The sequence below is a fragment of the Dermacentor albipictus genome, chromosome 1 (genome assembly GCF_038994185.2).
Source record: "Dermacentor albipictus isolate Rhodes 1998 colony chromosome 1, USDA_Dalb.pri_finalv2, whole genome shotgun sequence".
In the NCBI taxonomy this organism is placed as follows: Eukaryota; Metazoa; Arthropoda; class Arachnida; order Ixodida; family Ixodidae; genus Dermacentor; species Dermacentor albipictus.
Window position 1 is genome coordinate 475,469,519 of NC_091821.1, and position 65,456 is coordinate 475,534,974.

Consider the following 65,456-nt stretch of genomic DNA (forward strand, 5'->3'; position numbering starts at 1 on the left):
TCCGAACCCTTCTTGTCATTCCCGGCATAAAAAGAAAACGGAGGTGAAAACGTCCTCAAGTCAACAGTGTTTGCACTTCTGCATAAAAGGAGCAGAAAACGCATCCACGTTTACACGGATGGTTTTGCCTTTTCCTATATTTCGGCTGGAACAGTGGTAATTGTCGCGAAATCTGTGACCATCCAGTTCAAGACGTCTCGCATTACACCATCGACGGCTGCAGCACTCGCAGCTGTCCGTGCTGCTCTGGGGTCTATTCGTCCCAAATCATCACAGTCATGGTGCATCGTTTGTGACTCGAAGTGCCTGCCTAGTGCCCTAGTGTTTGCAGTCCCCGTTAAACTACGGATTTAGCGTGCGATTACTCGCACACGTCCGACTACTTCACAACCACGTAACTGACAAGGTACGCCGCATCATCTACCAGTGGATACCGGGCCACTGCGAGATCTCCCGATATCACAGTGCGGATGACGCTACCCGATCGGCCACGATGGTGCCTATATTACACTGATAGCACCGTCAAGAACAGATGCAGGCCCAAGGCTTGCTCCCTCGCAAGCGAGCGCACGCAGCCGCGTTAGAACGTCAGTGTGTTCACCAACACACGTATCCACAGATTGGATCCACATATGCAACTCCGTCTTCCGCCAGGGTTACTACAAGCAGAAGCTACACTTCGGTGCGGCATGCGGCTCGGCGTTGCATTCACAGCACATATTCCTTCCGCCGATCCCAGCATAGTGCAGGGTGTAGAAGTTTTAGGTAGGGTAAAGTGCAGTGATCATAAGTCTAGGATTTCGCTCGATATGAAGACAGAAAGAGTAAAATTAGACAAGAAGAAAGAGGCAATCCTATAAGCAGTAAGGTTAAAAGTAGACCAATCCTGGCTGGTGTTCGCATACAAATATGAGTCTTTAGAGCAGAGAGACGAAGACGACTTAGAGGGAACGAATGAAACCGTAATTAGGTTGATTTCAGAAGCAACAATTGTACTGGAAAGTAAGTAACCAGTAGGTTAGCTCTCCAAAGTAACGAAGGACCCAATAGCGTAATGACAAATCATGAGGGTGTCCAACTCAAGAGATCAGACAGAATTCGGGGAACTGTCAAAACTGATAAACAAGGAGGAAGTAAAGGACATTCTAAATTACAACGTGAGAAAGGCGGAAGAAGCGGTAAAAAAAGGGACGCAGCATGAAATCAGTGAGATCAAAACTTGGCAAAGGCCAGGCCAAGATCTATTTACTGAAATATATGCAGGGTAATATCAGCAATCTCGAAGATATAGTAAAAGCAGTTGAAGAAATCCTGTACCCAAAGCAGCCACGATACCGCCATACGATGCAGTAATGAACAGGATACAGGGGCTCCTTCTATAACCAGCGATGAAGTTAGAAGGGCGTTGAAAGGCACGAAGTGATAAAAAACGGCAGTAGATGCAATAAGAGTCGATTTTATCAAATATGGCGGAGAAATCATGCTTGAAAAACCTGCGCCCCTTCATACAAAATGTCTCACGACTTCAACGGCTTGGGAGATATGGAAGAATTCCAACGTTATACTAATCCACCAAAAGGGAGAAGTTAAAGAATTAAAAAATATAGGCCTATTAGCTTGATTTCTATATTGTACAATATTTTCACCAATTTCCATTAGAATAAGTGGAACACTTGACTTCAATCAACCAAGAGAACAGGCTGGCTTCAGCAATGGACATTTTCTAATGAATCACATCTAAGTAATCAATAAGGTAATTGAGAAATCTGCAGAGTGCAATCAGCCACTATATATAGCTATCATAGATTATAAAAAGATATTTCATTAAGTAGATATACCAGCATTCACAGAAACATTGCGCGATCAAAGAGTACAGGATGCTTACGTGAATATATTGGGAAATACCTACAAATATTCGACAACTACCTTGGTTATCCACACGAGAAATGGGAAGATACTTATAAATAAAGGGGTCAGGCAAGGAGACAATCTCTACGATGCTATTTACTAGATGCTTGGAAGAAGCATTCAAGCTATTAAACTGGGCTATTAAACTGGGCTACTAAACAATAGAATATGAAACTATTAAATATCTCAGCAACCTTCGGTTTGCAGGTGACACTGTCAGGTTCAGCAACACTGCAACAATTGCAACAAATGATTGAGGACGTTAACAGAGAAAGTTTAGGTGTTGGGTTTAAGGTTGATATGCAGAAGACAAAGATGATATTCAATAGCCTCACAAGGGAACAACAGTTCAGCATTGCCAATCAGTCTCTAGATTCTGTAAAGGACTACATTTATCTAGGTGAATTACTCCCAAGGGATCATGAGAAGGAAAGTTAGAGAACGATAAAAATGGGTTGGAGTGCACACGGCAGGCATTGCCAGATTCTGACTGGAACCTTACCACTATCATCAAAAAGAAAGGTATACAATTGCTGCATTCCACCGGCAATAAAATATGCCGTAGGAACTTGGAAGAAGTTTGATAAGTAGTTAAGGACAGCGCAACGGTCCTTTGAATGAACAATGTTAGGCGTAATATAAAGAGACACGAAGAGAGCGGTGTGGATGAGAGAGCAAACGGGCATAGCCGATACTCTAAATGACATTAGGAGAAAAAGTTGGAGCTGGGCAGGCCATGTAATGCACAGGATGGATAACCGATGGACCACTAGAGCTAAAGAATGGGTGCCAATATAAGGAGAGCGCAGTCGGGGGCCGCAGAAAACTAGTTGGAGTGATTAAATCAGGCAATTTGCAGGCGCAAATCGGTATCACTTGGCGCAGGACATGGGTAATAGGAGATCGCACGGAGAGCCTGTCGTCCTGCACTGGACATAAAAATGGACTGCTGATGATTGTGACCTCTTCTGCATCGGAATGACCAAAAGCCCTGCTTGCGAGAACTGTGGCTGTGATTAGACGATCAGGCATTTCTTCTGTGACTGTTCCCGCTACAATGTGGTACGAAAAGTGCTCGCAACCACGCTCGAAAAACGGGATGATCGTCCCTTCACGCAGGAAAAAGTTCAAGGACACTCGTCCAGATGCGTTTCGGTACTCAAGTCCGTAAGGCATCTGCTCAAGTTTTTAAGGTCTTGTGAATTGTACTACAGACTTCGAAATTTGTAGCGCGTAGCATCGCGTTCTTGTGTGAATTTTTATTTCATTATTTTTGTTTGTTTCTTCTTTCACTTTTTATTCCCCTTGGCCCTTTCCTCAATACAGGGCAAACAGCCCGTACATAAACAAGCTACCCTCACTGTCCTTTCTTGGCTTTTGTCTCTCTCTCTCTCTCCCTCGAAGCTAAACAGTTCATCATGAGCCACAATATAAATGAGTGACAGATCATCTGTATTTTCTGTAACTACTACAAAACTTCAAAGCATTGATTTTTTAGGCTCAGGTTACCTGATGTAATCTCGAGCAGTTGACACATTCTGTAGTGATTACGAGAAAAATAACTAATGTGGGGACATCACACCAGAAATACTTTGCAGAACCAAAAACATCACAAGCTGTAAGTCGAAGCAATTAGTAATAAATAAAGCAATAACAACATACAGATGGCAAATATTGTCTCATTTAGTACAGCGATTGAAATTATATGCAACTGTGACACGGAAAAAATTTCTACCCCCCCCCCCCCCTCCCATGGACGTCAGACTCTGGAGTTTTGCAAGATGCGTAGCGCCATCTGCCGGTGCGAAGAGAGAGTAATTGAGTAGTGCGAAGCCCGACTTCCTTGCTAAGTTGCCTATGCAGCTAGCGACTGCGAAACAACGATTTAACTAGATTTTGGCCCATATGGCAAGTGTTTTCCGCATTTAACACCCAGACAGAGAGCTATGAATTTCGACTCTAGTCGAACGCGCCGCCGAACTGCCATAGAGCGCTTGCTGGTTCACTCATCAGACTGACGACGGAAACAACGGCAACCGCGATAACTCCGCGCGCTACGAAGAAACTTCGCAATCGACACTACTGTTGTGTTGTAAATTGCCATGAACATGAAGGACGGAATAACACCGTTCAGTTTTACCGATTTACATCGCGATCCTATGAAGGGGAAAGGCGAGAGCGCTGGATACGGGCCGTTCAACCTGTTGGGTAATCGGATTACTCGCATCCCCCACAACACAGAGGCTCGCATGAGAAAGTGCGACAATTTTGTTCTTCTGTAATTTTGATTCGTATCCCTGACGGAGGACCGTGGTAACCAAGCGAAAACTCAAGAATCTGCAGTCGCCACTCCGTTCATAACAGAAAAAACAACGTTGCGAACCATCCTGCTTATGTGCCATCGATATCTCCGCCTTTTAACAGACGTCCGCCTCCGCTTGACTCAACAAGTGGAACGGAGCGATTTGGCATGTCAGCTTAACCAAACATTTTGGTTCGTTTATGAATTCAAAATCCTGTTCTGGAGCATCGTTGTATAGCAAGCTCATTTCTTCTTTCAGTATTTTGTATGTCCTGCGCCGATACAACAAGCACGCTTCGCAATGTGCTGAGCCTGCTCGACGGCGTTTTAGAGCGCAGTTCTTTGGCGTCCGTTCCTGGGTTTCGCGTCGTCGTCGGCGTTGTCGTCGGCCTCGTAACCAGCTCCGCCCCCCTTTCATCCCCCCAGCGCTAGCAGCGACCGACTGATACCGCTAAATGCCGCTGACGCCGCTAGAGAGTCAAGATAACGTGACTGCATAGAACACCGTCGCCGCCATGCAGAAAGAGGAGGAAAGGGTCCCCCCCCCCCCTGTTCTTGTGTGGCGGATAGGGTGCTCTTCAGTTGCCGACGCGCCGGTTATTTCACGTAGGCCCCGGCACGTCGCCGAATACGTGACCACCTTCCCACGGCTAGACCTGGTTCTTAGCGCTGCGGACGCGAGGGTATCATATTGTTTGTGTCGGCATCGGCGGCGTTGTCCCTGAAACCAACTCCGCAGCTGGGGTTGACTCACTATCGGCGTCAGCGGCATCAGTCAGTCGCTGCTATCTCTTCCCTCCTCCCTTTATCGTGTTGTCCGCTTGCTGCGCGCGCTTCTGCCCCCATCGTTTGCCGCTGGGTGTACACGCCGCCCCCCTCCCCCCTCTTCCAGCGAGTCTCCGGTTGTCAAAGCGCCGGCTCGAACTTAATTCCTTTCTTCGCTCCTCCTCCAATGCAACCCCTGTGCGGTGGCAATCAGAGTGCCAGATCGGTGGCGGCGGATCTGTATATGTGCACCGCCCGAGCCGAAATTGCCGCTGCCGTTCGCCCTGTGCGGTGGCAATCAAAGAGCCAGATCGGTGGCGGCGGATCTGTATATGTGCGCCGCCCGAGCCGAAATCGCCGCTGCCGTTCGCCACTGCGAAATTATCTGCCAGTTCTTTCTGAGCCATGAGCGAGACGACCGATGGAAGTCCTCCGTCTGCTGCTGCTGCTGCTTCTGCTGCTAAACGAGCTGCCAGAGCAGAGGCCCAGCGCCGTCGCCGTCAGAATCCAGAGGTGCGTGCCGCCGAAGCAGAAGCTTACCGTCGCCGCCGTCGAGATGATCCAGGAGTACGCGTCGCCGAAGCAGAGGCTAAGCGCCGCCGCCGAGAAGACCCTGCCGTTGGCGCCGCCGAAGCGGAGGCTCATCGCCGCCGTCGAGAGCAACCAGCAGTAAGCGAGGCTGAAGCAGAAGCTCATCGCCGCCGTCGAGAGCAACCAGCAGTAAGCGAGGCTGAAGCAGAAGCTCATCGTCTTTGAGAATCAAGCATTGGTGTACCAAGTCGAACATATATCAGTCTATTTCTCCGACCACAAAGCTTCCTTCATGACTGTGAAGAACTGTTAGTGGAGTCTTTGTTAAAGGAATACGTGTGAAAAATAAAAAAAAATTCTGTGATAGCGCATACATGTGTTGCTCGATTTCTTTGCCTCAATCTATCGAAAAGGTGAAACAGCTTATTTGCTGCGCTCAAATTTCGCATATGAAGTATCGTAATCGTCAGTAATTTTTTTGAAATGTGAGCAACAATGTTGCTGTAGGAGCACTGGATGAGTAATTGCGTAACGCACGTGTGCAAAGAAAAAAATGTAGCGTTTCTTTACATTTATGTGTGCGCGTTTGGTGCTCGAAGCGTCTGCAAAAAGTTCAAATTAAGGTACTGAGCGATGCTGTAGCTCCTGCGAGAAAGAAAGATGCAGCGCGTAGGCACTGTAGGAAGCTTACTTTCGTTATGATCGCACGCTATTTTCTGCCTTAGAAAATGTTTTCTGTTTGATGCCCTGGCAAAGGCTATCAAAGGATTTACTCTCTGTAAATAATTGCGAGACAAAACATTACGATAAAATACATAAAAATATAGCAGATACTTAATAATCTTGTATTCAGGACATATTCAATATGAACCAATTTGAAATGCTTAGATTTTTAGGCTGATATGCCTATAGACAAACCTGATGCTATCTGTACTTGCGAGTTTCAGCACGCCGAAATAACACTTGAGATTTTATTTTATATTGTACACGTACTTCGCTCTGCTGAGCTTCTATTCCGAAGCGTGGATGGGCGGAAGAAGCTTTTCAGGTCCTTGATTTTTAGGAAACCGAGCCTCAGCACAAACGAAAGAGAGGGGTCCATTGTGGCCTATGCCCCTCCACTTGCGGACAGCTCCCCTTGCACTACTCAGTTCGCGCCAAGGCTCCGATAGGGGCGCTGGTGACGGGGTTTTTCGCAGCGCCGCCTGGGCAGAGTCTGAGTTCTATTACGCGTACCGTACGGAAATGCACTCGCGAACGCTACCGGTGGCGTGTGTGCAACCCATGTTGCCCCATTGCACTAAACGGTGAGACCCGGGTTACAACTTAGCCCACCAGCCTTAAGAAGTACTGAAATACAACATTTGGAGAAGGCACAGTTAGTTTGCAGTGATAGGCTACACAACATCTACATTTCTCTTAAAGCGTTGGTCAAACTTTCGGGCTGCTCACGCAGCAATTGTCAGCAATACCTGCTGAAAAGGGGGCCCGCTGTACCGCGTCGACGTCGTGCGCTGCTCTCGCAAAAGCAGAGGCAGCGGAGGCCGGCAGAGGCAAATAATGGGCGTGTCGACCGCATGATCAAACATGGCGACGCCCATGGGAGGAAAGTGAAAAGTTGTCATGGGAGTATTGAACGACCGCAGTTTGCACTTTGGGGCGTGCTTAAAAACGGCAGAATGGGAGGCGAAATTATTCACGGATTCTTCTTGGTAGCTGATAAGTAGGAATTCGTTTAGGAGAGTAGGGCTTGGATGTGCCTCATCATATCACTGAAGCGTAAGTAAAATAATGTTATCATCAGTGCAATAAAAAGCCTTAGAAAAGGCAATAATGAGTGAGCCAGTTTTATTACCATTTTCATTAGAAGATTTGACTTTAACAGGGAAACAAGGAATCGCTGAGCCTGTAGAAAGTCCAGCCTAAATGCAGTACGCATAGGTGTTATTACGTTGAAATTTTCGGACATGACAGATTCGCATTAATCACATTTGAAATATTTTGTCTATGGATTGAACTAATTAAAAAGAAATCTACAAGGTTTCATTACATTTAGATCTATTGAATTAATTGCAGAAGTCACCTGAGCAGTTTCATGTTCTTTAAGAAATGTACCTGTCTTGAAACATTTGTATTCGTATTTTAAAGGAATACTGGCAGAAAATTTTTGCGTTCTCCTTCTTTCTGCTTTCTAGGCAGCTACCGACCATATGGTGGCAATATAAGTCTTCAATTGAGCGCCACAAATAGCGGCAGCACCTGTACTACGCCTTCTTGAAGATGCCCGTCAAGTGCAGCGCGACTTCATACGCAGAAAAAAAAAGGCTTGTCACGCCACCGAAGCAGGTCGTGGCCATGTGTTATGGGAAACAATTTACGATCCCGCTAGTAAGCCCCTTGTGGTGGCTATAGGACATGCAGTGAACGTGTCACCGAAAGCTTCTAAATCGGACCGTGCATTTGTAAGCCTCCTTTAAAATCTCAAGGGGGCGCGCTTTCCACTCGTGTGCGGCCGAGTACTGATTGAACTCAGCTTTTGGTAGCAAGGTGATTTAGTTTGCGTATGTCTCCGCGTCCGTGGTGTTTGGTATTACGAGATCACCACCACAAGTTCAGATAACCTGATCAGGTGCCTTTTTTTACGCCGGAAGCCGCGCTCGTCTTCCCGCGTGTTTTGAACCCGTAGCATTGCAGGTAACAAAAGATCTGTTGCACTCTCGGCACAAAGAAAACCACACAACATATTTGCTGTATCGACGGCTATACAATAAATCATCAAAAACAAGCAAAAATTTTAGAATTTCTCAAACCTGGGTGAAAGAAAATAGCTATCCAGTTTATTATGCCTGCTATCAATATTATGTTGCCACGGGCCAGTTTATTCTAAGCTAGAAATACATGACTGAACATCCTCTGGGCAGGTAGAGAAAACAGGAATCAGAACTCCGAAGAAATTCAGGCAGCCGCATTAAGATAATGAGTCTCCGAAATGAAATTACGTCTGAGGGCACTGTAGCTACGTACGTCATCGCCCTCAGCAGTACACCGGCGCAACAGAGACTTCAATGTGCTGAGTTGTTCACCGATATCGAAACAGTGGGAACGTTACCGTCTTTATATCATCATATTTTATACTAGTCCACCTATATTCACTGCGCCTAATTGTTGTGTTTATTAAGCGCGTTGTGTTTAGTTAATATGTTGGTATGAGTTCCTCACTCCCACAAATTCGCCTCGACAAATACCGTTCTGTTTTCGTTTATTTTATCGCTCTCTTTTAGTTAGAACTTTCTTGTAAAAACCAACACTGAACACAATGTGCACTTTCACCTTATTGAGGTAGATTGCAAGAAAACTAGGGCTTTACTTGCGCGAGAAATCGCTGTGCCCAAATGATCGTGAAATACTCGCTATTTTACTTATTTTACTTATTGACTTTAGGACACACGTTCCAAATGCAACATTGAAGCCACGTCTGCTTAACAATAGCCGCGCCAACATGTCCTAAAATATGCGTTTGCGTTACGCTTAAGGCTATTGTAAATCTCCCAACTGGGGCGTCAATGTATTTCGCAGAACATTTTCAAGTTGCAAATCTCTAAAGGCCTGTTCGTTTTCCAATTTATGCTTCGCACAGAGGACCTAACTACAGCTGGGATTAAATTTCATGATTGCAAGATTTGCTCCAAAGTGAGTAATTAAGAAGGTAATTAGTGAATATTTTTATAAATCACCTGCATTATTTCATTTGTGATGCAAACCACATCTTGCAAAAGTGCCGCTGTAAAGGCGAAATAAAACTGTGTCCCAGGCGATGGTTAGACAAGCTGTTCCAGCCAAAAAGAAAAAAAGCAGCCAAGTGGCACACCGGAACTCAGAAGCATGCGTCTTTGTACAAATCGTTCCTCTTTGCCGAGTGACGCTGGAATGTCCCCCCCCCCCCCTCCCTCCGAGGAAAAATAAGTAGTAAAGTCACGCAAGCCAGTGTGACGTGCAGTGTAACTGCACAAAAGTAGCATGCCAGGAAGTGCTGCAGCATAAATGACGACATCAACAATAACAAAAAAAGTGTAGCGAAAAAGCGTCTTATCCCGTGCCGTAGTTGGCTGTCACCACATCATTCTAAAACAAAAATCTGTGACGTCTGCTTCCTTCTGCGTCGGCATTGGGGAAGACAATTTTCGAAATAGCACGAAAAAAAGTGTCCACGCACTATAAAACTGGCTGCCCGCACACAGAGATCTCAAACACCTCCGAGCAGCTCAAGCAGTTTCATAAAAGAAGAATTTTAATTTTTCGGTGCAACAGTGAAACATGACCTCAGTCGTAAGTATTTCTTGTTTTTCGTTAAGCTACAACATTGCATACTACGGAGAAAAGAGAAAGAAGTCCACATTCTAAGACACCCACATCGAAACCACATTTTGAAGTGCAGCTCCAATATAATTGTCGATTTTGAGGTAAGAGATAGAATTAGTTCCTTAATTTCGACATAATACCAACATGGAAAGACTACCAAAATGTCCGCAAGCTGTGTTTGTTACCTTATATGGCATTTATATTATGTAAACGCTATCTTATATCATGCTCGCAACAAGCGCAATTGTGCGTATATTTATGCAGAAATAACATGCGAATGAAACAGCAGGCAGGGATCGTATTAAAAGCTGCCTTGAGATAAATGAGTAGAGCTCTGTCCTAGCGATATCTTTCGAAGCTGCTCATGGGTAGTCTCTACAGGACGTCGAGCAGAGTAAATTCAATACAATTGCTGGATTGTGCAACATGTTTTGTTTTAGGCTCTTCTGGCTTGCCTCTTCTCCTGTGTCTTTGCCGAGCAAAGGTACAGTGATCCCGGCTACTTTTATGACAGCTTCCAGGGACCTCTCCTAGCTGCTGCAGCCACACCGGGTGTAGCGTCAGCTGAACCAGTCTATGTGAGCATGTTTTATCATCGCTTCAATGACAAGTAGTTATCCTCCTTTGCGATGACAAATAGATTTTTATAAAATTTTTTATCTGCTATATGAAAATAGATACGGAAGTCTATGGCACACACTAAGCAAACCGTTTGATTTCTTGTTTCGCACATCTGCGTTTACTAGGAATAGGGAAATGCATAATTATACCTCAAACTATAAAGCAACTCACTTTGGCTTTTATCATTATTAAATAATTTACTTTGTTAATTGACTTTGGTGTGTTACTTCACTGCAGTAATGTGCTAACAATAAACATAAGAGTGACTTCTAGAATGCGAGCATTAGCTTTTATGTCTTGTACTGTACGCGGCCATAAAACCACCTAGGATGCGTAGTCCAGGGCGCAACTTCACTGAAGAATAAATTGACGCTCCGCTGCCTGGTAGATTCTTCAGGTTATTGTATCCTGTTTTGGTCATAATGAAAATTATGCATAATTTTATTGTGGCGGAAAGATTTAGAAAACGATGCTGCCTCTCTGGGGAGATGTTCATGTGCGACTGGCAGGATTACGTCACTTACTGCCGTCATTGTTATTTCGCAGCCGCCGCAGCCCTACAGTTTTGGCTATGACAACCTCGATGAGTACGGATCGAGGAGCTACCGCAACGAGAAGAGCGACGCAAACAATGTGAAGACAGGATCGTACGGCTACCGAGACGCCAATGGCATCTACAGACGGGTCACATACATCGCCGACGCCAATGGCTACCGCGCTACCATTGACACTAACGAGCCGGGCACAGCTCCGGGATCCAGCGCCGACGCGGTGTTCAATGCAAGACCAATTCGCGTTGCCGCTGGGGCGAAATCTGCATCGGCTCCCGTGCCGGTATACGTTGCCCCTGCCCCATACGGCGTCTCTCACAATCGCTACGGTGCTCGCAACCCGTGGTTTTCATAAGGCGATTTGCGAACTCTCTAACATGTACAGCTAAGCGATACAAGTATTGTAAATAAACGGATTTTGTTGTTGACTTGTTGACATGCTGGCTTGTAAATGATTATAAAAAGCAAATATATGGGTTACATCACAAATTGGGTGCGTGTGATGCCAGGTGGCTTAGAAAACAGAATAAATCTGTAAGTACAAAGCTAGAATACCGATATAGGAGTGATAAACAATCCAATACACATATGAAATCGTACCCACTTTTCTTCATGTGAGAAGCGAAAATTTCAAATTTGCTTTTTGGGTAATGTCACGGCGCTATTAGCACCCAAAATCTAGTTTTACGAGTGAGAACAGTTACAGAGGGCTAACAGTTTTGGGAAATATATGTATGTTTCCCAATAAGAATACAGTATTTGCTGAATGTATAACCTAACATTTATTTCTCCTTTCCTAAGGGTTATCTACTGAGACGATGACATTGTAATTCAATATCCCATGTAGCTTCCTGTCGAGCAGTTGGCCATAATAACAGCATACATAAAAATGCGGGAGAAACCTATTCAATAAAACGCATGTCATTAAAAAATATGAGTCAGAACGCGAATGCAGGACATCGCACATAAGTAAGGGACGTTCGCGAAGTTTTATGGACATGCAAAATTTAACAAATACGGAAGAGCGCGACTGCATTCATGCAACCAGCCACTCGCGTCAAATGTGCGTTGTGGAAATGCGCGGGGAGCCTCACCTAAAAATCTATTGTGTAGTAACCATCGACGACAATTGTTAGCCAAACGCTTCAGGAAGGATATTCTCTATACTACAGAACTGTTGAGCTTGAAGGCATGTGAAGGCACTGGCGTGGAAGGCGACTGCCATTCTTTTGACACAGCCACAGTGTCAGTCGGTTGCGGAATTGGAGGGGTAGCATCATAGCACAGCACCTGAATCTTCAATTGCTCAAAAGCGGAAATAGTGGACGACAGACAAGCCCCACAAATCAGATAACGCGATATCGTGCTCACATTGCTTCGGTACCTTTGTATCGGCAGGCAAACTCGGGCTATCGAGCGATGATTTCGAAAATGTACGATGCAACAAAATAAAAAACAGAGCCAATTAGCTTTAAGACCAGAATTGCGGGTCGTGGACCCAGCTTCCACATTGAAGTCAAGGGTGATGGATACGTCTTCGGGTTCTAGCGATTGGAAATGCATCTCTAACCTATATTTAGCAGGGTCAGTCTGCCTTATTGGAGACAGATCAAAACAGGGTATTGAAACCGAACTGAACCGAAAACCACACAAGAAAAAATGTTTATTTTTGTTTTGCTCCAACCGAGACTTACCGAGCTATACGACTTTTTTTCACTCCGCAGCGAGATCGTAAATCAAAAAGTAACCGTTCTTGGTTCAAGTTGGTCCCCAATTTTGGATGTTTTCATCCATGTATTAAGCTGACATTTGGTTCAATTATAGTTTTCTTATTAGCAAATATAGACTATCTTCGCATGCTTTTAAAAGTAAAAGCTCCGTTAGTGTATCGCAGCGAATTCAGCCGGGGACAGACTTGGCGCTGTGTTCACGCTACAATATATGCATCGCATCCGACGCGCGGACTCAGCAGACTGCGATGCGTGCAAAATACCTGACACCATGCAGTGCATATACTTGTAGCTTGGCCCTGGTAGGACTGTGAAGGACAGGCGTTGACCTCATCGTTAGCGCCAATTAAGAACAAGGCATTCTGTAAAAAAGTATTCGTGGACTCTGGCCCGGGCGCATCAGTGAAGCGAACCACAATGGCTTTCTTAAGTTTTTTTGACTTAATACAAGCTGTGAATTGTGAATTTTATATTTGTGAACGGAACCTTCGAGCATGAACACGTATTCTTTTTATAAATGGTTGTAGGCGCAAAAGTAAAGACATGGACAACAGAATAACAGCCACGGAGAGGCGCACACTGGCAACTCATATTTACTGTTCCCGATGCGTCACTTATATTCCCTCAGACATGCGAACAGGAACATACACAGGTGAGTTCACATAAGATAAAAATCAAACCTTATGGTAACCTATCAACCAGGAAGCGACAACGACGGCACGCTGATACACGACCCGCTGAACTGTCTGATATACCTCGCCTATGGTAGGTTCCGTGCCACCGTGTCCTTACTTTTCCGTGGTATGCATGTGTTTTGCAGCAAACGTGATATGGCAAATATATGCGATAGCGATATAGCGATATGGCAAATTCGAGCCTGTGTCATTCTGAATTCTAGAGGCAACTGTATCTTCTGCTTATACTCAGGCGTAGGAAGAAAATGGTTGGCTCTTCAGGCCTCCAGGTTCTGGGGGGACATTCAAGTCCCGTATGAGGTTCCTGTGGTGCTGAAGCACGGGCCTAAATTCAGTGTTCAGTCAACAATTACTGTCCACAAGGTGCTCTCCGTGAATAGACATGTGGTCAGCGGGGCTAAGACAGAAGACCACAAAAGGTGCGTTCAGGATGGTACGGATAGCTTGTCGAGGAAGTTTCCATACGAAAAGCGTAGTGGCCGTGATCCTTTGAACTATGTTGTGTCTTTTCTGAGGCAGGATGACCTACTCCTCCTAATGGCGGATAAAGAGGGGGGGGGGGGAGGGGGGTTGTACTCATGAACAAAAGGGCCCTTCGATCTCAAGACTACGGCAGCTTTACAAAAGAATTTCAGAAGTGTGAGTCTGTCGGGCTCCATGGTAGAAGCTGAGGTTGTTGTGTAATGATCGCGGCCTCTTTAGGTTAGCAAAGAGCATCACGGAGTGCGAAGGCGGTAATCTTTCTGTGTTTTTTAACACTAAATCTCATAAACCTGAGATTCCTTTCAGGTACATATTCAGAGAAAACAATCTTTAGCAGGTACTCATCAGTCGGTATTTGTTGAAGCAGTTTAACAGTCTTGTATTAGCCTACCCGTATTTAGTAAAAAAATTCTGGTGACACAATAGCGTTCCTTTCAGGACAATCTCTCTATCGGGTATTTTCTCGATTGATGTTGAAGAGCGGTTTTACTCTATCCCACACAAGGAGCTTTTTATGGCTGTGGGGTCATACATTGAAAAAAAATGGCGAAGTGTCCTTTGAGAACAAGGCTGAAGTTCCGGTAGAAAGCATTTAGCTGTCGTGGAGTTTTATCTTGGGGCAAGGTTCATGTTTTTTAAGAAGTGCTATTGTGCAGAAGAATGATATATGTATGCGGTCGTTTGGGCACCTGTGTTATGCAATATCTTTTTTCGGAAGCGTTTGCCACCACTTGGAAACCATTTTGTTAAAGGACAAGGTTTTGCAAATCTTTAGGTATGTGGATGACTTGTTGATTGTTTTGAATAAATAACAAGACTGTGCCTACACAGAGTTTAAGGACGTATTAAACACTTATAAACTTCTCGGACAAGGGCTCAGGTTTACTCATGAACTTCCTACTTTCGACAAGCTGCCATTTTTAGACCTTTATCTCATCCTTCATGAAAACATTGTTTGTTGGATGTACCGCGGCCGTGCACAGAATGAACTCTTGTCGTTTCATTCCCCTATTCACTAAAACAAGCTATTCCATTGACTAGCTTACAGGTGGCTCTATGTCTTGCCCCCATGTTTTTCGGGAAAGTTTTACTTTGCAGGTGTCTAGGCTTTTCTCGGCGGGCTTCTCTCCTTCGTTGTTTATTAAGTGTGCGAAGCTTTCTGCAAGAATTTTTGGTGTGAGCCTAACAATGCTTGGCAAAATGCGAAAAGAAACGGAAAACGCTCCCTGTTGTCATTCCATTTATACGCAGAGTCGTTAATTCGTTAAAGAATGTTGCTTTTAGGTACGATGAACCGGTAGTCTTTTGAAAATCCTCGGAAACTTTCTCGCAATTGTGCGCACCCGTCTTCCGTAAAATGGGCCAAGTGTGTAAAGAGCCACGTACAGTGCTCTTTTTTTAAATGTTCAGCTGGCATCATTGATGAGATTCTTTTAGACTGGGGCAAGGTATACATCAGCCAAACTAGGGGGTTGTATAAACGATCGCCTGCGAGAGCATGTTCTGTCAATCAGGAATGAGACAGGCTCGCATTTGCCGTATCACTACAAAGTGCGCACGTGTGAAACTTTGCTCGAAAGCGCATGCATAATATGGTAAAGCGAGGCTGCGGTAGCACGGGAGCTAGCAGAGGTGACGTACATCAGAAAGTTTGCTGACCAATGTGTCAGGGTTCCGTCCTTGTCTCTTCGCGAGAATGAGTTTAGTTTCCTGGCTGATATGATATGATTAGGTTCCCTTTTTATCTCATGTGAACTCACCTGTGTACGTTCCTGTTCGCATGCCTGAGGGTATATAAGGCAAACATCGAGAAAAATAAGAACTGTTGCGAGTTAGCGCCAGTCCGTGTCTTTTATTGTGTTGTTCGTGTCCTATATTTCCGCGTAATACTATTTTTAAGTGCCAAGTACCAACTAGCCCGACAGGAGACGTTAATGAACACGTATATAACCGCGTCCTATAGCCTGTTCTAGTACCAACTCATTAGTCCACTTTGTTCCTACTCTTCCCTTTTCTTCTGAGCACAGAGCAGGCTGAAGGACTCTCAGCTGTTTCCACAATATATTCTATTTTCTCTCTCTCTCTTCTTGAAGAAAGCATATCTTCTCACAGACCGCAGCATTCGTGTTGGATCTGCACAATTATTTTGCAACTACTTGCGGACTGATTAACAAATAGGCGGGATCGTCCAGTGCAGCTTAGCAGCTGCATCGAGCTTTTGACACAAAACAGATGAACGAGGGTCATACACAACGAGGGTCTCGAATCCGGCTACATTGATACCTTCAGGTAGCATATGTGGATTTATTGACCAGTTGCCTTCACCCAAAAAGATCACGTTCTCGTGACGCCTGCGGCAAAAAAGACGTTCCACGTCCGCCGCCAAGGTCTGTGAGTGGTGGCGCTGCCTAACACTCCCAGGGTTCTACTAGGACACATAAATACCCAAGAAAGTGGATGGGAAACAGTGCCGCGGTAGCTCAGTTGGTAGAGCATCACATGCGACATGCGAAGGTTGTGGGTTCGGTTCCCACCTGCGGCTGGTTGTTTTTTCATCCACTTTAATTTCCATTAATGTACAGTTTCTTTATTTCATTTATTAATCACAAGTAATTTCCCCTATGTTGTCCTTGGTGTCAGTGTTTGTTGGCTTCATATGATATGACTAAAACAGATCTGTGTCATTCTCAATTGAACATATGCGGTTATGCAAATAAACTTAAACCATAAGTGAACCATTTTCGCTCAACCAAAACGGAAACCTGAATGTTTTGGCAGTCCGCACCTCGTAATATGTGTGCAGATTAGGAATGAAGTTAAGCTAGACTCAGAGGGACAGAAGTTATTGAAAGAGTGGCATGTGAGGCGGCGCTTGCCAAACATATTGTGGCCTGCAAGCCTGTACTTGAAAGGGTAAGGGGGAGGTAAGGATTGAAAGGTGATGGTCAAAAAGAAAAGGGAGTTTGTACGGCGCGAGCACACTGCCGATACAGAAGGCGTTTTAATCAGTTACTATGTTTACCACGAAAACTGAAGCCTTTTCGTCCATATCGATGAGTTCACTCGAAAATGCCAGCTTGTGCTGTTCTCGAGGGACTGTGGAACAAACACAATCGATGCCGGCAGGTGATCCAGGCACCATGACCCTCCCCCAGTCCGTAGCTCTACTGCTGCTAGCAATGTGTTGTACCACCTGCTGTAGGGCGATCTCGGTGCTTGCAATGATATTTAAAACCGGAGCACTGACTACAGCTTCAAGAACCAGGCGAAAGCCATAAGTGGCCCATTGATCGAAAAACCCGCGGTCCGGCGTTATCGAGAAGTTGTCCATGCGGCGTTGTGGCAACAAACGTTAGTGGTACAACTCATTCCCACAACCATAGGTGAGCCTAAAACACACGACCTATGGTGGCAGTCGAACCTTCGACCTCTCATGTGACCGACATTCAATGGCAGCAAAATTGATGGTGCCAGCGTTGATGGGAGCACCCACGATCTTTGGGTTAAGGCGAATTAAGCCACGGGCTATTATTATACTGGCAATTAAAGATCTCGAACACATGACCTATAGTGCGAGTCGAAACCACTACTTTTGGTGTTAAATGAGGCCGAGATATTTTAGAAACAGCTAATCACGATATAATTATTTAGGGCACTCAAAGCCACGACTTCTGGTGGGAGAAAATAAGTAATAAGAAGTAACAACACATTTGAAAGAGAGTGTCATATAATTTGTTGAACGTGTCGTGAGCGCGCAGGCTTTCGCGTTCGTCCTTTATAGCGCTTGTCAAAGTGATTGTCAGCTTTTGCCTCCTGCAGACATACCGTGTGTAGAGCACATGGTATCTCTAACATGATATTTGTATTTCTTGCTTTACATGCTTTATCTCTTTCTGAACCGCAGTCGACAAAAATGATGCTGCATAATGGTGATGAGAGGAAGCCGTCCATTTACTAACCGCATTACACTTTCATACATTTGTTGCTTATGTTGATATAGCTTAGGTACTCACTTTGAACATATTTTCTGACAGATTGACAGAATGACTTTTTATGGCGTTGTTGTTTTACATAAGCTTTTACATTTAACGCTTTCCGCGCCGTCTCATTTAGCAAGGGAACTGGTGTAGAATATATTTCTAGTCAATTGTAGCAAATAGTGTCAAAGCTACCCTGTAGTCGTGGACTGGTATATGCGAGCAGGATGCTCGTGGACTATGGTTCGCGTGCAGGATGTCCTAGCGGTATAGTACACTTCGTATACCTTTTCATCGAGATGAAGAAACGACCTCCACTTCTACTCAGGAGTTCGTATCAGCTAGAGCCCGCTACAAAAGTAAATCTAAAAACACGTTATGGAATTTGAAGCCCTTGCCTTTGCAAAGAGCACAGCGGTAGTTGCGAGAAAACAAAAGTCACATCTGGCTTTTTTCTTTCTTTATTAATTTTTTCACGTACCTCACGGACTCAAACTTGAGCGTTATGTGACGGGGGCCACAAATTTGTGTGCAAGCCAACGCAGTTTGAATATTGTTCTTTGGATATAGTTACAGAATAGTAAAAACTAAGAAGAAAATCGAAAACAACCGTCTAAAAAAAGATGCTGCATTTTTTTTGTGGTGATAACTGGGTCAGAGATGTGCACGATGCTATCGGGAATACAATATCCAACAGATAATTGCCTGGGGGAAGGCTGGTGAGTTGGTTGCGGTGATTTTTCCCCAAAGCCGTTTGAAACTGAGATTATGACGTAGGTGCTGGAAGTGTTAGCCAGCGCCACCAGTGGTGGCGCTGGCTAACACTCAGGCCTCTACTAGAATACACAAATACCCAAGAAAGTGTATGGGAAAACAGCGCCGCGGTAGCTCAATTGGTCGAGCATCGCACGCGAAATGCGAAAATTGTGGGTTCGGTTCCCATCTGCGGCAAGTAGCTATTCATCTGCTGTAGTTTCCATTATATTTATCATTTCTCTATTTCATTTATTAAGCACAAGTAATTTCCCCTATGTTGTCCTAGGTGTCAGTGTTTGTTGGCGTCTTATGATATGACTAATAAAATATCGGGCCCCTTGGTTAACCCCCTTTCTTCTCGATCGATATATATATATATATATATATATATATATATATAATTCCCTCTATATACATATTATATAGAGAATTCAATCAAACGATTGAATTCTTCGCCGGCGCGAAGCTGCGCCGGCGTGCACCAATGAGAGGCTGCGACCCGTCGCAGGCATCAACCAATCGGAGGCTGCGAATCCTCCCGCTGCTATGCCTATGATGGCCGACCGTGCAAAGGCGCCTGCATCAACGATCGTCCGAGTTTTTTGGACCCACGACGCACGCGACAGTGTTCCTGAAAGACAGTGTTCCAATAGTAGGCCGACAATGACACAACCGACCGACCGACCGACCGTACCGACCACCGTTGGTTGTGGCAGTGCGACGTGGATCCGAAGCGACTTCGAACGACGCCGACTAATCCAACCTGCCCACTTGGTTCCGCCGAGGCTCGGTACGACCGTCTGCTAAAACAGCCAACCGAATCACGATTGCCGCAACGTCTGTGCTTGTTGTATGTGCATTTTGTTGCGCTCAAAACGAATGGAAACACGTTTACGAGGTCCGACGTCTGGATAATCAACACTCACCTATCGCCGCTGTTTGCGTTACGCGTAGGCCTAGCTCGTCCATCGAGTTCGTAACTGCCGAGTGAACGAACTCACCTGAGAAACTCTGTCGAAGGAAATGAATTTTCAGGTCCGTTTGGTGCTGAAGTGATTTAAAATATGGCACTCTTGACTTTGTGTGACCTGTGATGTGGTGAATGAGGCGTGTGGAAGTTGGGTTGGTCAACCGCGGCGTGTTTCGTGTGGTGTCGATTGACTCAAGTTTAACGGGCAAGATCTTCGCTGTTTCCAGTGGTAAAGATAACTTCGGAAAGCAAAATACACTAGTAGCCGAACTATTGGAAATACTTACATAATCAGCCGTGCTGCCTGTTTCAGCTGACACTGCGCTCTTCTATTCAGCATGTGAGTCCAGTTCAGTACACGTTCACTGTACTCATTCACTCACTTCTTTCTAGTGCGTCCGTCATTGGGCTAGTTGTGGATAAATCGCTCGTGTAGCAATCAAGAACACTGACGCACTGAAGCATCCGTGACAACGCAGTCATGTGTGAGTCAGTGTGTCGTTATAGTTGAGCACTGCAAAAAAAAATTATCTGTTTGCAACGTGTGCCCTGTGTGCAGTGCATAGCAGGACCTACATCATGCAAGACCTATGCATGTAGCAGCTTATACCACGATTGCTTCGATGCCCGCTTCAGAAGCAGCAAGTACTGAGTCAATGAAACTGCAAATGATTTTTTATCTCACTTTTTGCTTATGGAAAGTGTAGATGGTGTGAGTGCATTGTGGGGAAGGTGAAAAGGCGTCATCAGTGTTTTGTGCAGTCAGTATGCTTAAACTGCTGGAATCCCTTCAGCTTCTACTAAAATGTTTCTTCCTGCGATACTATAAATTGTAGTCAGGACAAAGATCTACTCAAAACCAAGTTACTAATGCATCTGCGCAGAATGTATTTGATTAACAAGTTAAAGCTTCCACAACAACAATATGCCGATGCACAGCATACGTGCTTACAATAACTACATTCCGTAAAGGTGAACGGCTGGGCCTACAATATCAAACTTTGTAGTAGCACCGTAAAAAGTGCTGCCATGCGTATCAGCCACAACGAAACTGCTGCACGTCCAACCTTCTTCCTTGGAGGCACTTCTATAAAGACTGTTCGGGCCCTTGCCATTCTGGGTGTAGCATTTAGCTGTTGTCTCAACTTTTCCGCATATGTCACCAGCACTGTATGCAAGCACAGGCCCATTCTTGGGTTTGTGTCCCGTGTCTCCCTTCCCTGAGAATCTAAGGTTTTCCGAGCACTCTACGCTTCTATCATTCTGTCACGACTTGAGTACTTCTCATCAGTATAGTTCCCGTACCAAACTCGCGACGCTAACAAACTTAAGCTTGTTCAGCGCCGGACAATACGCACCCTTTACTCCCGTCTTTTCGGTTGTCACAAGCTCATGCCAGCCTTCGAGGATTGCCTCAAACCCCTCAAGTAGCACGCCCTGCAATACCAACGCAACATTGCACTAGTCTACACTGCAGGGTGTTTGACGACTCTCTGGACAGCACTAATCTTTCTTCAGTTCGTCTGAACAAGTGGTCAGCACAGCCTGAGCCCTCATCGCGCCTCTATGGCCCGACACCACAATTCCATGATCATATCTGGCATGCAGAGCTTTCTCTCCACCCCCCTGGCGATTTGGATTCTCCTTCCTTGGAACCAGACTGAATTGGCACTCCTGTGTGTTGTGCACCTTTCGAATGTGTGCGTGTGTGCCGTGCTGTGTTATTGAGCAAGTGTGTGTGCACGTGGAGGGGAAGGAAGTGTCTTCTGCATCCTGCAAATTCCTGCTCTAGATGGCTGGTTATCAGATGCTCTAACATACAGGCATCAGCCTTCTTTTTTGTCTAGTGTGCCAAGTTACCACTAAGATTATTATTGTTATTATTATTGTAATGAAGAAAGGAGGAGAATGGCACACCGATCATCATCAAGAACAGAGGGCACGAGACCGGCGTTCGAAGACCACCATCTTGCTCTCCGCGCTCACTGTTCCGAGCTACCGCCCGTTTGTTGGACTCGCTCAATAAACATCTTTATATTTGGTGGATCGTGCTGGGTACGCACATCGTCGGCACCCTGGAACTCCGATCCCGCACGTTGCACTCGACCATGCAAGCTGACGCAGCCCAACAGCCGCCACTTCTCCCGGCCGCCGTTTGTCCCGGCCCCGTTCGCCAGCGAGACCCCCCGGTATTTTCGGGTACGGAAGACCAGGACGTCGAGGACTGGCTGTCGTCCTACGAAAAAAGTTAGTGGACCCAACAAGTGGGATGACGCTACTAAGTTGAGTACCGCGAACTTTTACTTGGCTGGCGTGGCGAAGCTGTGGTATACGAACCACGAATCGGAATTTGAAAACTGGTCTGCTTTCAAGGAGGCAATATCTGCCGTTTTCGGTCGCCCTGACGTGCGGAAGTTACGCGCCGAGCAACGGCTGCGCACACGGGCACAGGAACCGAATGAAACATTTACCGCCTATATTGAGGACGTACTCGATCTCTGCAGGCGCGCCGATGCCTCAATGAGCGAAAGTGCCAAAATACAGCACATCATGAAGGGCGTCGACGACGATGTCTTTCAGATGCTTCTTGCGAAGTCTCCTGGCACAGTGTCTGAAGTGGTAACTCTGTGCCACAGCTACGACGAGTTGAGAAGGCAGCGGGCTCTCACCCGACGTTCATCTCAGACGTACAATCAACCGCTCGCTGCACTGGACATCATGCCTGCCCAGCCATACCTTATCGCACAAATGAAAGAATTTGTGCGTGAGGAGGTGGCCCGTCAGTTGTCTCTCCTGCCGTTTGCTCAGCGTCAGGAGCTCCCACAACAGGAGCAACTGCAGCGACCAATCCCGTTGGCTCCCGTGCTTCGACACGTCATTCAAGAGCAGATTTCCGAGGCCATGCCGGTGCCCATTCAGCAGCAACCTGTCGCCGCGCCTCTTAGTTACGCTGAGGTAGTAAAGCGGCAGCAGCTTCAACAGCCCTCACCACCCCATGGTGTGTCGTATGCTGCAGCCCCGATTCAGCCGTCCGTGACATGGTCTGCTCCCATCCCTGCAAATCCCTGGCGAACGCGCGACAACCGGCCGATCTGTTTTGCGTGCGGTGGCCCTGGTCATATCGCCCGATTCTGCCGCCGTCGCGCGCCAGGATATTCAGACGCCCGTTCACCGAACTACATAGATCGTCCCCGCTCTCGTTATGAAGATCCGGGTCCCCAACCAAGCACGTCTTCACGTGACTATCCGCAACCCACGTCTCGTCGCTCACCTTCACCCCGTCGCCGCTCCTTGTCGCCCATGCGTCGTCGACCAGCCCCTGAAAATGAGGGAAACTAGCCTCCGCAGTTCGTGAGGCAAGAACTGCGCTGTCGAAATGCTCAAGTCCTCGAACTTTGCCGTCGAATATTGTCGAAGTTTTCGTAGAAGGCATCCGTGCATATGCTCTTGTCGATACCGGTGCTGCCGTTTCTGTTATAGACGCCACACTTTGCCGCAAGCTTCGGAAGGTGACCACGCCTCTTGAGATGATGCCCTTACGTACAGCGAATGGAGACCCTGTTCGGCCTATAGCTGCCTGCACTGCTCGACTTATTATAGCTAAAGAACACTACATTGTCGAGCTTATCGTCTTTCCTCTTGCTCGCACGACATTATACTTGGCTGGGACTTTCTATCGTATAATCACGCCGTTATTGATTGTGCCAGATCTGAACTTGAGCTCTTCCCCTTGTGTGACGAGTTCAACTACCCCGCTCATCAAGCCGCACACAAAATAGTCGTCACAGAAGACACAGAAATTCCGCCGACAGCAGCTGTTTTGCTCCCCGTATTCTGCAACAGCATATGTGATGAAGCTGCATTCTTTGAACCATCATGCCTTCTTCTAAATCGGAAGCCACTTCTTTTGCCTTATTCGACCCCCTCTATTTCGAATGGAACAAGCGCTCTCTGCCTCACAAATCCTCTTCCATATCCCATCAGACTGCTTAAAGGTGAATCCCTTGGATGCGTGCAACCCATTGATGTCGGCCAAATTTTTTCCGTGCAGCAAGATTCAGCTCAACGCGACCTCGACGTCATCAGTGCTCTTACCCCTTCTGATGTTCCAGCTGCTGACCTATTCGATTCGTCCATCGCAGACGGACTGTCCCCATTTGAACGCACTGCTCTTCTCCAGCTGCTCTACCAGTTCCGCGACTCCTTCGATGTTGCCCAACGTGCCCTTGGCCGAACTTCTACCATTGTTCACAACATCGACACCGGCTCCAACTCGCCAGTGCGACAACGCCCTTACCGCGTCTCCACCGCGGAACGTCAAGTTATTACCGACCAGGTTGACGATATGCTTTAACGCGACGTTATTCGCCCTTCACAAAGCCCGTGGGCATCCCCTGTGGTTCTCGTTAAAAAAAAGGATGGATCGATTCGCTTCTGCGTGGATTACCGGCGCCTAAACAAGGTCACTCGAAAAGACGTGTACCCTTTACCCAGAATTGACGATGCCCTTGATTGCCTACAAGGTGCCGAGTTTTTTTCGTCGTTAGATTTGCGTTCCGGGTATTGGCAGGTTCCTTTAGCAGAGGCCGACCGTTCAAAGACAGCCTTCGTCACGCCTGACGGTCTATATGAATTCAATGTCATGCCCTTCGGCCTCTGCAATGCGCCTGCCACCTTCGAACGCATGATGGACTCGGTTCTGCGGGGTCTGAAGTGGCACATGTGTCTCTGCTATCTCGACGACATTGTTGTCTTTGCGCCAGATTTCGCAACCCATCTAGAACGCCTCAACCATGTCCTGACGAGTCTGAAAACCGCTCAGCTGCAACTAAATCTCAAGAAGTGCCGTTTTGCTGCGCGAAAACTTACAATTCTTGGTCACGTTGTATAAAAGGATGGTGTGCTTCCGGACCCAGCTAAATTACGTGCCGTGACTGACTTCCCCAAACCGACGACTCTAAAGCAGTTACGAAGCTTCATAGGGTTATGTTCCTACTTTCGTCGGTTTGTGCGCAACTTCGCCTCTATAATTGCGCCTTTGACCCAACTACTAAGCAGCGCCTCCAATATCTCGTCATGGTCTTCTGAGTGTGACCAAGCCTTCTCCACACTTCGCCGTCTCCTGACGTCACCACCTATACTGCGCCACTACGATCCTACGGCCGCAACTGAGGTGCACACAGACGCCAGCGGTGTCGGCCTCGGTGCTGTTCTCGCGCAACGAAAGCCTGGGTTCGCAGAGTATGTCGTCGCATACGCCAGCAGAACGCTCACCAAGGCTGAATCAAACTATAGCGTCACCGAGAAAGAATGCTTGGCAATAGTCTGGGCGCTTGTCAAGTTCCGCCCTTACTTATATGGCCGCACGTTTGATGTAGTTACGGACCATCATGCATTATGTTGGTTGTCTTCGTTGAAGGATCCGTCAGGTCGCCTTGCCCGCTGGGCTCTTCGACTTCAAGAGTTTGACATCCGCGTTATATATCGTTCCGGACGCAAGCATGCCGATGCTGATGCACTGTCGCGGTCACCACTATCCACCGAAACTGCGTCCATATCCACTATAGACCTTCCATTGTCAGCTCTTGACGTCGCCACCGTCTCCTCTGCACAGCGCCACGATCCCTGGATCGCTTCGCTTCTTGACATTTTATCCGGGGCACCCACTCTTTCGACCACTCGAACTCTGCGACGCCAAGCTTCGCACTTCAGCATCCGTGATGGCCTCTTGTACCGGCGCAACTACTCGCCAGATGGTAGGAAGTGGCTCCTAGTTATCCCTCGAACGCTTCGCTCTACAATCTGCGCTTCCTTTCACTCCGACCCGCAGTGTGCTCACGGTGGTGTCTTCAAGACCTATGAACGCTTACGGAAAAGGTACTACTGGCGCGGAATGTTTCGCTTTGTCCGCAAGTTCATTCGCGGCTGCCACGAGTGTCAGCGACGAAAAAAACCACCGCATCCTGCCGCAGGTTCATTGCAGCCCCTTCCATGCCCAGAACGCCCATTCGACCGCGTTGGAATTGACCTTTATGGACCTTTACCTTTGACCACGGCCGGAAACCGATGGGCTATCATTGCTGTCGACCACCTTACACGATACGCCGAAACCGCTGCTCTTCCCACGGCGACAGCACAGGACGTCGCCTCTTTCATCCTGAGGCGTTTTGTGCTTCGGCATGGTCCTCCTCGCGAACTCCTCAGTGACCGTGGCCGCGTATTTCTCTCCGATGCAATTCAAGCACTTCTCCACCAGTGCAAAATTGTACATCGGACGTGTACTGCCTACCACCCTCAGACGAACGGTCTCACTGAGCGGTTTAATCGGACTCTGGGCGACATGCTTGCGACACATGTTGCATCTGATCAATCAAACTGGGACCTGGTTCTCCCATTTGCGACATACGCGTATAACACCGCTACGCAAGTCACAACCGGGTTTTCCCCTTTCTTCCTTTTGTACGGTCGCCAGCCGACGCACACTATCGACACGTTGCTGCCATACGCACCAGATACTTCAGAGTGCACGCCCGTGTCAGCAGCGGCCCGTTACGCTGAAGATTGCCGACAACTAGCCAAGCGCTTTACTACAGCCGACCAACAACGCCAGAAAAACGCCCGCGATGATGATCACTCTCCGGCCGCAACATTCGCTCCTGGAGCACTTGTGTGGCTGCTTGTACCACCCTGCGCCCCTGGCTTGTCGTCCAAACTGCTCCCAAATTATCATGGTCCCTACCGCATCGTCGAGCGTACTTCCCCCGTTAACTATGTCATTGAGCCTCTTACGCTGCAAGGCGACCGTCGTCGACGTGGACGTGATGTTTTTCACGTAAACCGCCTCAAGCCGTACTTCGACCCTCTTGTACCCACCTCTTAGATCGCCAGGATGGCTCCACCTTTCTCGACGGGGGCAATTGTAATGAAGAAAGGAGGAGAATGGCATACCGATCATCATCAAGAACAGAGGGCACGAGACCGGCGTTCGAAGACCACCATCTTGCTCTCCGCGCTCACTGTTCCGAGCTACCGCCCGTTTGTTGGACTCGCTCAATAAACATCTTTACATTATTATTATTATTATTATTATTATTATTATTATTATTATTATTATTATTATTATTATTATTATTATTATTATCATCATCACTTTGACCACATTTATTGTGTTGAAGTCAGCGTGACACATATTTCAAAATATTTCTGGAGCTTTGTGGGTTCTCTCCTAAAAATAGTGCCAAAGGTGTACGTCTTCTTCATGAAAATAGTGGTGTTGTCTCCAACACTGCTGATGCCTTTGCAGAACATTTCTGTTTGCTATATGGTGTAAAATATGCTTCAAATAACCTTCCTTCTCAGTCTGCCGCAGTGTATGCTAACAGTCAATGAAAACCTAGTTTCCAATTATATGAAGTGCCTTAAACTTTGCCTTAAGCTTTCCCTTTCTTGTGGTGTTGATGGTATTTCCTCTACAGAGCTTAACACTTTGAGACACTGTCTACACAATTGGGTACAGCAGGAGCATGCATCAATAGCAAAAGCACTGATGAAAGTAATGGTATTTAAAATGTGTTTCATACATCTTGAAACACTTATTATTGGAACTGTGCTGCAATTTTGAATAATGTGCAGAATGTTTTAACAAAATGAGTGGGAAGGTAGACGGCTGTGTGTTGCTACTCTGTGTCAGTATGTTGTATGTAGCGGGTTCACTTCTTTCATTGTTTTTTACAATGTCGAGCACCAGGCATAATTTTCAAGTGGCTGGATAAGTGCTTTTCAAGCTTTTCAAAACACGAAATAGTACATGTTGTCATATTTTGTGTTCCTGTGGTGAGTTTTCGCATGGAGTCGAAATTTTGTAAACTTGACAAAACTCGCTAAACAATTGAAAATTTCTAATATTTGCGGCAGCTGTACACTTTCTACGATTCTGATGATGCAAGAGATGTGGTGAAAGCAACTTTTCAATCAACGGGATAAAGTGGTGTCTGAAAGGGTTAAGACGTATGGAAGCATACTTGTTCCTCGTTCTCACAAGCATCTTCAATAGTTCCCTAAAGTCTAGTACCTTTTCAAGCACTCGGAAGGTAGCATGAATATTGCCCATGCACAAATCAGGTGCTAGATGTGCAGTTACTAACTGCCGACCTATATCTATCCTCTTCAGTGCGTCAGGTGTTTGAATCGATATGGCATTCCTCGCTTTCTGTTAGTGCTAAGAGCATTTTAATAAATGAACAGCATGACTTTGTGTGCCGACAACTTAAAACTATTTCAGACTATCCACAGTGTTCGCCACTGCATCGACTTCCAAAAAGACATTTTTTCACTCTCAAATTGGTGCAGAAACAATAAGTACTCTTAAATGCTTCCAACACTATGGCATTAAGTTATATGCACAGAACGCACCATGTGAAATTTGGTACACCCTACGTGATGCTCCACTCCTTAGGGTCGATGAAATGAAAGTTCTTAATGTGTACTTTGACAAAATGCTAAGCTTCTCTTCAGATAGATAATTACACAAGATGCCATTCACGCTCTTGGAATTGCATGCCGTATATTGCATGATTTCCACTCACCGTTTGTGTTTCTGAAATTCTGCTGTGTGCCTCTAACTACTCGACTATGCCTCTGTAGGAGGGGGGTGCAATGAGCAAATCTAATTCTGACCTCATTGAACGTATCCAGAATAAATTGATGTCTATCTTAAAGCGCCACTTTTGCCATTCTGGCGACCACAGTTGAGCCTTCTCAAATATACTTCAACTCGCACCTCTAGATTCAAGTCTTAATTAATCGCACCTTTTGTTCCTGTATAAGGCGGTCCATAACATTATACATTCCTTAAAGCTTCTTGATCATATGCATTTGTTTGTGCCGCAACGGTATACCAGGTAGCATTCCACATTCGTTGCCTGGGCTTGATGCAAGATTGTGCTAATAAGGCTCGACTCCAAAACATACGTCAGAGTTCATTTCCTGTGTTTTGTGTATCTGTAGACAATCACGTAGGATTAACTCCCTTTTACTTTCCCGCGTTTCCTTTTTTCCGTATTTGTTTCTCTATTTTCCATTTTTTTTGTCTACTACATTCATGTTTTCTGTACTTTCTATTCCTCCATGGTGTATACGCCGTACTCAAGTGAACCTTACAGTACCAGGACTTCAGAAAAAGCCGGACTTGCCATCATCAGCGCTCAAGCAACTAACTTTACTTCTCTTGTACGAGAAATACAGCGACTGCACACACGTCTACACTGATGGATCAACTACATCAACCAGTTCCGGCGGCGCTGTAGTTATACCAGCAATGAGAATAACCAAGCGGTTCAAGACTTCCCATATCACTACGTCTACAGCTGCAGAGCTCGCGGCTCTCCGCGACGAGCTTCAAGTGATAAATACTGAAAGTCCTAGAAAATGGGCAGTCTTCTGCGATTCAAGGCCGGCCTTGCAATGTGTGCATTCATTTCTCCGACATGGAACTCACGATCAGCTCACGTGCGAAATCGCGGAACTTGTCCATCACTTAAGAGAAAAAGCCATGATATCTCTTTTCAGTGGATACCAGGTCATTGCGGTATCATTGGTAATGAAGACACCGATAAGGCAGCTCGGGCGTCAAACCAAGAAGACCGCTGCGTCCCCATTCCGCTCTCAAGGACCGACGCCGCGAGACAACTTGGCATTCTGGCACACACGATCTCCTTAGCAGAGTGGAATACCGTACGTACAAGGCGCACAAGACTGCACCGACTAAACCCATCACTTCAACTCAGACCTCCAGCCGGTGTGCACCGGCGTGAAGCGTCTCTTCTGTGTCGGTTATCGCTTAAAGTGGCCTTCACGAATGCCTACTCAGCACTAATTGGAATGGCTGATAGTCCTGCATGTGATGTTTGCGCATGCGAGGAGAACATTGACTACATATTGTGCCATTGTCCTCAATTTCAAGCCCAAAGACAGTATTTGTCCGACACATTGAGGAAACTAGACGATCGTCCTCTGAGTGAACAGACAATATTAGAGCACCGTCCCGACCGATCGTCGGCTCAGAAGGCAGTGAAGGCACTTTTGTGTTTTCTCAGAACTTCTGGTTTGCTCGAGCGACTTTAACTGAAGTGCTGCCCGTACACGTACCTACACCTTCTCTCTCCCTTCTTTCTCTTCCCCTTCTCCCTTCCCCCAGTGTAGGGTAGCCAACCAGACTATTGATTGGTTAACATCCCTGCCTTCCTGTATTCTTCTCTCTCTCTCTCTCTCTCCTGGGCGCTACAAAAAATTTGAATGATTGATTATTATCGTAGTATAAAATTGTGCTTTTTAAGTATGTACTAGTGTACTATTTCAGTGCAGTAGCTTTTGTGCAATTAAAAAAGGGCATGAATTAAGAAGAGAGAGAGAAAATGATAAATGAAATGTAGGGAAGTTAACCAGGACTGAGCGCGGTTGGCTACCTTACACTGGGGAAAGGGAAAGGGAGACGGAAAGATTAAAAGAAGAGAAAGTCCACTGGGGATATCAGTCGGTCACTCCGTCCGGATCACAGACGCTGACTCAATCCGGTATCTTTCAAATATCGCAGCAGCGCTTTTGTGGCCTTTTGTAGCTGCTATATGCGAGGCCACGGTCCCAAGATCTTGTTCAAGGTGAACGGCTTTCCATCTAGCTGATTGAGAGCTCTGCAGAGGTCTTGCCTTTCATCTTTAAAAGATGGGCAGTAGCACCTTAGGTGTTCTATGGTTTCCTCGACACCGCAGGCATTGCACTCGGCGCTATTATCCATTCCAATCAAAAATGCATATGCACTGGTGAATGTGGCGCACAAACGTAAGCGGCACAGCACTGTTTCCTCATTTCACGGAAGACCTGGTAACAGCCGCAGTTGCATAGAGGGATCGAGGGAATGCAATCAATGTTGAGTGAATTCAGGTGTGTTCCACATTTCCAATCTCAAAAGAGTGTGCTAGGTTGCCTAAGTGTTGGGGTGCGTCGGTCCGCGATAAAGGTATAGAAACAAGGGTTGCTCCTTCGTGGGGTTTCCTAGCAGCTTCGTCAGCGAGGCCGTTGCCGGAGATACCGCAATGACCAGGCAGCCACTGAAACACGATGTCGTGTCCTGTCATAATCATGTGATGGTGCATTTCTCGTATCTCCGACTCGAGTTGTTCACATGACCCGCGACGAAGATATGTCGGAAGACATTGTAAGGCCACCTTTGAATCGCAGAATATTGCCCACCGGTTAGCCGGTTGGTTATTAATATAATCAACGGCACCTCGGAGGGCAGCAAGCTCCGAACCGGTCGATGTTGTCAAGTGAGAAATCTTGTATTGGGTGCTTAGTGATCGTGATGGTATAACCACTGCGCTGGTGGAGCTGGTCTGAGTGGAAGAACCATCCGTATATATGTGGACTCGATCAAAGTAGAAAGTGTGCAAACAATCCAGAGCTGATTGCTTCAAGGCCAAGGTAGGCAGGTCGGTCTTCTTTCTTATCCCTGGAACCGTAAGACGCACTTGAGGTTGTTTTAAACGCCACAAAGCGGTGGTTGAACGTGCTGAGGGTGTGAAGCCCAATGGCAAGGAGGCACGATGGATGCTGACCTTGTTGGAGAATGACGCCTGTGGTCATCGTTCTGGCATGAATTAAGAAAGTGCAATAATATGCTATGTGCCTTATCACATGCATTGTGCTATTAATTTCTTCTGAGTTTTAATAATGGCTGGCTACTGTATTCAGTGTTGTGCAATAAAATGATATGCCACAGCAATTATTGCGTGCTTCGCAGAAGAAATTCAATATATCTTTCTCAGTCAAAACATCAGAGCAGGCTGAAAACAATAAAGTGCAATTTTTCTTTTTGTGGTGACGAAGTGTACAAATTGTGAAAATAACCTGTTTATTTATTTCTTTTACTATGCAAATGAGCTGCTCCCATAAATTCGAATATGTGCTTCAATAGTACGACTTGGCAAAGGTCAACGAAAGACTCCTATTAAAACCCTCTAATTCTGAAGCTTGTATTATCTGACGGTATGTTATTTTATTAATGTAAAGAAAGACAAACTTGATATGCGGAAACCAGTTACAATAGAACATGGCCGTTACACTGTGAAAATGTTTTGTCGCAATACACTCAATGTGAAGGCCTCAGGATGCAGTGTTGATGCATCAAAACAACCTACAATAATAGAGGTGCTTTATGAGCTAGATTTGACAGAATCAAGAATTGGGGGGAGACAAGATACGAATTACATACGTTTTAGCTATTCTAGCTTTTCTTTTTTTTGTGTGAGTGCAACAGGTGTTTTAATTCTGTTTTGCTGATTTTCTCAGAACCCACTTTTTCACGTTTCTTTCATGCATCAACAAGCATAAATATATAGACACGGGTGCTTTTTCTGTATCCGGTTACCGTATTTCACCGGCTAAAAAATGTTAAACGTTATCACTCGGTGCAGGATGCGCCTGAACGTATCGGAAGTTTCGCGAATGTTATCGATGGTTCTGTCTGTTGTCGACGAACCTTGCTAATCTGATTGCATACGCGATACGAATTGTGTAGTAGTTTCTGGAAGGCACGCGGGCACCAGCGAATAGGCTGTATATTTTGACGACTGATGTGTGCAAACCGACGCGCTTGACCCGCAGATGAAATTTTCGGCGATTGCCGACATTGCTCACTGCTATCATTGCAATTGAGCCGGCACTATTTATTTAACGTCACTACTACGTGGCAATATTGTCGACACAGATTTTTTTCAGTTATACTTTGCACGCCTAATTCTTACGTAGTTGGCTGTGAAATAAGCTACCAAAAGATGAAATGGTGCAACAGTTTTTGATATATGGCATCGTCGTGCAGGTGTTTGCAAAGCGATATTGCAGACCACGGAGGAAGGAAACTCAGGAGAGGCCCTGACGTTACTCTTTGTGAAGCTAAAGTGAAGCCGGAAGTTGGCGTTGCTCATGGCGTTGCTCCGCCTATCGGGCCAGCTCTCCTCTTCTGTTTACATTTCTCGCGAAACCACGCCGCGGTGCGCCCAACCGTGGTGCTCGGACGCACGCACTCCGCAGCAATACTAAACAATCGTTAGCACGTTAGCATGATTCCGCCAAAGAGGGCGATATTTCCGGCGGATATTCCTTCGTCCGTTGCCATTGCCGTGGCGCCGTACATTGCGTGCAGCGTTGCACGTGCGTTCATTTCACGAACTTTAGTTCCTCGTGTCCCACCTGGCCACAGCAAAATCCGGGAGAGCACGGTCCAGCTAACGCAGCGCAACAAAACACGGAGACCAACGCGAACCTGCCCGCAGATCGCCTTTGCCAAGGTACGAAACCTACGGAACAACACGTGTGAGCGCACAGAACCAAAACAAAGCCGCCATTGTGGCCCGAAAGGCGTGGCCGCCACGGCAAAGAATAAAAAATCAGCAAGAAAGAGGAGAACCTACTACGTCATTTCCTCCACACTTTTCTCCTAGCGCGCGGAGGGGTAGAGCCTCTCCTCAGTTTCCTTCCTGCATGTTGCAGACAGACGACGCGCGAGCGCTGATGTCTATATATTGTGCACCATTGTTACTCCAAAATAAAAACAAACTGTTGCGGCAGGCGTATATTCATTATTCAAACGTGTATTTTATACCTAAAAGCACATACAGATCGCTAACTTATTGTATCAAGCTTAGTTTACAGCAGGCTGTTTTAGGCCGGACTTTGACGGATGAAGACGGAATAGTCCAGCAACAGTGGGCCGCAGCCAAGGAGCGAGCTTCGGCGCACGTCGGAGCTTCTGTCTAGTGGTTGCGTGCCTTCTTCCTCCCACCAACGCGAAGCGAAGCGTTCGCTTGTGGGCGCGCGCCGAATCTTGCCGACGCGTGCCAGTCAGGCGCCGCAGACAGCAAGGAGAAAACGCAAGATGCTCGCGGGTCCGGACCGGCAGTGACCTCGGAGGCGTGAGGAAAGGCGGGGGCGGCGACAACATCAACGACACAGGCGCTCTTTTGCCAGCCAGTTTTGGTTTGAAGGAGCCTTCCAAGGGGAACTAATTGTTCGTCTAGCTCCCACAGGAACACCGCTAAGACGTCCGCACGCCAAGTTTCATTCTAGACGCCAACGCTCGTTTCTCCCCTGGCGGAACGATTTCACCTACAACGGGTGTACGTTTCCACGGCCTCCCTTCAAGGTCGCGCCCGCGCTAAGTTCGCGCTGCGCGCGAGACGTCTCTTGTTTGAGACAGTACCTCTTCGGATGACTGGAAATTACTATTGTGTTGTTAACTGTCCCGAAAGCAATGTAAACACGAAAAGGTCGGTGCCACCGGTGAAATCATGCCGATTCACAAAAATATGGTACGAAGAAAGCAGACCACAGACGTGGATTACTGTGACATGCCGAACGAAATAAACAACTGGCAAACGAAGCGATCTCCTTTATTGATCACTCGTGAGTGTATGACGGTTTTTACATGTAATCCACAAGAATTTGATGATTATTGGGTATATACTAGTTTTATTCAAATGAAACCTTTCATTTGTTCGACCTGCGCTTGTCCTATCTTCTTGCTCGTTATTCGTTATGATAGACCAAATCATATGCTGCCTCAATGTCCAAAAATAATGCAGTAGGTACGTTTCCAGAGACCAATTCCTTTTCAATTGATGAGACCAAGGCATTGACATTATAAATTGCGGACATATTTTGCCGGGAGCCATTGATTTCCTCCGGATAAACTTTTGTAGTTTCCAGGAACCAATGTAGTCGTTTGTAGATAATTTTTTCGAATAGCTTTCCTACGCAGCTAAGCAGAGATATGGGTCTGAAGCAATACTTGATGCTTTGGAAACCCTTGGTCTTGGAGGACGGCTTTACACATAGATTGACGCCAACTTTTCATGTGTACCCCGGATGGCCCCACGGCGCTTTATGCCGCCGAGAAGGGAGTTCCACAAGGAGCTGTGCTAAGCGCGGTATTATTCAATTTACTCCTCATCCATCTGTGAAGAAACCTGCCCTGTGGCGTCAAAATCACACTGTATGCGGACGACATCTGTATTTGGAGCGCGACGCGTTCCCGCAGTACCACCCAACAACGTCCCCAGAGAGCGCTAGCAAATATATCGGCCTACCTAAATCCAAGATGTCTGAAATTGTCCCCGGACAAAAGCGTTGCCATGGCTTTCACGCGGAGGTGTATCGAAAAATACCCACTAGTGTTGAGTGGTCGTACCCTTCCATACGTCAAGACGCAAAGGTTTCTTGGAGTGACGATCGATAAGAACCTCACATAGTCGCCTCAAGTGAAAAAAACTGAGTGAGAAGATTTCCTCGGCGTCGCACGTATTGCGATTTTTAGCTGGATCACAATGGGGCGGCAACTGTCGATCAATGGTGCTCCTCCATAAGGCCTACGTCGACGGAAAACTACGATATTACCTCCCGACCCGATCCTCCACGAAATGTCTCCCACAAGCAAGAGAAAACTTGAGGCAGCACGAAACAACTCCCTTCGCGTATGTCTTGACCTTCGGAAGGGGTCGTCCCGCTCAGGAACTGTAGGAGAACTGTAGGAGGGACTGTAGCGAACTGGAGTCCTGCCTCTTGAAGTGCTATCTGTGCAGGAGACACTTAGGATTCACCTCCGCCACGTCAATCGTACGAATACTCACTTTTTAAAGGATATTTCTAGAACCCGTGCTACATCTAGCTTTGGGCAGGCCGTCGGAAGCATATCTATTTCGATTCCTGCTCAGGTATCACAAATTATGCCACGAAACATTTCACCATAGACACTGTCCCCACTGGAAATCGTGCCATATATACCTGGAATCAGTGCGAAAAAGAAAATGCCTCAAGCAGCGACTTATCATATAGCTTTGGAATATATGCACGACGAATACGCAGCCGCAACGCACATTGTCACAGATGGCTCTACAACTCCACATCGCTCATCGTGCGGGCATTTTGTTCCCTCTACAGGGCAATGATTCTCGTTTCGTCTTAGGCGAGTGACGTCATCTACTTCAACGGAGCTATATGGCATTAAGGAGGCTCTTGTGCATGTACTTCGAGAGCTGCCGCCAAAGATATGGGTGATTTTCACGGATTCAAATGCAGCCTTACAATATGTGTGGAACAGGCACAAGCGTTGCAATAATCAACCTGCAGCATTTGACATTGATTATCTTCACCACAGGGCTAAGACTGCTGGGCATTGCATAAAGTTCCAGTGGATACCTGGCCATGCAGGCATTTCGGGAAATGAAAGAGCGGATGAAGCTGCTAGAAAAGGACTCCTATACAGCAAGTTTAAAAGAACATTTTTTACAAAAGCCGACCCTTCAAATATGGCAAAAATATGCCTATCAAGAAAAAGACCACATCTGGAATCTGCCGCTTCACCAAGATAACTTCCTGCGTTACACTGACCCAGAAATGAGACCGAAAATTCCACGACCACTTCCTCGACACTTAGAGACATTGCACCATCATCTTCGACTGAACGTGACATACACGAACAATTATCTGTACCGCATAGGGCTTTCCACTAACTCATACTGTGATAACTGTCGCAAGCTAGAGACAATGGCGCACATATTACTAGAATGTCCCGCATACCGCGACGAGAGGCAATTTTTTTGAGCAACAAATGGACATGATTTGCCACGAACCGTTAACGTTACCGAGCCTCTTAGGTCCAATGCCCGGCCCTTTAAAACAGCGACGGGTTTTTGGATTTATTTTTTCAAATACCTGTCAGAAATTGGTCTAATAGGAAAGCTTTAAAGATTGCAGACTTCATATACAAAAGCCTAAATTTACCCGCCATGTCACCTGTAAATATTAGTATCAGGTCCACTCGGACATTTCATATTCACTTTTATTCTCTTTTTCTGCCACTCTTCTCTGGAATTTTTTAATCCCATTTCCCATCCTTATACAGAGTAGCATGCCTGCGGTTATGTATGCGCCGGCAAAATTCTCTGGTTTTCTTATAAAGAGCTCTCTCTCTCTCTCTCTCTCTCTCTCTCATGTTTCGTTTGTGTGTGCGCTGCTCAAGAATGGAACACACTTCTGTTGCATGCGCTAGCAGTGGCCGAAGTTCCCGCCTGCCGAAAAAGGGAATACGTGCACGATGCATTGAACATGACCGGACTTCATTTCTGCATCACCACTGCACCGATCGATCGAGTTACTGCGCGATATACGCCGGCGTCTTCGTCGCGCCGGCATTGCCGAAGCAGAACGGATTACTAATACTTTAAACTTCCGTCTCTGGAACACTTTGAAAAAATAGCCAAGCTGTTGACATTGGTGCCTCTATTCTATATCGTAGGGGACGTACTAGTTAAAGTTTTGCGCGCATGACATACTTGTGCTATGCGGCGATATATTTTGTTTATTTCCACACAGTGTCGATGGAAGTGACGTTGTCGCCGACAGAGACAGCGCGGATTTGAAGCAAACATTTTGTGGGAAACTGCAAAACTCACTTTAGCTAACACGCATCGTATGTGCCGACCATTTTTCCACCGGCACATACGATGTCGTTTCCAATTACCAGCTCAGTGGCACTTACATGGCTAAGCAGACGCTGCCCTTTCGCCGCATTGCAGCCAGGAATGTAGTCGTCAAGCGCATTGATCTTCTTCAAGGCATGTAGAAGCGTGTACATCGTCCTCCGAATAATTTGTCCACGTACACACACATAGGCACACACCACGCGCAGTACGAAACTTGCCCAAACACGGGAAGTGCAAGATGCAATGAAACCGGTGTCAACGAGAAATGGGAAAGGTGTGCACACGGCTGGTTGAATTTTTCTCCGCATGAGGCGCTCTCACGCCGGCGCAACAGCGCCGCTCGGCGGTGCCGTTCTTGTCTATTCAAAATTTGATCGTTGTGATAGGTAGTGTCGAGGACGGGCCACAATATACTCATTTGCTGTAGCCACCTATTGTTGATAATTAGAAAGCTATACACCGTTAGTTCGCTAATTACGCACGTAATTACGGGAATTGCTCCATATCTAGAGGCTGCCAGTCTGTATATTCGAATGGTAAACATAATGTTACTGTGACTTATACTTTTTTAATTTTCAAGATTTGCTGCAGCTAAAAAAACCTGCATTAGGACAAGGCTGTCTAAATATGTCTAACAAGCATTCAATTCCGCCCTGATCAGCAGGAATTTCGAAGGATATTATTTTGTCATTCAAGAACTTCACACATCCAGTGATCCAAATTGTTAACAAATAGGTTCATTGAAGATTGAAGGCATATTCCCAGTGGCACATACTCACTAACCAAAGTTGACATCAAAAATGTTCATTAAAGAGTGGCACACATCCAGTAACTCAAGTTGGTGCCTAAGAGGTTCATTGAGGAATCGAACATACCCGGTGGCACATTGAGTGACCCAAGTTAGCGTGAGAAAAGTTCTTTGAAGAGAGTCACATGCGGAGTGGTACATGCCCTGTGACAAATACCCAGTGACACATGCCAAATGATCCAAGTTGGTCCTGTGGTTGGTTTTGAACCCGGTTCTCTGAGCACAGCCGCCCAATTCGTTAGCCATTAGATCATAGACTAACCACTGAGCCAAGTTGGCGTGAAATAGGTTAGGCAATGGAAAATGTTTCCAAGGAATGCTAATCCCATTAATAAATTAGGTAGCGTGATTTGTGGTCCCTAAAAAGTTGTAAATACCTTTGCAATCGCTTTTCCGCAACGGCGCAGATGCCGACAGAATATACTGTCAAAGGGACCGCAGCATAATTGCCCCTATTAACAGTGTGTTTACATTTGTTCCAACCTAATTTGCGCCACTCGCTATGACTCCGCGACGGTTGTGGTGCTAATGGAGCGACTGAAAAGCTCTCGGTAAGTAAATCTTCGGAAAGAAAAAGTTCTGAGTTGCGGAACAGTAAGCGCGTATGCGTGCGGCTAGCGCGCTGACCGAGCCTACATGCGACCAACAGCCGTTTGATATACGCGCAAACGTATACGTTCTTCTGTCGAGCATTGTTCACTCTCGCAGCGCACACGTCGACCTTCACTTCCCTGCGCCCCTCCAGCACACAACTACCTGCGGTAAGGAATGCTCGTCCCTTGATTACTCCCTGCGGCCGCTTATTTCCCATCATTCTGCGTGGCTGTTTTACGCGCCACAAATGCATCCGTCTGCTATCAAGAGTAGGAACACCGCACAGCTATTACAGACTTGGAAAGCGTTTATCACACATATTCTGAAGCGCAGTGGTTTTAGTCTGTGATGGCAACGCAGCATGAATCCACACAAGCGGGGAAATATACATTCCCAGATCGCAATTCGTCCGTAGCGTGGTACGTAGTGTACAGCGTTCTATGGGAGTTCGTTTCACGTTTTCATTTGTTCCAATCCCCACGTGGCAACAACAACAGCCGGGAGAGCGTGGTCTACGTAAGACAGCGGAACGAAACGTGGAGACTAACGCAATCCTGCATACAAGACGCCTTTGCCACGGTATTATATCTTGCCACGGTATTATAATGCATCAGCGCACACTATTATAACAACGAAACCGCCATTGTGCCCCGACAACGTGGCCGTTACAGCGCAAAAAAGAGCACGTGACTTCCTCCACAGGTGTTCTCCTAGTGCGAGGAAGTGGGTAGGGCCTATCCTTAGTTCTTTTTTTTTTCCTTCCTCCATGACTGCGCGCCACGGTGACGTTCAGTAGGCGGCGCATTATGGGCACGCCCCACTTCACCGTACGGCATTCGCAGTGCAAGCCATTGAAAAAAGGAGCGCACGCACCGCGTAGGGCACGTTGGAGGGCAAATAACTCCACTATTGGTGAACACCTTGAAGTACTTTTTTGCGGCAGAGTGTTTCTCAAATAGCCTATTTTAATTTCAGGTAGACCACCCGTCTTCGGTTGAAATGCTTCATGGCCCCTTTAACGCCAACGGCTTGCTGTAGGTCTCGTCCCACACACCATCGACGAGCGTCACCTGCAACGTCAATGGTGGTGCTCATGAAGTGTATGCTGTGCGCATCACGTAATGAATCATCGTGACCTGTCCGATCTAGTGAACGTTCATAATACTAGCCCATTCGCCAACGCAGTGAATGGAGAAGTGAAATTAATTTTTAAAGAGAAATAATTTCAGAAAATTCAACTTTGTTTTTGTACAATGTCAGCGAACGCGTGTGGCATGGAAATGGCAAATTTTACATGCAAGGTGTCACGGAGTGATGCACTATGACGAATGGTGAGAAATTCACTGTGGCCGGAGCATGTCAGGAATTAAAAAAATCTGTACATTGGACACGTTCCTGTGGGTGTATTTAGCATCGGGCCGCTCACGTGTATCGAAGCGCCCAAGGTCGGCATGCACTCTACGAATTTTCGACCGTCTTAGTGTGTTATTTAAATGAAATACTACGAATAACCTTTTAAACAGTCCACGCAGCCACACCTGAGCCCCCTGTGGAACGGCTGCGTGAAGACGAGTGTATATGTTGGTTGCCCAACACTGTATGTTGACGCGGGCAGAAGCTGCTCGTGAAGATTGTAGCGCATGAGGATGCCTGTGCAACCGGCACCTCAACCCCCACCGTGTCCTATCCCCTATGATTTCATCCCACTCCCTTAATAGGCTGCCAGCAAGATTTGGATACATAAAACGCCTTAAATATAAATTCAATGCGGATGTCACGCGAGAACGGCAGAAAAGGCATTGGAAAATAGGTTTCGCAGTCAGGAACACTGGATCGGTGTCCTTCCCTGACTTGGAAGGCAAGCAGATGACGATACAATGGATTCTTTCAGCAGAAAAAGCAGCGATTTGTTTTTGAAGTGACGTTTGCGTTTTTTGTTCAGTATACAGGCATATCGTGTTATACTTCACTCGGATCTGCCGCTTCCTTCCTTATAATGTTAATAAAATGGAAATGCTGGCGGTCGTAACATTGCACCACACACAATCTATTCGAAGGACGTCTGCCAATGCCCCATACATTATGCGCAGGATGCCATAATTGAGCATATACTTCCATACTACTGGTGGTTGAGATAACGATGGGTTTGGACCGCTATCCGTCGTGGCGAGCAGCTGCCACTCGTTTCTAAGCGTTCTACATTGCTCCAACACCACACACACGGAAATAACGTGCCCACTGTGCTTGTATTCGTCGTACATAACAGAACGTTCTGCTCCATTATCGAAATACTAAAGATAGCCAAACGGACCACTGTACGGATGCCGGGGAGTTGTCGGCACCAATAGAGCCACGAAACAAAACGCCTGGTGTAACGCATTCCTGCTGTTGACGTGTTCTGGTGAAACGAAGAATCAAGCGCGGTATTGAATTTTCGGATAATGATGTAGGGCCAGACTCACTTGCATCTGCAGCGTTCAGAGAGGGATGGAGCGCTCGAGTGCCCTTCAGCTGCCACCTCCGAGCAACGCGGCCTCTCTCTCTCTCTCGCTCCGTCCCGCCGGCCGGCCTTTGTGAGTGTCCACGTCGCGAGCTGCGAGCGAGTGGCGAGAAAATTACCGTGGCGGCGTTGCTTCGGCAGCCAATATGCGGGAGGTTTTCTCATTCAGCCTTTGTGTACCTCCTGCGGCTCTTAGTTGAACAGGCGCTTAAACCGCAGCGTCCAGCGCCTCGAGGCACATACGCGCTACAGCACGAGAATACAAAGAGGCACCGAGAAATGAAGGTGTGAGATGTGGCGGGAATCTCATCGGTCCTTGCGGCTGGCGCCAAACGCTAGAACGCCTGCTGCGCCATGAGGGGCAATATTGACGTGTCATTCGCAATATCGTCCGGGCCGATCGTTCAGGGGCAGTCTTGCCGGAAACAGCTCGTCATTACGAATGTGCAAGCCAGAAAAGTAAATGCGAAAGCGTGGCCTCCGCTGTTGACAACCGCTCACTAGTTCTCGAAGTTAAAGGTTAACGCCTGTGTATTCTCATCTCTCCATCGTACTAATCCTTGAACATCCTGCCCACAGATGCAATGGGCTGTCTTCAAATCGCAGAAAAACTTCAATAGGGCGAAAGCCTTAGATGGCTCATAGGTTAAAAAAGCCGATGTTGAGCGTTATGACAGCGAAATTCATAGGTAGTCGTACCCGCGACCTTTGGTGGGTGTCGAACACGCGACCTATGGCGTGAATTAAGTCGAAGTTAATAAAGACGCGGGATCTTTGGTGGTAGTCGAATCCAAAACTTTCGGAATCAGTTGGGGCGAATTAGGCCATAAACTTCTTTACACACCAGAACACCGTGAATTGAAAGCGCGCCGCCATATTGATGAGCGCCGGTTGTGTCATCTATCCCAAGCGCCGCGAAGTAGCAGGCCTAGGCTGCCACGCCAGAAAATGCGACCCGGCGCAAAAGCGAAACTTGTGCTTTTTAGCTGGGCGGAAGGCGTGTTTAGCGTTTTTTCTAACCTGTCATTTTCGCTGTCTCAATTCAATCAAACTTCAAGACCTCATGCAAGTCCGCAATGGACACACTGAGTGCTGTGCCGATTGCAGAAGCGAATACATCGGGTAAGTATGCTATAACCCTTGTACAAACCGCGCGCTACATGCTAGAACACGTGTGAGCTGTTATATCTCCGCATTTTTGGCATGTAACCTGTGAAGGAATATACAGCACTGTGTTCGTGCCATATATTATTAAAGGTTGCACGATAACGCTTTATGAAACGTCTACTTTTCGACAAGCATCCCGCGGCAAAATTTTGCCTGTGCGTACGTTTTCCGACGAGTTTCGCGGAAAGCGGTGTTTCTCCCATAAGTGCTCTGAAGCATGCGGTAAATTCCTCGTTGGCGTCACCTATTTCCTCGCATGGGCGCAGCACATCAAACAAAGTTTCTCATGCCTGCGGCGCTCGTGCTGTATCAGTCATGCTGGATTATACCATTCTCGCGCTTTCCAGCTCTCTACCTCCAAAACAGCATCACTTATTTTCCCGGGGGAGCAGTAGCAGCCGTTGTAAAGACAGCGCCTGCTCCCCTGAAGCAATATCTTCTCTCGGGCCTGTCTTTTCGTTTTGCGCACTCCGTGACTTTTCAAAATCCTTTTTTAATGGTCCCCTTTGAGTTAAAATGTTTTGAAAGCATGCAGTTGCCGAGCATCACCTGCAATTTAGCGTTCCAATAAAAGTGTATCGTTCATCAATCCCTTTCAGAAGCTATCTATGACATCCTGCTCCTGTGAAAATTTAGCCTTAAAAGCTATATCCCGCTACTGTTAGCCAATCTGGTGTTGTTAATGTGCAAAATCCTGCCATTCCTCAGGTTTACAGGAGTGCTATGTGAGCACAGACTAATAATTTAGCCATTGTTAGAACTAGCGCTTTAGGATTTTATATCTCCGTCTGCGACCTAATGGACACTGTCTTGAGTACTGTATATTTATGTTGCAATCTTATGTATTTTGTGCAGGTGCCTTGTATCCGCCTGAATTTCATGATATCAAAGACTGGATCGAAGACGTGAAGCTCTGGCCTCCTATGCAGAAACACAATATCATTTACTACCTTTTGAAGCCAATAGCTTGTGACCTTGAAGAAGTGAATGTCATCAAAAGCACTGAAGCCTACAACTATGTTGAATGTGGCAAGGTAGGCTGCTTGCTTGTGCACAAGGACATGCCCATACACTCCATTTTTGTCAAAGGACAAGTCGAAAGGTCTCAGGCGTTAAGTGCGCCCCCGCATAAAGCTTGGATCTGCCTTCAGCCATGTGTAAGTGTCGTAAAAGCGGACTGCTCTTGCATGGCAGGTGCAGCACATGCTTGCAGCCACATTGGTACGCTAATTGTTTTACATGCTACCAACCTATGCATTACAAAGCATGCAGTTTTGCTGCGTGAATTGTGCCCTTACATTCGACCGCCTGCCATTTGCCTAAATGCAAAGTGAACTAAATGTGAGAAAGAGAGAGACTATAAGAAAAGCAGATTTTTGCCGGCGCGTATACGACCGATGGCATGCTACTCTGTATAGGGAAAAGGAATGGGATTAAAATATTTCAGAGGAGAGTGGGGATAAAAAGAGAATAAAGATAAATATGAAATGCGCAAGTGGACCTGATACTAATATTTACAGGTGAAATGGCGGGTAAATGTAGCCTTTTCTATGTAAAATGGTGGTTCTTTAAAGCTTTCCTATTAAACCAATTTCTGACAGGAATTTGAGCAATAAATACAAAACCCGCAGCTCTTATTAAGGGCTGGGCATTGCACCTAAGATGCTGGGTAATGTTAGTGGTTCATGGCAAATCATGCTCATTTGTTCCTAAAAAATTGCCTCTCGTCGCGGTACGCAGTGCATTCAAGTAATATGTGCTCCATTGTCTCCATTGTCCAAGTTGCCACAGTTATCACAGTAGGGGTTAGTGGTACGCCCTGTGCGGCACAGATAATTGTTCGCGTATGCCATGTCTAGTCGGAGACGATGGTACAATGTCTCTAATAACTAAAAGTAACTTGTACTTTCATAAGTCTCAGTAGTGCAACAGTTTTAAAGGAGTGTCTCTTATGAAGTATAAATTGGAACAAGTTTTTTTCAGGAGCTCTACTTTGGAAGATAGAGTTTGCCGTCAGACTTGGTTTGACTGGCACGGCATGTACAGACAAGAGTGCTGAATGGAACCGTGGCACAAAGAAGAATGTAATTCCAGAAGAAATACAAATACTTCAGCTTAAGAAGGCAAATCCAGACTGGGAAACCTGCCACGAGGCTGCATGATCCTCAGTACTGGCCAAAGGAACAGTTAGCCAACGTTGCTGTGTGTGGGAAGGCAGTAGAAAGGTCAGAATAACAGCCTCAGCCATGTCACAGATACCTAAGCGCAAGCAAACTTTGCTAGAAAAAGCATTTGCTTCGTTAATGTGGTCTATATAGCTTCAGAGGTAACAAGGCAAATATGCATGATACACAGTGTGGAACTCTAGCCAGGGAGGCGTTTGAGCAAGAAACCGGCCTAAAAGTGGCAAGACTAGAAACTGTGGTGTCACAAACTGAACCGTACCTACCTGCAAGCCCAGATGGACTTGTTGGCACCGACTCCATTCTTGAAATTAAGTGCCCTTACACAGAAGACTGCTCCTCCTTGTTGGACAACGGAAAATATGATGTAAGGAAGGGACGTAATGGATATTTTCTTTCTAAGTCAGGCAGACGGGGCAGACGGGCTACTACAGTCAAGTACAATTCACTATGCACTGTTTCCAAAGGAAACATTGCTTTTTTATGTGTGGACATGCAGGCGAACTGTCCTCGTTAATGTGAACTATGACCCAGCATACTTAAGCTCCACCCTTGCAAGAGTGCGCAACTTTTACTTTTCTTTGTACCTTCGAGCCTTGATAGACGACTCTCTCTCAAAGGTCGACAGCCCTTGAAGCATACGACAAGTTTCTACGTACTGCTACTTAATGACAGTATGGCAAAAGTGGTTAATTTGCCGCATATTGTTTAGTTATTGTAAATATTTTATGATCTAGAGTACTACAGCTCGGAAAAAGACCGGCAAGACATATTGTAGTTTACGTAAATTTGGAACTTTGCCCTGAGGCATAAAACAAGTGACGCATCTTGCATGCGCACACAAAGTTTTTTCTGTTTACCAATTCCAGCAAGGATGATTGTGAGGACCTTAAATCCGTGCGGCTGGTGTTGCAGCTGTTGCCAATGCATTCAAAGCAGAAGGTGTTACAACATATATGTACAATTTCTGGAGACAGAAAAATAAATTTGTCCACACATATCCCCTTTGGAACACAAATACCCATCATTTGTGTTGATGAGTCAATAAAAAAATTGTTTGCAGCCTTTACTTTTCGAGACAGTGAGATGTACTATACAAACTAGTGCTACAATTTTTTTCGTAGAAAACGAGAAGATACACAGTGGTGATTCGCCTTGGTTCCTCTTTGTGAGCATTTATGAGAACGTCATGCGATAGCCTTCCAAATCACATGAGCGCTTGTGAGATATGACCTTACATGTACACTAGAAAATTGTACTGATTACAACAAAGGTCTAATCTTATGTGTAAAAAATGCTACTACACATTAAGGACAACTGGCGAATACAGCTTGCATGCTTTCCTCCTGAAATATTTTTGACTGAATCTACCAGAGTAAATCTTGGACTTCAGAGTGAAATCACTCGCAACCAGAAAAAAACAAAGGTTATAAGGCTCTTCTTTGTGAACATCTATAAGAACATAATAGAATAATCTTCCAAATCCCATGAGCACTTGTGTGAGACGACCTCAGATGTACACTGGCAAACTGCACTTAGTACCACGACACAACTATACAAATAAGCACAAAAACATGTCAATACACATGATGGACAACTGGCAAGTATAGTATCATGCAGGTTTCTTTTCTGCCATATTTAGAATAAAGCTCGGAGCTCACGTGAAATCCCTCGCAAGTCTACCAGGCTCTCTATGAACACTAATAAAAACATATTGCAAGTCTGAGATTGAAGTGAAATCACTCGCAAAAATAAAAAAAAGCTTACCGTACAGAATAACACAAAATTGACACAGCCTTTTTTTAGAGCAAGTGTTGCAAGACCAATCCTGCACCTACAACTAAGTCATTGCTAGCGAGTAATGCACATGACACAGGTACTCCTCCGAGCAGAAGTACCACACATTCCGCGATTAAGCTGTTTTTTTTTCACCTATGCATATAACTCCAAATAGAGGACTGCAGTACAAACATGAGATTGCAAGCTTTCCCGGCCACTTGTCAGTTTTTATGTCTGAATTAGGAATAACTTCAGTGTTTTTCAGCGAGTCTGTGGCCATATACTTTTTCTCATGGGGTACCTTCTTGAACTATGACATCACTGTGAATCAGGGGCAACTTCAAATTGCAAAATCCTGCACACACTACAACAATCACATTTACAAGTTTCTTGTGATGAATTGGGACACTGTACTTTAGTATTCTAAATGTCATAATACGATTAATTGCTCTTTCGACATATGTTGTTAACGAAGCAATTCGCCTTGTCCTCGTCAGCTCCACTTCTTCAAGCCTGTCCCTTCCTTATGTAAAAGCGGGTACATTTAGGCGAACACATTTTGCTTTCATCTCCTCATTCAAGGTGAAGCCTCGATCAGCCATTACATCATCACAGCTTTCGAGGTAGTCGCAAAATCCTGAGTCTGGCACGCTAAACTGATCAGAAGCCCGCGGTCCATATACTTTAGATACAAACATAATAAGGCCTGTGGGTGCTATGGCTACTAGAAATTTTGCAGTATTTCCGCCTTTCTACTGGCTGTATGCCTGGGCACGAGCATACAGCTTTTTAGGGCGGTACATATGCACCTCTGTGCAGTCTATTATGCATCTAGTGCTGTTTTAGATGCGATATGTGAATGTTTTTGGAAGTGACCTTTGTATGGTCTTCTGAGGTAACCAGATGATTAAATATCGTCAGGAAATTTCAGCTAGTGCTCGAAGAACTGTGCGAAAAATTTTACCAATAAGAGATACCGATATAGCAAACCGAAATGCCAAATCAGCATAGAGCACGCCCAGTCTAAGCCGCATCAAAGTTAGCAGAACAGCATCACTAATGCTTAATTTGTATTGAGTGCTGACCTAACTCTCCACAGGTTCGACCAATTCATAGAAGGTGCAATCCAGTGTAAAACTGGTACTGACTAGGCGGTAATGAAACTGTAATGTAAAAAGATTTTTGGGTTCCTGCATCAACATTTTTCACACTGCAAGAAAAGTAGCAGTGTTCGTGCAAAATTCGCTGCGCACACTCAGGTGAAACGTCCATTGGTACTATTGCTTGCTCGGGCTCTGAAAGTGATGACACTGTGGACAGTTCTACAGACTGGAGATTGTCTGCATAATAATATGTCTCAAAATAAAAATATGGGGCTGCCTGTACCTCCTCAGGGCTTTCAACCACTACCTCGTATGTAGCAGAGAAAATGTCAAGCGGTTCTGATGTCAACTCCTGCAGTTTGCTGTTAAGCAGTTTTACTGTGCTTGTAGCTTCTACTATACTTTTTTTACTGTGACCTGGTGTCTCTATTTGCGCTGTTTCACTCAGGACATCCACTGCAGGTATGTGAACAGACGCTACCTGTTGTGATGTGTGCCCTTAATGCTGAACGATCTGCTGCTCTTGCTCTAGACAGGCAGCAGCTAGTGCTTGCGTATCAGAATGCAACAACGTTCCTAGGTTGCCACCAGCACGCAGAACATTGTCTTCTGCACTTTCAGTTTGGTCGTGTTTGTCATGGTCACTACTCGGCTGGCCGCGTTTGGCCACCAACTCGCGAGGTCGTTTGACTGGGCGCACAGCCTGCCTGATTAGCAGACACCTGCCCTTCACCACCTGCACATTGAGAACAACATATACGTTTTAGTAAGAAGGGCTGTAGTTCTTTCCTATGCCATCGCTGTTGCGAAGATATAAAGTCGTCTCAAAATGAAATAGGAAATACACCAGGCCAATTGTATTGTTTAGCCACTTAAGAGTATAACATTGACAACACAAGCCTACAGCACCCTAACGAGCAGCATATGATGCTAAACCTGCACTCATTGAAAAATGAGGTACTACAGTAATAATGTTCAACTACGTGTGCAGTCAAAGCCCGTATAACAGGGGGAGCATGACAAATGAAGGTGTACAGTTGTTGCACAAACCAAGACAGGGCACATAAAATTACCATCCCTACTGAAAGCTGCATCATCAGGAACCATTTGGTACAAGACAACAACCGCACCTGCATTCTAAAAAATCAGCCCCACCAACTGCAACTACCTGGTATCAGACCTGTTTCGTTTGGGCGAGGCTATATCAGATTGTTGGCGCTCCCTTAGAAAATAAAACAGTAAAGAAAAACTGGTAAGAACGAGCAACAGCTTGTTACAAAATACAACAATAAGTACCCACCTTATTTTCCTCGCTATATGAACGGAAAAAGTTCGCGCTTTGCCCTGCATAACAGCCCGCACGCAGTTTAGAGCTCAGGAGGCTCAAATGAATTCGTTACTAATGACACCTGCAACACCAGCTCGTAAAGACAGGTGCGCTGCAAGAACACCTTCGGCGACGAGCAGTCGTCGTTTACGTTTTTGGGCACATATGCTACGTGACCAGCTGACTTCGGTTTACTTTAATTAGCAATAACGCTCACCAGCAGAGCAACATTCTATTGCCTTCAACTTGTCGTTCACGCTTAATAGTCACGCCGTGCACCAGCTGCAAGTATCGCTAACCCCAAACTCAACTGTTCCACTTAACCGTCTGGAGCTCTGCATGAATGAAAACACGAAAAGGCTTGCCTTTTTGTTATAGCCAAGGCGAAGCCCCGGCACGGATTTTTTTCTTTAGGCTTGTTGTCCAGAAAGTACTCGAGCAAACCTGCGTGTTACACATATTACTTTCGTCGGGCGCAAAGTTGAACGTGGCACCAAAATATAGACAGATCAAATATTCACTCGTGCATTTTCACTGGGTTGGTAGTTCTTCCTGTTCACTGCAGCTCTCCCCCAGTGGCGCAGCTTGGCATTCTTCGTTGCGGATGGAAATCAGTACAGGCTGAAAACACAGCACTGGCACGATTCCCAACGTGTGTTGTGCTCTTCGCAAACAGCGCTAAGCAACCTGCTCCTTTTGCGCTGGTAGTTTCGGCATCCAAACACGACGCAATGATGCCCAAAAGACGTCTTGTACTGTGGATCTGCGTGAACGGGCCCATTTCCACACTTTGGAGTCCTAGACCTGGCGCTTGCCATGTCTACCGGTCGCCGATGAAAGTACTTTGGCAGCCGGCCAACCGGGGTGCGAGAGTATGCGTTCGGTTAGTCTGGGTGCGAGGGTATCGTGTTCTGGTCTATAAGAAAGCGTGAATCCGAGGCGAAGAAGAAGCGTCAGCACCACCTGAGGTGCTAACTAAGGCACAGTTAATTAATAGGGAGTTGATTAAGGGACTCGAATCCACGACCTTTGGTGGGAGTCAAACCCACTTGTAGATATGGGAGAACCGCAAAGTTTCATTGCAATATCATCGTGAAGGTCGGAAGTTGAATACGCTACCTTTGGTTTTTATTAAGGCGAAGTGAATGACGAGACAGGTAATTAAGATAGAGTTAATTAAGGCACTCAAACCCACGAAATTTGGTGGGAGTCGGAACCACGACATTTTGTGGTAATCAAGGCGAAGCTAATTAACGCACTCGAACCCACAACCCTACATGGAGATATGGGCGAAACGGCCTCTCCAAGCTGGATTCCAATTGACATCGTGAAGTTCAAGAATCGAACCCACTACCTTCGGTGTTGATTGAGGTGAAGCAAATTCAAGCACAATTAAGTACGGGGGAGTTAATTAAGGCACTCGAACCCACGACCCTTAGCCAGCGGTGTCATGGCGTCACGAGTTGTAGGCAAATGTCACATAAGGCAAGGTGCTGTCCCAATCAGGTGGTCTTAGGAAACGTACATGTGGTATAGGGGAGTCTTTGGCAACGTGAATTTTTTCTGGGTCAGGTTGCACCCCTTCTGCACTCACAAGGTGGCCAAGCACAATGATTTCGCGGGGGCCAAAATGGCATTTGGCAATGTTGAGCCCAATCGTGCACTGACAAGTCGGGGGGATCCACTGCATGACGGGATAGGCAGTCCGCATCCTCATGCAGTCTCTCAGATTTGTAAGTGACGTCAAAGCTGTATTCTTGGTGTTTCAATGCTTAGCGACCAAGTCGTTCAGTCGCATCTTTGTGGGAAGACAACCAGAAAATTGCGTGGTGGTCCATGATGACCGAAAAGGTGTGGCCGAACAAGTATGGTCGAAACTTGCCGACAACCCAAACTAGTGAGAGGTACTCGAGCTCAGTGATCGAAATGTGCACTCTGAAGAGGAAAGAAGGCAACTGGCATTGGCGATGACGCGGTCTTGTTCTTGTTGCTGCTGAGCCAGAATAGCGCCGATGCCATGTCCACTGGTGTCAGTGCAAAGTTCAGTGGGGATTGACGGGTCACAATGTGCCAAGATGGGTGGTGACGTAAGTAATGTCGTGAGCGTGTGAAACGCAGTGGCCTGGTCAGGACCCCAAGAAAATGACGTTTCCTTCTTCGAGAGCTGCATGAGTGGACGGGCGACGTCGGCGAAGTTCTTGACAAAACGTCGAAAATAGAAACACAAGCCGATGAAGCTCCATACGTCTTTAGTGGAATGTAATATAGGGGAGTCTTTGACAACGCGAACTTTTTCTGGGTCAGGTTGCACCCCTTCAGCACTCACAAGGTGGCCAAGTACAATGATTTCGAGGGGGCCGAAATGGCATTTGGCAAAGTTGAGCTGAAGGCCTGCTTGCTGGAAAACTTCAAGAACTGCCAACAAGCGGCTAAGGTGGCTATCAAATGGCTGAGATGATGACGTCGTCAAGGTAACAGAGGCATGCTGACCATTTCTATCCCCGAAGGAGGGAGTCCATCATCCTTTCAAGTGTGGGCGGGGCATTGCACACTCCAAACGGCATTGCCTTAAACTGGTAAAGTCCATCGGGCGTAACCAATGCGGTCTTTTCACGGTCTTGATCATCGACGGATATCTGCCAGTATCCTGGCCTCAGGTTGTAGACAGAGATAGTAGGCAGAGCCGCGTAGACACTCGAGAGCGTCATCGATCCGCGGCAAAGGGTAGACGTCCTTGCGCGTTACCTCGTTTAAGCGACGGTAGTCTACGCAGACGCGCCAGCTGGCATCTTTCTTCTAGACTAGGACGACCGGTGATGCCCATGGACTGCATGAAGGTTCAGTGACGTTCTTGGCGAGCATCTTCTCGACTTCATGCTGTATCACTTCTCGCTCTGCATAGGAGACGCGATAAGGACGTCGTCTGATTGGGCTGGCGTCCCCAGTATTGATCTTATGAGTGACTACAGATGTCTGCTCCAAAGGACAGTCATTAAAGTTGATGATATCGCGGTCGGACTTCAATATGCGCCGCGTATCGGCTATCTGTGCAGGAAGGAGGTCAGACGCTATCATATTTTCGATATCACCGTCAACGAGGTTGTGCGAGGAAGGGTAAGGGGCAGAGGACAAAGAAGCGTAGGTGACTAATGCAGAAACGGCACACTCATCGAAGAGATGTGGGCTAGACTGATGCCACCTGGGATAAGTTGCGTGCACCAGTTAAAATTGAATATGAGTATAGACGTTCGAGTATCTGTATCTCTAAGAAGGATGTGAGGAAGAGCGACGTTTCTGGCGAACAAGACGTCAAAGATCGGAGTCAAGGTGTAAGCGCCATCGGGAATGGGATAAAAGGCCGCAAGTTCACAAATATAATGGCTTTAGGAGGCAGACAAACGTAATCCGCTGAGCACAACCGCGGTCGGCGTGCAGTAGGAGCGTCATGGTAGCACGGTAGGTCCAGCTTAAGCAAGCCGGTTCCACAGTCAATAAGGGCAGAATGGGTAGACAAAAAATCCACACCAAGGATGAGTTTATGATAGCATTTCTCGAGCACGGCAAGTAGTACACTTGTGGATCGGTCGGCAACACTTATTCGGGCGGAGCACATCCCTAGCACGTGAAAGTTCCGCCATCGGCGCCACGAATGAACGGTACTATGGGTGGTGTTAACACCTTCTTAATGCAGCGACGAAGCTCCTAATTCATCCCTCATATCTGAGCCCTAATATTCACTAGAGCAACAACATATGCGTCATCCAGTTTAACGTCTATCAGGTTCCTTCTGGTCTGCAGTGTGGTCAGAGGATTTGGCAGGCGAGTTGTCGATGCATAGTCACCTCCGAGAGCTTCCTTACCTCTAGGAGCTTCATCGTCTAGTTTTCCCGAGGGAGTCGTTCAATTGGCGGCGTAAGGCGCCGGAATTGGGGCGAGCGAGATCATTGGCGATGAGACAACGGCGAACGGGACGGGTGAACAGGTGGGGATGGTGAACAACGACACGGCATGGAGGGAGCGTCGTCGCTGGTGGTTTAGGGAGGCTGCCGATAGGGCCAAAATCGGCCATGATCCATGTCGGGGCGATGGTTGTATCGTTAGGGCGCCTGATACCAATACCAACGGCTGTTACAATGGCGGGCCACGTGTCCAATATGACGGCAGTTGAAGCAAACGGGATGGTCATAAGCAGTCCTCCACTCGGCATGATTACGAGTACGGAACGGCGGCCTTTGACCTTGGGCGTGCGAAAGTGAGGAACGGCTGTAGATCGGCTGGTAAGGAGCGGCGGTGCACACAGAGCCCAGGCCAGCAGTGGAGATCTCCTGATGAACGACAGCTTGCACTAGTAGCACTATCTGGGATCGATGGTCACAGGCACGGCCGCACGTAGAAGCCGGAGACACAGTCTTAAGTTCACGTGGGATGATCTTGTTCACGTGTTCTACGCTGAGCGGCGCGGACGGCTTAGGTACGTCTTCGCACGACCACGTTGCTGCCGTGTTCGGAAGTCGAGCGAAATTATGGGTAATGCGTCGACTTTTGTCGGCATCAAAGCGCTTGCACTCTTGGATGATGGCATCGACATTGTAGCAGTCTTTGCAGATTAGCAGATTGAGGGCATCATCTGCTGTGCCCTTTAGCACGCGGCCCACTTTCTCGGACGCCATCATGCCGTCGTCGGATATGCGGCAAAGGGCAAGCACGTGCTGTATATAAGTCAAGTGTGACTGTGTCGCTGTCTGCGCACGATATGTCAACTCGTACTTTGCTGCTGCCTTTCTACCTTCAGACTTGACGAAAAGGGAACACATCTTTTCCTTGCATGCATCCCAGCTCCCAATTTCGTCTTCGTTATTCTCAAACCGCACCTTCGCTGTCCCTTCGAGGTAAAATAATATGTTTGCCAACATGATCGTCTCATCCCACTGATTGTTCTTCTTTGCACGCTCCTACAGGGGTAGCCAGTCATCGATGTCGCTGTTGTCAGTACCGCAGAATGTGCCTGAGTCTTTTACCTGATCCAGGACGACCGTTGTAGTTGCAGTCGCCTCGGTGGGTGCCGAGCGCTCTTCCGCCATCGTGGAGAAAGCCAAACGTCGGCCGCTGCGGAGCTCCGTTGTACCACGTGGGTACCCCGCATCTCTACCGAAATTCCACAGGGCTGAGAGTAGCGAAAAGGGATAGGAAAGTGTATTTACAAAATATATGCAGAGAGAGACGGCTGCAGGCTAGATGGCAGAACAATAACACGAGCGCTACTCTGATCGTCGTCTTCGCCGTCTTTCTGGCGCATTTTGCCATGCTCGGCAGAATGCGTGCGGGAATGCGTGCGGCAGAAGTCCGCGGGAATAGCGCGACACAATATGTGAAGCGAGGGTAGAGTGAGAAAAATAATTCTAGGTAAAAAAGACAACTAGCACGTAAAACACTGCTTAAAATCTATAAACAACTTTCAATAAACACAGCAAGTGGGCGGGCTAGAGACCCACCGTGGTGGCTTAGTGGCGATGGTGGGGGCCTGCTAAGCACAAGGTCGAAGGCTCGAATGCCGGCCACGGTGGCCGCGTTTCAATGGGTGCGACATGCAAAAACACCCATGTACTTTAATTTGGGTGCACGTTTAAGAATGCCAGGTGGTCCGAATTTCCGGAGTCCCTCGCTACAACGTGGCCCACAATGAGATCGCGGTTTTGGCACGTAACACCCCATAATTTATTATTTCTTTTGTCTATAATGGAGAGAAAACAAAGAGAAAAAGGTCATAGGACTACATACACGCACATATAAACACACACATACACAGATAGAGAGAGAGAATCGGGAGCTCAGAGAAAAATTAGGAATGCACAGCGATTATTGCTCGCAAGTATGTATCAATTTCCTGCGTGCCGGAAATTCCCATAAAGCATTGACAGTAATCTCTGTTAGAGCACCCCGGGTTCACCGTTTGCACAGAGGTAGGGCTTCTATCCATGGTGCTCGGATGAATGCGAAAGCCATTTCCCTGCCTGTCATGTTGCGGGCACTCAACCAGTCAATGCTGCTTCTGTAGTGCTACAATGCGGGCACTCAAATGATCTCCTGCTCATTTATACGGTGCCAAAAGTTTGGCGTTTAACCTCGAGGTGGGAACGGTGTAGGTGCGCTTCGAGTGGGCGCTCAATCTTAAGGTGTACAGGACTTCGCAAATGTTTGGCTGGTGAGAAGGTAGGTTACAGTTTCCGTACGACGATTGCTGCTACTTCACTCCTATTACTCGTATGCACGCTTTCGTTAAGGATAGCTGTAAATTAGGATATTGAGAAAAACATAGATGGTGAGCAATGCCATGACTAGCATAGCAATTCTGAATGTTCAATAGAATGGTCGTAATAATTAATACCGCAAATGACGATCTTTAACTAACACGCGCACCCAATACCTCCTACGCTTTTTTGGCCAAATAATCCAAGGCGCAATTAAATGTACCTACCCCAGGAAAGCAGTGTAAAGTGATCCACCTATGTCTCAACACTACAGGAAGCTAAGTGGTGAGCGAAGGAGCAAAAAAAGAAAGTTCAGTGGAAGCTGATGACGTCTGTAGGGCCTGCTTCTTCAAATGAGGTGTTTCCGAAAATTCGAGGAAGATAAACAAAGAAGAAGTGAATAAAGTAACAAATCGCTACGGATAAGCAACGAAATCCAGTCTGGATCAACAACAAAAAGTTTAAAAAGCCAATAAATCGCGAATGGCTTAAATACAGCAGCAGGGTCTTCGTGGCTTGAATTGTGTTAACGCTTCTGTTTCAAGACCCTAAGTAAATGATTAATCTGCATTTCATTTTATACATCAAGTGCAGTTCTTGCTCCTAACCGCGTGGATGGGGAGTGATAGCAGTGACATACATGCCACGGCGGCATACATGCTCGGCATCACGAAGTAACGTAACTCGGTGCACATCGGCGAGAAGTAATGCTACACGAAGCCTCGACTCAAACGAAGAACGAAGCCCCCAACATGCTTTCCCGGTTCCCGCGGGATACTGTACGTGCACTGCGGTTCAGTTTCCGAATGAAGAGAGCACCGGTTAGACAAGTTCACCAAAACAAGCGCAATTACTATTCGACTGTCTGGGCAGGCACCGGAGTAACAATTCCGCAAGCGTGCGTGCGCTGAGCTTATACGCTGGAGGAACGACATGACTTAGCGCGGAGCTCCTTTTGTTCTGTTGCTCCCTCAATACGTGATTTACTATTAACATAATGAAAATTAAAGTTTCGTGTGCCAAAACCACGATATGATTATCAAGCGCCCCGTAGCGGTGGACTCCTGATTAAATTTGACGACTAGGTTTTCGTTTGCGGGCACTTGTACTTAATGATACATTCCACTGATTCCTCTCACGTAATACTCAGTTTACCGCAATGTGGAGCTCTCTCGAGATTGGACCCAGAGAAATCCTGCCCTAGCCGAACGTCCCGTTGGTCCCAGATCAATCGGAGTAGCCGCATGATGGAGATTCGGATCGATCCGAGGTGCGGTCCGCATTCCAAAAAGGACAGCGCCTTCGAGCGTTCTTAGCTCGAACACAGTGCACTGAAAGAACCAAGTGAATGTTCTAAGAGCCAGCCTTCGAGCAGCCAAATGTAAACCGCACCGAGAGAGCGCTCTAGAGTGCTGGACAGCGACCAGTTGAAGGTACTTTAAGTGCCTAACTCATCATCTACACCTGTACACTTTTCGAAGCACCCGTGTGACTGCACGTGCAGGCATGTCTCGCTATTTCCTTTAACAAACTATACGAAGTTATGTCTACAATAAAGCCGAGTTTTATCTTCGAACTGTAATCCATTTGTTATCTTTACAACTTCCGCAACAGGCCTTGATATGGAGGGAAATTTGACGAGATTTTCTTTCACAGTTGCAAATTCCCTATTTAGAACTCAGTTTGGGAGAACTACGTTAGCATCTAAAGCCTCTTTTATTAATTTTAACCTGGTGCATTTAGATGCGGCAAAGAATGTGCCCGCAAAACGGTTTCACGAGAGCTGGCATACATTCCATCGGTGACTTTGTAACGTGATGAATGTCCCACCACCTACCAACGACCACAATCACGGCCGAAAGAGCCAAGGAACGCTATTTGATTTAAAAGATAATATAATAGCGTGCCCACGCACGATAGTGGAATGTGCCTGGCGCGCTGGAGGAACCAGAGTATCCCTAAGGCGACACCAAAGCTGGTACCATGTTTCATTACACAGACGCGACGTGAAATTGCCCAGGCATGAAAGATGCCGCTGGCAAACCTCATTACTAGGCTCATGCGAATCGAAATCGAAGTGAATAGTAATTACTACCAGTAATTTCGAAGCGAATAGTTCAAATAGTTCTTTTAGTAACATAAAACTTTGACGTAACAGCCAGATGCTGACAAATTAAACATAGCTGGATCCTTAGTTGTTAAAAAAGAAAGAAAGGTTCCTGCCTCGAGTCAGTTGATTTTAGAATTGTCATAATCGAGGTGTTTTCATGTGGAAATCCAAGTTCCGATTTGTTATAACTCCTGCCACAGAAATAATTTGTTTCCAGGCTCTTTCTCACTGTTGTGCTTCAGTCTACCAATGATTTTGCGGTGGTTGGGGTCTCACGAGTGTTTCGCGCTCAACAATCGTGCGTCGTGGGGATGGTGCGAAGTGCGACCTTGACTGCGTTTCGCCGGGAGTTCATGTTGTGTAGCGTTAATTAAACGTGAAGCTTTTCGTCTACACGTAGTCTTAACCCATTTGCTTCTGCAAGTGCACAAAGAAACTTTAAATGGTAATCGTAAAATTGGAGCGCCCGATCCATGCCAATCTCGACTTTAGGCGCGGCTTCACCGCACTCGGAGCCTTAATGCCATGAAACAACCTTTGCGGCCAAGTTCATCATCATCACCGAAGATGTGAGCAATGGAGCAGCAGGCCGAATAGCCAGATTATCCATGCATGCGCGAATGACAAGACACGACGTGCACGACGTGCAAGTAGAAACATAGCATGCACAAATGTCTGCGTAAGGGCACACCTGCTGTATACGTCGCGTTTTATTCAACGCGTTGATTACTTCGCGCCCGCAACTTGTACGTACAGCCGTCCTGATGAGACAGGTTCAAATAGGTCAATTTCTCAATCCCAGCACAAGACCACCACATCTAACTTCAATGACCCTACCACTGTGCGGGATACCCTAATGCACCGCACGTACTTTGGAAATGACCCGTCATCAGGCGCCAGCTCAACGAACGAATGACGAAGAAAGTTTTCATCTTCGTCGTCTTGATGCTGTTGCAGTTCCTGCACTCACATTTATAGATATCGCACCCACTAAAGGCAATCTTGCAAGACCGTCATTAGCTCAAGGGATTTCCACCAACACAAGATATTCACTGACAGCCTAAAAGAAACAACGTTATTCAAAGCATGTTGAAAAAACTCTGCTCTCTGCATAAGCGGTATAACCTCAATATCGTAATTAAAGTAATTGAGGGCTTCCGGAACGACAAATGATAGCGTGACGACCTGCGTATGAAGTCAGAGTTGCCGCTGATAGCGGCACGTTTGTTGATGAGCAACTTTGTTTCAAGAGACAGCGTGCGAAACGCGCATACTATCATGCCAGTTCTGGCCCATTGGCTTAGGGAGCGTTCTACACAGACGTTAAAACGCTATTTTCTGCGTTGGTGTGCTATTTACGGCTACGTACTTTGTCTGTCGTACGTATTAGCAAAGTTCGCCAGATGACATACCTGCTGTGCCGCAGCATTCACTCCCTATTTGCAATGATTTAACGCAGTGTTTCGTCAAATCTCGTGCTGGAGTTTGAGCAGAAGTGACTGCTATGAATTCTGGTTCATCGAGAAGAAACCATGGGCGCTATAACGTACAGCCTATTTTTCCCTGCTTTTATTTTAGTGCCCACTAATGTAAACCTATTCGGATGTGTTTTTTATGTGTACCTGCTGGCACCGAAGTTGCGTAAGCACCAACACAAGCCTAGAGGGGTGACCCGGAGTGTCGTTTGAACGGATCTTTCAAACGCTCTCCTCGTTTACAGGATGTCGCAGTTGTTTGCTTTCAAAGCAAATAGCATTACCTACATTGACATGTTTTTCTTATCTAATTGGCTCACAATTAAGGAGGAGCACGTCAAAGTGAAGAGTATTTTGATTAGGCTGAGGGAGCGCAGTTTAAGTAGATATTCTTATGAGGAGGGTGGCACCGGGCGTCTGCGATTGGTCCGCTTCCCCTAGTTTAACTTGCAGTAACAAGTTAGAATTCGCAGTGGCATCGAGCACAAGGTGAAAAATGCTACTAAAGCGGATCGTCAGCGACGAAGGCTTCGTCACGTGATGTCGTATGGGCGCTAAAAAGCCTCGACAACGTTATAATGTCCCAAAGAAGTTTCGATTACACGTAATAAACGCATTCTTCCGGGCTGCGCCGAGTAGCCAGTGCCACAGCGACCGGCTGGTAGTCATCTTCTTTTTGTTTTGGAACAGGGCAGTATGCGGCTATTGCCCCCCAAAAAGATAACTTTTGATCTCCATAGTAATGGATCTTCAATGCTTACACACGTTACTTTTACGTGCTCAGTTTTCGTGGTTTTGGCACGGTCGCGTGACAGGCAGACGAAATCGGCGCAGCCCCACACCTTTAGACCAATGGCGGAGGGCTAACGGCGAAAAAGGTGTAAAATCGCAAATATTCATTTTCGTTTTGTTCGGCCTAATCATGCATAATCAGTGCATACAAGTCATATAAGATGTAGAGTTTTCAGGGTTTTCGTTACATTCACTGAGAGACAGGCGAAGTAGGGATAGTCCGAAAAATGTTTGACCAATCGTGGAGGGCTTGTTGCTGAAATGAAATAGAAACACTTTGGTATAGCTTTATATTGTAGCGCCCCCTCTCTCAAGACGCCAATTTTACATGCTCACCCACGCAAGCACGGACGGTGACCTGCAGTGTAGCTTGAACTGCCCAGTCAGACGCTATACTCACTTTAGGACGTGACCAGTATGAAAGTGAATAGCATTGCCTACAGGTTTTCCTGAACTAATTTGCTAACGGGAGTCGAGAAGCACGCAGAAGTGAAGAGGGTGTCAGTGTGGCCGAACTAACGAAGTGAAAGTAGATAACCCGGTAAGGATAGTGACGCAGGCTTTCCCAAAGCGGAGAAGAGTTCGCTTTCCTTTGCTTAACTTGCGGTGGCTCATCGACTATAGCGCTGGTATGTGCAACGGCGAGTCTAATTATGTCCGAGTACATAGCACCACAGCTATTTTCAGGCAGCCACTTTTATTCCTCTAGGGACGAGGGCAGTCTCCAGCTGCACAAAAAATATTTCACTTTTGTTTGGCACAATACTTCATATTTAGTGCTTACAGATAACTGGCGGTGTTGTGATTTGGCTTTTTGAGGTATTTGCGGTTTTGTGGCGTCGCATGAAAGCAGGGCAAAGTGGGTGCGGCCTCAAAAAATCTGAGCAATAGCGAAAGGCTAATGACGACAATGACGTAGAATTGGAACTAAATCGTTCTCTTTGCTTGACTTCGTAGTAAATAATCAGTACGCACACGTGATAAGGAGATGGAGAGTTCTCGCGGTTTCCGTCACATGGCGTGACAGGCACGCGAAGTCGGGACGGCCTGAAATAATTTTGCCATTCGCGGTGCGCAAATGATGAAAGTAGAATAGAAACGTGTTGTAAGAGGCCCAGAATATCAACATAAGATAAGTCTACAGCCCACCTAGGTAATATGCAGATATTTTGGAACAAAGGCGAATAGCGCAACTGTGTCGGTCAAGCTGCAGTCGTGTGCAGGTGTAAAGATCAGAAAAGTCCCCACAGATGCAAGAACATTTGTTGAGAGGCTTCGTACTCTTACCTCTCATCCTGGTACGATGGTTACAACGTAGCCAATAAATGTCCAAGTTCCGGTGTTCCTTTTCCTTCGACAGCAATTTCGGCATCTCCGTTTGCAGCAACGCCTGGCCGCCATCGACGCATCGCCTTTTTCATGCAATGCTCGTGGCGGTACGACTGGCCACGTATTTTTTCTTCTTTATTTAGTTCGGAAGTGGGGAACGTTCCAGTCGACGAATCCCTCATTGACGAAGTGCATAAGATGACCGTTTCACACGATCTTCATCAGAAGCAGCACCGTGATATGCATGTATAAAATAACGCCTGGTTCGTAGTATTCCGAGTTTTCAAGCGACACGGTGAGTTTCTTCGCTTGTTACTTTTTTAAAGTTCCCATAGCACAACCCTGGAACAGTCAATGCCAGTTCCCAGCTGCCCTGCAGTGCTCATTGTGGTCAAAGGTCTTCCCCGCAGTACACAAGACGTGTACTGCCGTAAAGCAGCAAGTGGCAAGGGCATCTTTGGAACGCAGCGTTCCAGCCGACCATAGCACATGTGCCACACAGCGAGACGTTTTGTGTATTGCTTATGAGCCTACAGTTTAAGGCACGAAAATTATAGGGCGAGGATGCTTTCTTGTACAATGACCGTCAGCCGGCATGAGCGTAGGGAATAGCTGGTCACTAACACTTCTTGCTACGAAAAGTCATGTTAGGTGCGAATAAGCTTTCGATGATGTTCAAATCGGCTCTCATTAAATAAGCTGCGCCTTACCGTAAAAATAGGCTACGTGTCTTGGCGACAATTCTCTTTGAGAGGTATCTATATAGCTCTCAAGGAAACGAAGACGAAGACAAGCGCTTGTCTTCGTCTTTGTTTCTTCTTGTGCGCTTGTTGTGTTGCGCTATAAAGATACATTTCAATGAAGGCCGACCAACAAGCCAATATCGCTACCCTCGTCGATAATTCTCTATTTGCGAATGGGTTCCCATTTAAGGGCTTCAGGTATGATTATTATTCGACATACTACTGCGCCCCAATCAGATACGCGTGCTTGAGTGCAATCTGGTTACAGCGGAACAGCTGCCAATCAGTAATTCAGAAGTCCCTCTTCTATTCTTCACACCACTTGTGCGGTAACTTAAAGAAATTGCATTAGTGCACAAAGCAAAATACGGCTATAACACCTGTGTGACTGATAATTACAGATCAACCTCTAAATATACCATGCTCCGTAAAGGCTTATAGCACGAATGATTAGCATACGCCACCCTCCTTCACCTCTTTTCCTGTATAATACATTTTAAAGTGAATTATATTGTTAAGACATACGCAGAGTTGAGGTGGTACCACAAAACACATGACAACCTCCGTTCCTCTAAGTTAAGCAAATAGGTTGTGGGTATCGCCGCGGCCCTTTGAATGTATGACAAAAAAATCAAAAAGTTATTTTGCGTTTGCAACGTGTTGATAGTGCTGAAAACCACGCGACTTCTTAAGTAGGCCATGTTGAAATCCATGAGGACGTATCTGGACAGCTCGCGTTTTTATTGGTAAGTCATGATATGCGTAAAGCACGCAAGTGACAATGTGAACAATGAGCATTGTTCATGATCCTAGCGCTATTAAAGTCTATTACGGACGATGCAATAAATGCGCGCACTTCAAACTTTACAACCACAGTCTGAACATAGCTTCAGCTTCTGGAACATTACTGCAACGTGCAATTCAAAATGCAGCTCTAAAGTTCGTCTGGTAGCCATACTGCGAGAGTGTGGCACCATGCCTATCATTCAAATTATTCAGCCACCTATGGGCACTGAGGAAAGAGGGTTATAGACCAATCATCGGTCCATGATAGGTCACTGGGTAAGTGCCGCTGGGTCCATGTATCGCTGACTATGTGCCGCTCTTGAGTGAATCTCTTTCACGCCGACTTGAGTAACTCGGTATGTGCCGTCCGTCCATGAACCACTTAGACGCCAACTTTGGTTACTAAGTATGTGACACTGAGTATGTGTCTCTATTCAATAAGAACAAAATATTTTAAACTTCCTCTGAGGCAGGGTGGAATCAAACCGCCGACATATATATTGAGTAAAATTTTTCTGTATATATATATATATATATATATATATATATATATATATATATATATATATATATATATATATATATATTCACATAGGCGCTGCCATTCCTCATGAATCGTTCTATCGTAACTATGCTGTTTGATTGCATGTTGATTATGCCGCCACTGTCACGACATAGTCGACCTACAGTCGTCATCATGTCGTCGTGGTCGTTCCGTTAACGTAAAATCCAGCTTCGTCATCCGATTCTCGTTGCACAGTAGTTGTCATTCCATCGTCGTCACACACTCGTCATCACTCCGCTGCCCGCATGGTGCCGTCATCCCATAGTCGCCGCTATACTATCGCCATCCCATTGCCGTCTTACTGCCTTCGTCGTTCCTTTGGCGCCGTTCCTACTTCCTCATTCCATGGACGTCACCGCGTCGCCATCCTACAGTAGTTTTTATGCTGTCATGGTAGACCCTAGCTAGCGAGTGTGGTAGTGAAGTGTAAACAAACGGTCCGTTCGTTTGCGCTCCTTAAAATTACTCTGTGCTTACTAAACCAGCTCTCTGCTCTCTTAATGCCATATAACACAGGGAAAACAGTTTCTTATATCGAATCCCATATGTTTCATATGTTAGTATTGAACATGGGAGTCATGGGGCGCGTGGGTTTTTCAACATGGTTGTTTGTCTCATATAGGCGAAACAATGGAGATTTCAGAATGACAAATACATACGCCAAACAGAGGTACTCTCAGCAACACTGTGTGTCACTACATTGCTTGTCTGATAATTGCATTAACGTCGACAGTTATCATGACGTGGGTTCTGCTGGATATTTCAGCATCCGCGAATGGACCAGCCCGTGTTTTCCAAATCTAAGAAGCCTGGTAATTATTTTCTTGCAGTACGCGAAAATTTCATTAACAAAGAAAGAGGCACAAGATGAAGAAGTGAGATTGTGTGATGAGGTGGGAAAGCGAAGAGCAGAGGGAAATCGACTAATGAGCCAGCGAGCGGAAAGACGTACCGGTAGTGATAATGGTGGCGGAGATCATGAGAGATCTTGAACGCATGGAGGCTGAATGAACCCTCCTTAAGGCGAGCTGCTCAGGCGAAGAAGCCACGCTTCCGAGTTGGGCATATGTAGGTGATTAGGCAGTGTTGGTGCTTAGCTGCATCGGCAAAGTAATTTCGTCGTTTAATGGAAACAGGTATGAGCTAGACACCTACATGCAGGGGCTTATAGAGGCCCCTAATCAAGGGTGGCCAAAGCAAAATGTGGGCAGCGTCGCTTAAGCTACGCTTCATTAGCTAAAGTAACTGTATTAAGAATGATGTCCCTGAAGGCACCATGCATGACCCTTCAGCGATCCGCTACGCCAAAGAGGGACGCAGTGCCAAGTATACCTTTGGGTGCCAAGTCCTAAACTGTGGTGCAAGCGAATAGTTTGTCGGACGTCTTCAGAATTATTTTGAGGACTGGCAAAAGATAAAACAGCCTTCGAAGATTGATTGCGTGCTGTGGATCAAATAGCAACGAAAGAGTCTCCGAAGCGGTATGACGCGAAGTTTGACATATTTTAGAAAGAATTAAAGCGATGCCGCGACCTGAACACACTGGCGCAGACAGTGGATTGATACTTGGAACTCCAAGGAAGAAAAAATACCATTAGGTGCCGGGAAGAAAGAGGTCGCTGGAGACTCTAGCAAAGTTGAATGTCCAAATGAAAGTAACGAAAGGTTTCCTTTCTTTGTACGAGCATTCTGATAGATCGACGAGAATCTGGGTACCCAAGGCATGTGGCAAGTGTTGTAGCAGCTAATCGAAGCTCAACCAAGCTGACACGCACCAACCGCGCTGTTCTTTTTATGCAAACCTGCTAAGGCTCTCCCATAGGCTCTACTGCTCCCTCTCCAGTACTATGAAAGAAAACACACAAGTTGTATTCAACAGTGCTACATATGAGCACCCAAAACACTTTTCAGTGGGATTGTGTCGAGTAGGAAAGCTGAGATGCTGGCATCTCACTAAAATTCATAGACAAAGAGTAATTGTTTTTAAAACGAATTATATGTTCCGCCTCACAGTGCTCACTACTGTACGTCGAGTCTTCTCTCTTCAAGGAGCGAGATCTCGCATTCTTTGGGGAGTCAAACGTCGAAACTCTACAATAGCAAGACGTAATAATTGGAGTGACTTATGACTGCATGATTTACTGTAGGAAGCACACAATAAACTATGACAAATAGAAAAGACGGGGACACAAATATTATAGAATCCGTCATACGGATTTGTTCTTGCTAACATCGACAATGCACAGTTGTATGTCTGCATGCTTGCACAGCGACTGGACTTGAAGTTAAACACAACGTGCAGATGAATGTGTAGTCCTACTAATTCGTAACCCTACGAAACCAAGAGAGGACTCCTACTGAAACTTCAAGGAATAATATACTGAACAATGGCGCGTAAGCGGCTGCTGGTAGGCACGCACAAGCAACTGAAATGATCGATTTCGGGGGTCAGCTCTTGAGACATCAGCGATGAAATGCTCATTTATCACAGAACCAGAATCATACACTATAAATTTGTTTAAAAAGTTTTCGATAAGGATACTGCATCCACGATAACAATGATTACTGAGTTTGCGCTAACCTCAGGGGGAAGAGATTTCATTGGAACAGGTTTACTTACATAAGTCATAAAAGTTACATGACCATACAAATGACATAGGAAGGGGCACTATCTGATTAGCAGAAGCACAAAAGAAATTAGGACGATATTGATATACTAGCATCCGAAATCATCTCATTGTCGCAGTCCTTTAGACAGTATGCTG

General features: G+C 46.3%; 1 protein-coding gene and 1 long non-coding RNA gene across 2 annotated transcripts; one reads left to right on the top strand and one right to left on the bottom strand.

The window, feature by feature from the left end:
• The first annotated feature begins 9,820 nt into the window (after positions 1–9,820).
• Positions 9,821–11,392, top strand: LOC139054515 (cuticle protein 10.9-like). The gene is made up of 3 exons (XM_070531595.1): positions 9,821–9,832; positions 10,306–10,443; positions 11,033–11,392. The coding sequence occupies exons 1-3, from the start codon at positions 9,821–9,823 to the stop codon at positions 11,390–11,392; spliced, it is 510 nt and encodes a 169-aa protein (XP_070387696.1).
• A 28,180-nt stretch (positions 11,393–39,572) lies between these two features.
• Positions 39,573–60,674, bottom strand: LOC139059473 (uncharacterized). The gene is made up of 3 exons (XR_011514190.1): positions 60,556–60,674; positions 41,047–41,177; positions 39,573–39,654 (listed from the first exon to the last, which is right to left on the bottom strand). It is a non-coding gene; the product is annotated as an uncharacterized lncRNA (long non-coding RNA).
• Positions 60,675–65,456: the final 4,782 nt, after the last annotated feature.

Bases quoted from the DNA above. Each gene is read 5' to 3' on its own strand.
- LOC139054515 (XM_070531595.1), top strand. The intron at 10,444-11,032 runs GTGAGCATGTTT...GTTATTTCGCAG, and splicing joins CGTCAGCTGAACCAGTCTAT to CCGCCGCAGCCCTACAGTTT.